Genomic DNA, 72,089 nt, shown 5'->3' with positions numbered 1-72,089 from the left:
TGCACTATGTACATGCTGTCCTACCTGTACACATGTGGGCCCCACGTAACCACCTGGCTATGGAAATTGGGCAATCCTTTATTCGATGCACCATGCAGGTGTATGTACATATGCGCAATCCCTTGCTCCAAAAAACTCCTGACATAATTTGCCCATCCCCTAGCCTGCTAGATCATGCATGATCAGCAGCAGCAAAAAGAGATATGAGACTCGCCGCATCAGAGGTCTCCTCATCCCTCACCAACACTCCTTGATCCACATACAGCTCATCCTGCTCGACCATCATCAACCTGGCATGATACAATTTAAGACGCAATCCATTTACCCTTGACTTATGTAGAAACCCATCCAGGTTAGCCAACTGATATGTACCATTCGGGAAACACTCCACTACCTTGAAAGGGCCTTCCCACTTAATTTGAAACTTCTTTTGGAAGGTGTTGTTGGGTTCAAGCCCTTATTAGTCAGCCCGTGAGAATAAGTCTCAAGGCATGCAGGTATAGACCATTAGTTAGTTGAGTTTGCATGTGGAAAAAGGTGAGGTAGACATCATCTTCCAAACGCTATGTAAAGGATTCCATTAATAAAAATTAATATAGCGTGTTCTTTTGCTTCAAGTTGTGTCGAGATCTCTCTCTCTCTCTCTCTCTCTCTCTCTCTCTCTCTCTCTCTCTCTCTCTCTCTCTCTCTCTCTCTCTCTCTCTCTCTCTCTCTCTCTCTCTCCTTCTGCTGTGCTCAGCACCTCGCCATGGAACTGCTTAGGCTGCATCCACCCTAGCCCTCGTTCCAACAATTGGTATCAGAGCCTTGCCCTTGACGCTCGACAAGTCACGCGCGGGTACTGCCGCTTAACAGCAAGAAGGCATCACCATCGACCTGCACAAAACGGGACAAGCCCGGCATCAATAGGATCGCCCTGCCATGTTGGGCATTTTTCGTCTCTTCAAGAACCCCAAGAGGTGCATATCCTGCTCGCCATGATCATCTTCATGTTTGCGCAGTACACAGCTCGCTGTTTTTCGTGAGTTCTTCATTAAAACTTGATATTGAGTCCATACTAAGGCTCAAATTTCAGTCTTTTGTCCTCCTCAAAAGTGGCCACCCTCTTCATAAGGGTTGATTTCCCATGTAAAAATCTATCAAGGTTGTGGTAGTGCTTTCAACACACAAAGGGATTTTTGTTCGGCTCCGCAATTCAATATCGAACAAACCCCTGACTCGGAGCACAATTCAAACGACGTCAAATCAAAAGCTATAAAGCGTCAAATATGGCTTCGAAGGTGGATAAATTCAACGGATCCGGTTTCCACACCTGGCAAATTAAAGTAAAGGGCTATCTGATGCGCAAAAATCTTTGGAATGTGGTCAAGCCTCTCGCAGCCGACGAATCCGGCACATCCGCTGCAGTTACAAGAGCACTATCTACTGAGCTACAGAGGAAAGACGAACAAGCTTTTGGTATTATGCCTACACATATTGGTATGTATGCAACCTTTCATTGTTCAAGAATTACGAGACATCGATGCTCACAACAACCAAGACAGATTTCCTTCGAGATGAATTTACATCGACTTGTTTGGTTTTTCGAAACCGATTATCATCATCATTATTTGTTTTGTCCTATTTTATGTCAGTTTTTCTACAGTCTATTGTCAAAAACAATCATATATTTCCTGTCAAAAGCCTTGTAGCCGGTTATTGTCATGCTATTTCACTGTATGCCAAATTTTGTACGGGTTATAGACACTGCCACAAAGATAAGTGGTAAGACCTCCCATTTTATCAGTTCTCAGCCCATTTTTGCACGCTCATGAGGTTACTGGGTACACCTTAAACCCAAGGTTTGGCAGTGAACCAAAAACTCCAATACTTTTGGTAGCTAATGTTTTGAGCTACACCCTATCTGTTCAAGGGGGGGTTACTGATCTAGCACCAGGTTATGGATAAACCAAAAATCCTTGGTTGTGAGAAAACCTAAAACTCACTGTTAACGAGTATACCAAAAACTCGATGTATCATGAGTTGCTTGTCCAGTTCGGGCTTGAGGGGGGGATTGTTGGGTTCAAGCCCTTATTAGTCAGCCCGTGACAACAAGTCTCAAGGCATGCAGGTATAGACCATTAGTTAGTTGAGTTTGCATGTGGAAAAAGGTGAGGTAGACATCATCTTCCAAAGGCTATGTAAAGGATTCCGTTAATAAAAATTAATATAGCGTGTTCTTTTGCTTCAAGCTGTGTCGAGATCTCTCTCTCTCTCTCTCTCTCTCTCTCTCTCTCTCTCTCTCTCTCTCTCTCTCTCTCTCTCTCTCTCTCTCTCTCTCGCCTTCTGCTGTGCTCAGCACCTCACCATGGAACTGCTTAGGCTGCATCCACCCTAGCCCTCGTTCCAACAGGTGTTGTCCAGCTTACTGTTGTAGCGCAAAACCAAGTCATGTTTCTTGATACCCTTACTTTTGACCTTTTCATTTATCTTTGCCAAAGCCTTATCCTGCATCTGCCCATAATGCTCCAATGCGCTCATCCTATCCAACTGGACCTCTTGTAACTGCAAGAGCCTCTCTTTGAATGCATCACTAGGCGGCCCAAGCAACTTCTCTAACATCTTGACCGCAGGCAACTCTACCTCCACAGGCAATAGTGCTTCCTTTCCATACACCAAATGAAATGGAGTAAACCCTGTACCTGTCTTCACCAAAGTACGGTAAGCCCATAATGCACTAGGCAATTCCAAATCCCAATTCTTTCCTTGGTGCTCTGTCACTTTAGAAAGAATTTGTTACAACTCACCATTGAATCTTTTATTTAAGCCATTACACTGCGGGTAATAAGGAGTGGTATGCTGGTGCCTAATCTTCATCTTTGTGCATAAGAAGTCTAGCAGTTTAGCTCTAAATCCTGGCCCCTTATCTGAAAGTAGCTCTAATGGAACCCCAAACTTGCAACATATTTCATCATACACAAATTTTGCCACATCCTTTGCAGTGATCTGTTTTACTGCTATAGCCTCTGCCCATCTAGAGAGATAGTCCACTGGCATCAAGATATAGCTTTTGCCCCTGCTTGTGATAGGTAACGGGCCTATTGCATCAATCCCCCACTTTTCAAACACATCAAACGACATAATGGTTTTTCGTAGCTCTGGCTTCAACACTCTCTTCCCAAATGCTTGACACCTATTGCAAGACCTACACCAATGGTGAACATCCTTGTGCAAACTAGGCCATACATACCCCTCTTGCAAAATCTTATGCAAGGTGATCTTTAGAGCAAAATGGCCACCACATGCGCCTTCATGATTCTCTTCCAACACTCTGTAAAGCTCCTCCCGCCAAGGTACACGTCTCAACACAAGATCAGCCCCTTTCATGTATAAGACATCACCAATCAATTTGTACTTGTATGCTCTACGCACAAAGCCATACTTCTTAGACTTCTGAATCTCCTTTGGAATGATTCCTGTTAGCAAAAACTCCTCTTCTTGAGCCAAACTTTCCCGACCATGGTAAAGAGGTAAGTTGGTCCTCAACACAAATAGCTCCCCAATCATGCCTTGAGCTGCTTCATGTGCCTCTCCATTTAGAGCACGTTCAATGTGTCTGATGATCCATGCTTCAAACTTTTTTAACAGGCCTTTAATTCTGAAGCACATTTCCTTCAATGAGGTGTTCTTGCTCTTCCACACACCCAGCACTTGCTTCACCACTAACAAGGCATCACCTTTTATGCTCAACCTTCGAACCCCATGCTTCAAAAAAATGTGTAATCCGGCTTCCAGAGTAGCATATTCAGCCTCATTGTTACTATGAGCATCCAATTTGAACCCTCTCTTGCATACTAGCTTCCCCTCTGGATCATAAAGTGCTATACCCCCTGAAGCTGCATCATGGCTCTTTCTGTATGAACCATCAAAGAACAACACATGTGCATTGCTGATCTGTGGCACTTCTTCAACTACCTTTCTCACCACCTCTTCCTTAACAATAAGGGGATTCTCCTTGTAGGTCAACAAATCAGCTAGGGTAGCCCTTGTACTATCTTCCACTAGAAAAGACAACTCAAACTCTTGCAGCTCAATTACCCATTCCTTCACCACATTTGACATGTTAGTACCATTAATTAACTGTGGCAAAAAGGCATAACTCGTCAAGAAAACAAAAGGCCATGGTAGCAAGTAATGACGAAATCGTCGACAAGCAAATATTACACTGGCCATCACTAGCTCTACTTCCGAGAACTATCTCTCCGCTACCAACTTCACTCGGCTTGCACAATACACTGGCCTCATATAATGGCTGCCCTTCCCCTTTTGCAATAGCATGGCTCCAATGGCATCATCCCCTACTGAGGGATTTACATAAAAAACTTTCTCCCAATCAGGAGCCTGCATGGCTGACAACCCCCCTAACACCTCTTTCACCTCTTGAAACACTTCTTCACACTTGTCATCCCATTGCAATGGATCATGCTTTGCCACTTGCTGTAATGGATAAAGAAGCTGTGAAGACAATGGAATAAACTGTGCCATGTACTTCACTTTGTGTATAAAGGTTGCCAATTGCTTCGTACTCGTAGGTGATGGAAGAAGAATAATAGACTTAACCTTATCTGGATCAGCCTCAATGCCATTTTCTGACACCATATGGCCCAATAACTTCACCCTTGGCTGTGCTAGATGAAATTTCTTTGGATTTAGTTGTCCTCCACATTCATCATATCGAGCGATTACCATCTGCAGCTTCTTATGGTGTTCAGCCCTACTGCTATAGACACAGAAGTCATCCATAAAATCTTTAACACAACTACCAATGAATGGTTCCAACACCCAATTTGCTCTCTCTTGATAGAAGGAAGGTCCATTTGACAACCCAAATGGCAATACTGTGTAGCAATAGCAGCCCCATGGCGTAATAAAAGTTGTCTTTGTGCGGTCTTTAAGAGAAATCTTCAATTGAAAATAGCCTGAAAAACCATCACACACACTGTACCTCTCATAACCTGCCACTGAATCCAAGATCTGATCGATGAATGGAAGAGGATATGGGTTCTTCTTAGTGGCTGCGTTTAAGGGTTTAAAATCCACACAAATTCTCCACTTCCCATCCTTGTTTGGACTGACTACAACTGGACTCACCCATTCTATGGTCTCCACTGGAACTATGAACCCTGCCTTCAATAACTTGTCCACCTCTACCCGCAAGGCTTCCATTTGCTCTTGACCCATCCTTCTTAGCCTTTGCCGCACTGGCTTAGCACCTTCTTTCAGCTCTATATGCATCTCTTTGCCCTTGAACCCTTTGATCTCTTCATATGAAGTAATGAACAAATCAGGAAAACTAGCCAGCATGTGCAAATATATATCCTTCTCCATAGCTGAGAGGTCTCCACTGATCAATTGTGTCATCCATTCCTGCTTCTTTGACAACTCAACCTTGGTTTGCATCAGCCCTTCAATCACTTCATAAGGCCCTTCACTTTCATCTTCAACCTCATTCGCAAACGCAACTATGACATAAAGCTCCTCTAATCGTTTCCTTGTGTCCATATTATAAAGCTTCTTGGTACCTGTCTTTCCATAGAGGCTAATCGTACCATGTCGCCAATCTTGAACAGCTCCCACTGCACATAACCATGGTCTGCCCAGTATAATAGGATATGCTCCCAACCCTGCTGGCATCACATGAAAATCAACCACTGCCTTTGCATCCTATGCCTCCACTTCTAAGCTCTTTACAACAGCCAAGCATTTTACTTTTTGATGGTTTGCCAATCTGATCCGAAAACCTGACACCCCAGCCACTGTGAGACCCATCTTCTCAACGCATGAGTGTGTTATGACGCATATTTGGGCTCCGCCATCCACATAACCTTGTCCCAAATTTTTCCTTTTATGCCACACATCTACTATTGGACAAATGTCTGGTAGCTCATCCATTGCCAACACCTTTACTGAACCTCTCTCTGGCTCTTTCTCCATTGGGTTAACCATCCTCTTCCACTGTCGCTTTAGCTTAGGCACCATCTCTATAAGCTGCCCAAAAGTAACATCTGCCTTCTTGCTCGTCAGATCCTCCTTCAAGTCATAGCTTAATTGCCCATCCCCTAGTGGAAAATCTGAAACATGAAACTTTCGACGAGCTCTCCTTTTCCTCTTGGCCTTGACATCCTCGCCTTCATGGCTCTTTCCTTTCTTCTTACTAGGACCTGGGGCACTTCTTCCTTCCTTATCCTCTATGGTCCTCTTCCCAATAGGCATCACTAATGTATCCTCTAGCTTTGATACCTTCTCCAAGGTGACTACACTTAGCACTTTTGTCTTTCCCTTTTCCTCCTGGGTCAGTCCACTGGTTCCTTTGTCTCCCTTAATTTCGATGCCATAATCATTTGACCTAGTTAGCACCTGTCTTGGCAATGGATACATGTCTCCCCCCATCCTTGGTGGCTTATCACATTGCGGGCTGATGTGACCCAACTCTCCACAATTATAACATGTGGGCGTCTGCCTCCAAAACCTACCATTGCTTTGTCCAACACCATTCCTAGGCTTTTCTTCACCTCCTAGCTGATTTGCAAACCTCCCTCGACCTCGATTATTTCCCACTTGACCTAGCATGTTTAGGTTGAGATTCTTCATCAAATCTACCATTTGCCTCATGTCTTGCCTTAGCCCATCATCTTGCACCGATATAGTGACCACTGCTGGCATAACCTAAGTAGTAACAGGAACCACTGGTTCATGATGAACCCTTGACATGCGACCTTGTAAAGACTCTATAGACTGAAATTCAGACCTCATGGGCAAAGACTTCACCCCTAACTGGCTCATTTTCCTCAACTTCCACTCTTTGTTCCTTGCTACCTCTAGTGCATCTTCATATGTCCTAGGCTTCTTTAGCTCCACTCTCCAACGTATATTCTCCCAAAGACCAACCAAGAACCTGTCCTTCTTCATCATGTCAGGCGGGGGTACCTGTGGTGCTAAGGCCTTGCACATTCGCTCCCATGCCAATGAAAACTTACGTATGTACGCATCTACTGGCTCACCTTCCTTTTGCACCAAAGCCTATACTTCTTGCCACACTTTGTCAGGATCTTCTATCTTCACAAACTCCAATTCCAACCCATGTCGTAGATTGTCCCAACTCAACCTTACAGGTGGATCAACCACACGCAACTCCTCTTCAAATGCTTTAGACCAAACTCGTGCATCACTCTTTAAACAAATTTGGAGAAGGCGTAACATCTGCGCATGGTCATGAATCTGGTTGCTAATGCAGGCAACTTCCATCTTTTCCAAAAATTCTTCCACATCTTCATCACTTCTTCCATGAAACTCCGGATAAGAGAAAGCCATTGCTACCCAAGTTATAATGCTTTGAGAACCTCTTCGAACACACGTGCAAGAACCCAAAACTTTTCACTACCCAATCCCCAGAAACTTCAATGGAGCTCAGCTTTAGATAAGGACAAACACATGCACATCAAATGAGTTTTCATAGTTAATCATCGGAATGACAACAGGCAAAGGACATTCCAGGATCTCTCTCAATCTTCTTGGCCCAAACATAAAGACTATGCGCTGCTGGAAAAAGATCTTCCTGGACACATGAACATTAATCTGAATTCTTTGAGTTAAATGAAAAGGAGTGAACTGAGGGCCATTTTGATCATCCATTAAAGCCAACCATGAAGCTCCCAAGAAGGCACACCTGACTTATCCTCTAATTTTTGCCCAAATTTCAGCAGCATAACAGCATAAATGGCTCAAAATACCAAAAAACCAACCATCATAACTTGGAAAAATTTTGGCAGAGTTTCCCCAGAAGTAGAGTAGTGTGAACCCAAAATATAGAATGTCTATGTATGCATAAATTGCCAATAATAGAAACCGAGCATCAATTAGGAATCACTAGTACATAGCCTATGGCGAGGTCACAAAAAGGGTGCTCCAGCTACCTGTATCACCGAAAAGATCTCTACATTTGAGAATCCCCTAGCTCAATAAAAACCTTACGCTATCGACCCTCACACGAAGGCTAATGCAAATCGCGTATAGTCAAGTCTCAGAAATGACTATCTTCCAGACCAAGTCTCAGAAATGGCTGGGACTGCCAAATAAAACCATATATGGCTCCACAAAGGCGTACCATGGCAGTTTCCACAAGTAACGTACAATCCAACAGCCAATGCGCTCAAACAGGCGCCAAGTGATGCATACCCACAACAACTGCAAGTGACACCAATGCTAGTATATCACTGTACTCCAGCTACCTGTACCTGTGTGAATCACCTGTACCTGTACCTGTACCTATCCCTGTAACCTGTAACCTGTAACCTGTAATCTGCAACCTGAATCTCGAAGCTTGAGGCTCGAAGCAGAAGGTACTGGAAGAAGATCCTCCGTGGGGACGCCAAAAGAATGTGAGTGGGATGAAAACACACACAGCGCCTCTATAACGACCCGACACACACTCTTGGGAAGATACACACACACACTATGGGGCACCACTCGGCTTACACAACACACCTGGCCGAGACAGGACACACACCTATGGAGTGAGAGGAGAGAGACTATCCACTTGCCCACTCCGCACAAAGACACACACACACACACACACACACGCACCCAAAAAACTCAGCTCAAAAGAGGAGAATTTCTGATGTTTAGATACAAATGAGCTTGGGCCAACACCAATGGGGCAAATAGCTCACACAATATGGGTAAAAGATACCAGATACAATCACAAACTGGAGCAGAAACTTCGCTCATAGGAGAAACTTACACAGCCAAAACAATAGAAAAAGAGGGAGGAATTTGGCAAAATGGACAGCGCCATCGTGTCCGGAACGGCCCAAAACCCCAGTCTACAATGTCAAAGTGCTCAAATCCGACCTCGGATGAGTAGTTTACGGCCAAAACAGGCTCCAAAATGAGCAAAAACACAACTGCGGCTGTTCCTCCTCTCTTCTCCACGTTTTTTCTGGTCTTCTCTCTGTTTTTTTAGTTCCCACACTTAGCTTTTTTTTTTGGGCACCCTTGCCCTTTTAGATGACCTCAAACGGACCCCGAACATGCCAAAAACTGACCTCGAAGTGCATAGTTGTCACCTTTTTTGCATCATCCGCACACCTGGCACTCATTTCTTTTCAATAATGCGTCTCGCAACCACGTGAAGTGGCCCCAAAAATTGGTCCTAATGATGACCTTTCTGCATAACTCTCACAAGAAAACACCCACGTTGTGTCCGTCCTCATCCGCGTGCAAATATTGACCCCGTTCGCCCTCTTGACGTCACTAGATGCCATCTGACGCACCTGCTTACTACATGTCGCCGGCCCGTGGATAGCTTTCTCGAGAAGTTTTACGCACTATAAACTCCTCATTATTGTAGAAAAAACATACTGGTACTGGTGATAGTGAAAATCGATGCACTATGTACATGCTGTCCTACCTGTACACATGTGGGCCCCACGTAACCACCTGGCTATGGAAATTGAGCAATCCTTTATTCGATGCACCATGCATGTGTATGTACATATGCGCAATCCCTTGCTCCAAAAAACTCCTGACAACGCAGGTATCATCTACCTTGTGAAAGAGTCGAAGTGGGTTTCCCAAGTGGTCATCACTCCTTTAAAAAATGGGAAATGGAGGGTGTGTGTCGACTACAAACCATTGAATGCGGCTACCAAGAGGAACCATTACCCTTTGTCATTCCAGGACGAGATTTTAAATCAAGTAGCAAGCCATGAAAGGTATTCGATCGTGGATGGATTTTTAGGATACTTCCAAATAGGAATTTCACTTGAAGACCAGATGAAGACAACGTTCATTTGTCCTTGGGGATGCTTTTCCTATCACAAAATGCCGTTTGGTTTCGTAAATGCCTATGCTACTTTCCAAGATTGGATGAACATTGTATTTGGTCTATATTTCGGTAGGCTCATGAGGGTGTTTATGGATGATATCAGTTGCTAAGCTCTAGGTTAGAGCACCTATCAAAGTTGCAATTGTGTTTCTAGAGGCTTGATGAGGCAGGTGGCCTGTTGAACCCTAAAAAGTGCAAGTTGGAACAACCTCAAGCTCATTTGTTGCGTCATGCATTGTCGCAAAATGGAATTGAAGCATATCAAGATAAGGTGAAGGTGTTGGTACTGATGGAGCCACCATCAAATGCTCAAGGTTTGGCTTTGTTTACGCATAAGTTAAAGTATTCGCCATGCTTTTTTTGTATGTTGTCATAGTATGTGTATCCTCTTCAAAAGAGATCTCAATAGATGCATGGTTTTGAGTGAGATGGAGAAGCACAGGAGGCCTTCGACAAGATCAAAGAGATTCTATGTCAGTTGCCAGCTGTGTGTCCTCCAAATTGAAAAGATGATTTCTATGTTCCTGTGACAATTGGTATTGTAGCTATTCGTGCGGTCTTGTTGCAGAAGAGATGTGCAAATACAAGAGATTAGGTCCCTTTTTTTGAAACCATTGCTACAAAATTTACGCATGTGTGCTCAACTCCTCATAAGCTGTAAATACATCAGAAGACGAGTAAACAATAAGAAAAACATTGCCAAGACATGTGTGCAAGGCATTTTTAAACGATCTATTGCTCTTTTGCTTTACAAATTTAGAGGCAAGTAGACCCAAATTATCCTGTTTTCGGAAAAAGCGGGTCAAATAGTTACCCATGAAGGGGGATGACAAAGTAAAATGAATATTTAAGTAGTTAGTTTGGGTAACAAACCACCTACCATTTTTAAGTTCCGTATGCAATTGAGTTGGTTCAAATTTCAAGATAGAAGAATATATGTCACTTAGATACTCTAAAAACATAGGATTATTAATATTGAGTAGATCATCCATGAAGCAAAAGGTGTGATTAAAGTTTGAGAGTAGTTTGACCTTATCCAAATCAGCCATCATTTTCAATACCCAAGCCCAGTCTCATAGATCAGTCTGCTCAGATCCTCATTGAGTAGGACGGCAATCCTACCAGGTGAGTCTCGGAGTTTATGGAACTCATTGCCATTGAGCCGATTAGTAGCCGCCGCAAAGGTCAATTGTTTACACATAATGGATGTCGTATTTGATGCTTTGTCCAACCCAATCACGAACCATTGATCTATAAGTCTAGAGAAAGAACACATAATCTCAGGTGTGAGCCAATTAGTTTCAAGGTTGAGCTAGCTTTTAGGTAAGTTACCAATTTCGCTGAAAAGATCACACCCAGTGTATGAGCTAAGCTCTTTTGAACTTTTTCTCCAGTTGGAGCTTCAAGGCCAACGTTGCCTGACAATCCATTAGGGCTGCAAAGGTTAGGTGTGGATTAAGAGGGTGAAGGGGAATATGATTCAGCCCCTTACTTAGGACGCTTCTAGCAGTAGAATTTGCAATAATTGTCAAATCAGTACTACACACATGTTCACCAAAACCTTCAAAAAACTTGCAGTAGTGAGAAAACAAATGACAATTACATTCAAAACCAAATCCCTACGAAGAAAGTCATTCAAAGATACAATTGATTTAATTGAATCATGATATTTCCAGCCAAAGGTGATATTCTAAAGCAGCATGTGAGTCCCAAAAATTGCATCAAATCATTCATATATAGTATTCCTAGGAGGAATAAATTCCAAAATTTTGCTAGTAAAGAGATAGTGAATAAACATCCTATCCGCTGCGCTGTCGAGAAATTTGCGGTCTTGCCAGGAAAGCACCGGGTTTATGGCTATGAGAGTTTGTGAGAGAACTCAACAAAAACTATATGAAGGAGTTAAACCATAGATGCCATGAAGACTAGGGTTTGGAAAGAAGTGCAATCAAAGAAGACTCACTCTTTCTCTCTTGCACTCACACACACAAAGAATGAACACAAAAGAGAATGTCAAAACAATATGAAAATGAAAACATCAAGGCTATGGTCATATCGTATCATGGGTAATATGAAAGGGTTAACAGATGAGTTAATGGCATTCAATCTTGGCTGGCCAAATAGGCTACGAATTGTTCTTTGGAAGTGTAGTTTTGTGCTTACCATAATATATATATTTTGTCTAGTGATTGGGATTAATTGTGTGTACAAATCCTCTTGGTTCATAGCAAGATAACTACGCTTACGTCAAAAGAAAAGTTATAGTCTATGAGAGGTAGTATGATGGGATCCGGTGATAGAAGTATTTCATTAAGCCTTTCTGGGCCAAAGAGAAACACTATACGTTGTTGAAAGTGTATTTTACGGTTAATCCATACGTTAATTCTAATAGATCGTATAGAGTGAAAGCGATAGAAATGATCATCATGTGGGTTATTCATCTAAGATAGTATGTGAGAAATGTAGATATGAGAGAAGTGAAGAGATGAGAAGTTTCCCTCCCAAGCCCTATTCTTGCCCGTAGGCAATAAGAATACTGCGGGGAGAGATGTACCTGTAGAAAAGAGAACCTAGAATTTGCAGAGAGGATGAATTACTAAGAATGAGAGAGATAGGTTTGCTTAAGGAGATGAGATTAGATACATAGATATATATATATATATATATATATATATATATATATATATATATATATATATATATATATATATATATATATATATATATGTTGGATTAGATATGAAAAAGAAAACAACAAGAAATCAAGAAAACATCAATGTAGAACACATCTTACTTGACAAACCCTTCGGCACCATTATTGATGGAGAGAGAAGAAGAGTGGATAATTCCACTTTGATTGATACACCAAGTGCAAGACCTTCTTTGATTAGAGTTGATCTTCCAAGGCTAGCTTGTTGCAAGAATGGCTAGTCTCCCTCTAGGAGAAAGTGTAGGCTTGGGCTTATGTTAATGGCTAAGTACAATTAGGCATTACTACTCACTCCCTCAAGAATTCCTCTCATCAATGGCTTGAATGCTTGAGTTCCTTTTCAAGGAAGAAGAGGTCCCCTTTTATAGGTGAAGGGCACCCCCAAGGGTTTACACAAGAAGAGAGGAGCCAGTGTGAATAGGAATTGGAAAAGTTGAAAATGAGCTGTCCCTGCATGATGTGGGCAGACTGGGGTCCAGTATTTTGATCATATCTCCTCAACCGTGGCTCCAAATAAAAAAGTAAAAATATGGACAGAAACTTCAGCTCATTAGCTACGATTTTCATTTTAAAATCATTTTCCAATTCGGATTGGAACCTTGTGTAAAAAATTCATCAAAATAGGGTCCATTTTTGGCAGCAAAAGTCTTCTCATGGTCCGCTTAGCCTAGACTTTCTTTTAATTCCAAAGGACACCTCATGCCATATGAAAGCATGACATTGCTCCTTGACAAAGTTTTGTAATCATGATTGTAATAATTTATTAAAATAAGTGTATCTTTGAAATCATGCCACCTAGTGTCCCACTAGGATTTGATTCCCTCCTAGTAGCTATTTAAAAAGAAATATAAGAAAAGTATAAAAAATACATAGAATATATATATATTGGAGTTTACCCTAGATATAGGATCTAGCTAGGGTGTGAGATGATAATGAGATAGTAGAAATAAAGAATCAATGCTTTTTGCCCCAAGTTAAAGAGGCGGAGCTATTGAGCTTTTCCCATAGTATTTTCTGATGGTAAAGTAAGGATAGGTTACCCTTGAAAAAAATAATAGGATGAGATAGAAGGCTTATTATTATACTTAAATATGCATATGTACATTATAAGAAAGATAATTATGTATCTAAAAAGTTACAAGATAGATCTTGTAGCATGCGTTCTCACTATGTACATATTACAACACGAGAGTTCCATCCTTCTCTGGGAGGCAGAGTCGTCCACCCTCCTTTCTCCACACCTACAGGTTTATATATCCAATAAGTGCTTGACAGGAAAACCTCTGCCTCTACCCCTTGTAAAGCTTTTAGACTTGCCTCTACCAAACACAAAATCAGTAGAAGATGAGGGAGTTAAAAAAGAAGTAAAAGAAGAGGATGGAGAAATAAGTGTATTGGGACATTTGAGGGCTTGTGACTCCTCATCTTCGACACTTGGTTTGATAAGACTCACAATGTTCTTAATCCCCTTGTAACCACCATAAGTAGTTAGGAGTGTGCCACACTCATTGGACCCTAGCTCCTAAAGAATGTCACACGTCAATGACCAAAACTGAATAAATGCAATCTATGCCAAAAAAAGCTCCTTAGCCTGTCCCCCAAACCGTGAACAAAGGAGGGAAAGATGAAACTTTGAAACCTTCTCCAAGTAAATATTCTCGAGACTATTGAGAACAAACCAAATGATACTCGACTCACACAGAGCCTTGGGATCCAGGAAGCGACATGCACATTTGAGGTACGGTTTGAAAACATTCCAAAGCGTCTCTGTATAATACTCAGCATTATTTTCATTGAAGGTCATAGTACACTTGGTTCTGACATAAAGACCAGCATTGGACCCACACTTCTTATCATCTAGGAAGCTCATATTGAAGGATTCCTTGATAAGTTCACCTCTGTCAAGGAACAGAATGCCTTTGAGAGTCTTCATTTCACATTCCTCCATTGCTGCAACTGGTAAGTTAGCAAGGAAAGCCCACGTTTCCATAGAAATAGGTGCCAAGAAACTATTATTTGGAAGCAACCATAGCTTATGTTCCACTCTGAGGGATTCCACCTTGATCTGTCATATTGGTAAGAAAGGATACACCCGAGAGACCTTGGGGACCATTTCCAGTAAGGAGGATTTGTTGAGAGAACATAGATCCTTTTGAAATTCTCTCACAGTCTCCAAGGCAGCAGCATCTCTGTAAAAAAGACTCTTTATAGGCATTACAACCGGTGTAGTAGGAGTCAAAATGAAGCTGGGGTTGAGACCACAAAACTTTCTAAGCTGAGTAGAAAGTTCAAAACCTGAAGATGAAAAATGAGCCAGAGCCTGATTGTGAGCTTTATCCATTCCCGAAAAATTAGCTATATTTTTGGATAGAATCTTAACGCCATCTAAGCCACCCTTAACTACTAAAGCAAGGATCTTGACCCATTAATCAAATGAAATCCACTAAACGAGAGATAGATTCGGATCCAAAGATGCATTCGTAATCAGCATTGATGCCTTCGCATCCTGAATACATTTTAGAACAAGAAGAGAGGCCTTGGATAGAGGTTCCATCGATAAGGGAAGGCCTTGGACCAAAGAGACAATCTGAAACAAAACCAAAATGCAATTAGCTTAATCCTAGTTGGAGTCGCAAACGATCGTAGGGGCTATACAAAAATAGAGGCAGGACACCCCAGAAGATAATGAAATTGGAACCAGTCGACAGATACCCAGCTTCCAAAAACATATGTAGTTAAACAAGAATCCTGTCACACTCTATCTACCAAAGAGTCTGGTCAGCCCAAAAAACAAGGTCAGAGATAAGCTAAAGTAAACGAGACACAATTTTAGTGCAGAAGCAGCAATTGTGTCAAAAAAAAGTATCTCCAAAGAGTAAAAGTGATAAATAAAGTATTTTGACGTTACTCATGTGAACAGGTAACAATGAACAAATGTCATAAATAGTAAGCAATAGAGAAGTGAGGTAAGAAAACTTACGAGAGGAAGCAAGAAATCAGGTGGTAGACTGATACCAGTCAAGTCTATCAAATACAATGACAGTGTATTAGAGCCCCTTCCATTATAAGCCAGAAACACAAATGATAACGGGCTCATAATAGATAGAGTGCCGGAGTATGGGTCTCTGGTAGGTTAAGAGACTTAATCTACCATTTGTACTAGAGGTGTGTGTGTTTACGTTACTTATAGTAACTATGTCACAAATGAACATTACATGTTCAAAGACCATCATGCATTATCATAGTACAAAGGTCGTGTACAAATACCATTCGATGTTTAAACAATATTCTACACCAAAATTTAAGTGAAGACGGGTTACAATGCCCCACCCAACATAATTAATGTAGATATGGCATCACACCACTCTTGTAGTATTTTGGAATAGCAACAATCCAATTTCTACAAGCATTAAGGAAGGTATCCCTCACATGCACCCATAGCCACAAGAAAATTCGCCAGCAAGTGATTGTACACAAGTGATGTTGGGCATCCCAGTTGTTATCCATGTCACCCAAATGCAGCAAAAGAAATGAATTGATATATATAATCTAAAAAAGCCACCCATAAATGTGACAAGATGTATCCTAATCATTATAACATCATGACCTAAGTGAATCAAACCAAAAGGTAGACATAAATTTTTAAACATATGAGTCCCCATCTAAACTTATCCGATTCAGCACTTTGCTCCTGAAACTAGTACCAACCCAAATTATAAACCAATTTGCAACCCTCTTTTTAATCATCTACAATATACTCACTCATGCAATGAATTCTCCACCCGATTAGTAGAGCATAAGTCACTGCCAAATTCTCTATTGTTAGCAAGGAAAGCCTTGATAACCATTATATTTTTGATAGGGTTTACAGCCATGAGGAGTCACCTACATTACCCCAAAGTACTACGAATAGTGAAGCTTCAGTCGGAAAAAAACTGAGCCAAGTCAAAAAATCCCATACTATACTCAGATAGGAACTCATATATTTGGAAAATCTCAAAGTCACCACTTGTACCTGTACAACTTAATTAAGAAGTTAAGCCCACACAGCCAGTTACAGGTTAGTTAATGCAATCTCAAGAGAACGACAAATCAAGTACGCGTGAATCACTTCAGGATCGTTATGAGTAACGAATACTGCAAGACTCTTGGTCCAGATGGATCGGTAATCAGCTCTTAAACTCTTATAAACCCATCTTCAGTATGGTGATTATCAAAGCCCAACATCACCATATCCAATATCTTTTTTACTCACAGTAAACAAATTTCCAAAACCAGTCAGAACAAAAACACCTCAGTTATCAAACGTCCGCCTTTCGATAGATAGTTGTTTTATCACAAATCACACTCAAACGTCTTGTGAACCAACTGCTGCAGAGTATTAGAGTTAGATGAGTTTTCAGCCCACGACTAGTAGACCGGCCAGATGCCAGTGCCTATTTCTGACGAAGATAAATCCCATATTGTTGACACCGTAAAGACATGATTCACCAGAAGACATGTAAGCTCTAGCTTAGAGACACCAAGTAGGCATCATCGCCATGTACAATGAGTAGATAAATAGCCAAACATACACAACCAGTTTGTTGGGTTTAGTCATGTAAATTTCAAGAGAACATAAAAGTGCACGGAAGTCAGACAAAGGTGAGTGTACCCTTCACACATAATCTCCTCATGTCTTGTGTGAGCGACAAGTCCATCACACCGCCATCCCACCTAAGCCAGCAGTCAGCCCTTACTCTGTTACATACGCCTCATTAGCTCGAAACATAACGAAGCCCAAAGAAACATTTTCAGCATTCGCTTTCAACCAACAGTAGGCAACCTTTCATCCCCAGTATAACAAAACCATCTCAGTTATCAAACCCACATACTAGGCATATTACTCACCATCACCCCACCTGGAGTGTTTTTTCATGCCTATATACCTGTTGAGAAGTTGCAGAAGCATGTTCTATCACAGCGAGCTTGTCCTTGCCTTTTACCATAGCCCCCCTTCAGAGAGAATCAACACGTATTATGCACGCATATTGAAAAGAATAGTAATCAAAAGCTAAGTGAGTCTCTCCAAGAGGACTCACCTAATAAAATAGGTTTCAGTGGCCTATATTCGGCATATCCATCAACTGCACTATATTCGGCAATCATATCTGCTGTTGGTGGTCCCATCTGATCGCAAGCCCTTGTGACTCCACCTAAGTCGTACTAGCTGGGAATCGGGAATTGGAACCACCATTCCGAGTTGAAATTTGCAGTATGAGCCATAACGCACTGCCAAGCGCTCATGGATCCTCATTCCTTCATACGATCTCATCGATGGTGTTAATGCAAAGCATGGGCATCTTCAGCATCAATCGCGCAGAATCGCTATAATAACCCTACGTTTTTTTTAACCTTGCATGTGTACCAGATTTAGTTTAAGTATAGGTAATATCAACCCACAGCACGTAAGTTTGCCCTTTATGTTCTTTAATATAATTTTTTCTTTTTTAGCCCTGGGTAGCTTTCTACTAACCCAGCTTAGGTTACAAGTTCAGAAGAAGAAGTAGAAGAGGAAGAGAATTTTAACGTTGTAAGAAACTATCCCATGAGACCTAACAGTTACACTCCGGTGAACCTGATATAATGTCTAAAAACAAAGTTACCTTAGAATCCAAAACAGCTAGGTAGCCGGTTGGAATCATGTCTAAAATGAGTATGGTTTTGACAATAGCTAATGAGCAGGGTTTTGACAACAGCCAATGAGTGCCCAATACATCGTGATGTGGAGGGCAACGGGTAAGAGCTGATATACAGAAGAAGGATCTGCTATTTCATATGCTAATGGAACCTTTTGAAACTCCACCATAGACCGGTTGTTTTGCTCAGTGATCTGTATGCAAGCAAGCATAGATGTACCATGAGGACAGACTCCATCACATGGTGATGCAATTCCTTCCCAGAAAAATCGTGGATGGCGCACAACTATTCCATCTGTGTATTATGCCCATGTAATTGTGATATGGCGAGAATATTAAACAAATAGCACATGGCATACCATACAAACAAATAGAAATACCCTGAGCCTGAGTACCCTGAGTCTTCCAAAAAATGGCCCTATTTTCTAGCCAAAATAAATAAATTCAGTAGTCGCCATTCATTCACAACAAAGCACCCCTTTTTCTTTAAAAAAAAAAACACGCCAATTCCTATAAATATAGATATCCATCAAGTCATAGACTTAGCGTGTGTGTGTGTGTGTGTGTGTGTGTGTGTGTGTGTGTGTGTGTGTGTGTGTGTGTGTGTGTGTGTGTGTGTGAGAGAGAGAGAGAGAGAGAGAGAGAGAGAGAGAGAGAGAGAGAGAGAATAACTAGAAGAGGAAATTGGAACAATCTTTCTATCACCCAAGCTCAGTAAAATGCTTTACTTAATTTGTGCCCCCTAGGGCCATGTGGCACTCTTCTCCTACATCTAGTAGCCCTTCAACCAGTGAACACTGGCAGACTAGTGACATAGGAAGGAGAGAGAGAGAAAGAGAGGGGGGGGGGGGGGGGGGGGGGTGGTCCAAAATAGTTTGAATAATAGGCCTTGAGTTATAAAGGCTCGTGTCAAGTTGGATTATTCTCTCTCTCTCTCTCTCTCTCTCTCTCTCTCTGTCTCTCTCTCTCTCTCTCTCTCTCTCTCTCTCTCTCTCTCTCTCTCTCTCTCTCTCTCTCTCTCTCTCTCTCTCTCATAACAGATCTTGAGTTCAACTCCTCGTCAGCTATATACAAGGTCTCTTGGGATAGTTTCCTACTATGTTAAAACTCTCTCTCTCTCTCTCTCTCTCTCTCTCTCTCTCTCTCTCTCTCTCTCTCTCTCTCTCTCTCTCTCTCTCTCTCTCTCTCTCTAACAGGTCTTGAGTTCAACTCCTCGTCAGCTATATACAAGGTCTCTTGGGAAACTACGATTAAAACTCTCTTCTTCTTCTTCTTCTTCTCTCTCTCTCTCTCTCTCTCTCTCTCTCTCTCTCTCTCTCTCTCTCTCTCTCTCTCTCTCTACCTTGATTATCTAATATCGGTTTTGAGACTCCTGCAAAGAGAAGTAGGCCACTTGGCAATACCTCATTGGAGGAGATGATGCTGGTGGTAAATAAAAAAAGGGCATGCGTGCGGCGCGCTGCTTTGCTAAAAATATGCAGAAAAGCAGGCGCAGCCACCACCTTAGAAAAGCAGCATGGCTTCTTCAGGCTTTCTACTGCATGATGTTTCCTGAACGCCACGGCTTTGACTGTGGAAATGACAGCCTCTTTGGTTGATTGATCCCCAGATAAAACTCTGGGAGCCAATGCGGAGCAACTCTTTATGTGGCAGGTATTTTCTGTCCAGCCGTGTCCATGCGCAATGTTGGTAGCCCACAGGAAACGCCCAGAGTAAGGGCTCAACAAGCTTTCACAGAAAGTGGAAGGAGCTTCGCAGATAATGCCCTGCAGATACAGAAGAGATGTAAGTCGATCCCTATTTAACGGTGTGTGTGTGTGTGTTGGGGGGGGGGGGGGTGTCGGGGGGGAGCTTCTTACCTCTGCCATTGCCTTAATCTTCAAGGCTATATCGTTTGTAAGCAATGCTACTTGCCCGCTGAAAATAGTGCTATTGAACAGCAGAGCACAATTGAGCACATCATCGCCATTAGTTGGAGAGCACATACTCTCATAGCTTCCACCATAAGTTGACGGAGCAGAAAGAGGGGAAACAGGTGGTGTCTCTGTCACAGGCAGATTTTCGGATGAACTTTGCACGTGGATCAGGATGGGGGCTTCACCATGCACAATTCAATCCAATTCAAAGCCTTGCGTTGAGACCTCCCCATGCCTCTCCTGAAATCCAGCTCACTAACAACTGCAACCAGCTCCCAGTCTTCAATTCCAGAAATGTAAGGAATGGGCGGCCTTTGGAGCTTACTTATCTTTGGTATGATAAACCGAACCTCTCTGATACCCTCTAGTTGACGCAACGATTTGAAAGAGTTGGATAGAGAGAGAGAGAGAGAGAGTGCTGAGTGAGGGTTCTGTTCAAAGGACGCTTGCTACCCCAATCTCTTTCGAGGGTTTTGACTTAGAGAAGGCCTGCTACTCCAATTTCTTCAAATGGTTTACAACCAGCGTTAGCCCATGTTTGGAAAAGGGTTGACATCAAGTGCTTGAGAAGCTTACTGTTCGGAGCGGTATCTCTTGGAATGCACTGAATGCAGGATATGCACAAGAGGACCAGGGCTATCTCCATATGCGATGGCCTACGTGTATATCTTAAAGCCATGTTGCTCTACGCAAGATGCTGATATGGAGATAGAAATTCACGATGATATTGTTACTCAAATGCACACCGTAGCCGGGAAGAGAGAGATAATCAAGACCGCAAAGCTCTGGACTGTTTTCTACTGCAGCTCCGGATGCAATCACCTACACGTGTAGCTTGCAGGCATCTTGCATGATGACCGCAAAGCTTTGGACTGTTTTCTGCTGTAGCTTGAAAGCATCCAGCTCCGGATGCAATCACCCACACGTGCAACTTGAACGCATCTCGCATCATGCAAGATGTTGGTATGGGCAAAAGAGTTTACAATGATCTTGCTAGTCAGAGCACACCGCAACCGGGGAGAGAGAGTATATCAGCAATGGTTAAACTAGCTTCCTCTCCAAAATCTTGTCTCTTCGAGTGCATTGATTGTGGAATATGCCCAACAAGGGTAGGGCCAGGAACCTCTGGACTGTTTTCAGCATATGCGAAGAGAGGGCCTCAAGCTCGGATGCAATCACCTACACGTGTGGGTTGAAGGCATCTCGCATCATGCTCCTGTCAATGCCCAACAAGTCTTTGAGGAGCTTACTATATTGCGGGATGTCGTCTTGTGGAATGCTGGATATGCCAAACGGGGTCCTAGCACTGGGCTGTTTTCAGCAGATGCAAAGAGAAGGCAGCTCTCCTATCTTCAAGGCATGTGGCATTATGCAGATGCTAATATGGGCAAAAGAATTCATGATGATATTGTTAGCCAGAGGTTGTCGGAAAATAATGAGGTACTTGGCACTGTCTTGTCATGTATACCAAATGTGGTGCACTTCAGAAAGCACAAAAAGTGCTTGAGGAGCTTACTGTTTGGAGTGGCATCTCTTGGAATGCATAAGAGGACCTGTGGACTGTTTTTAGCAGATGTAAAGCGAGAGCTATTTCCGGATGCAATCGCCTACGTGTATATCTTAAAGCCATGTAGCTCTACGCAAGATGCCGATATGGACACAGAAATTCATGATGATATTGTTACTCATATGCTATTGAAAAGAGATTCCATGTTGACACTCCCTTGGTCGATGTGTATGCCAAATGTGGTGCACTTGAGAAAGCACAATTAGTGCTCGAGGAGCTTTTCGTTTGGAACAACATCTCTTGGAATGCACTGATTGCGGGATACACACAACAGGAGTAGGACTAGAAAGCTCTACGATGTTTTGAGCAGATGCATAGTGAGAGCCTTTGTCCAGATGCAATCACCTACGTATTCATCTTGAAGGCATGTGGCTCTACGTAAGATGCTGATATGGGTACAAAAATTTACAATATTTGTTTGTCTGAGGCTTTTGAAAATAGAGGTCGTGGTTGGCACTTCCTTGGTCGATATGTATGTCAAATGTGGTACGCTTCAGAAAGCATAAAAAGTGCTTGAGGAGCTTCTTGTCCGGAATGTCGTCTCTTGGAACGCACTGATTATGGGATATGCGCAACAGGAGCAGGGACAAAAAGCTCTAGGCTGTTTTCAGCGGATGCAAAGCGAGTGTATCTCTCACCATTCAGTCAACTAATGCAGGGGAGCCCTGGAATGGCTTGCTTGGTCAACTTTCTTTTGATATACTTCGAGGCATTCTTCTCCAAGCTGTAGCAACATCTTGTCTCTCTCTCCATGGCTTTCTCCAACTTCATCCCATATGTACTGTCAACGAGGCTATCAAAAACCTTAATTATATTGACATGCTAGCAAGTAGTAAGCAGAAGGGAGGAGGGCCTTGCTAGAGTTGTAACGTCATACTTGTTGCATACGCATGCCTGTCAGATCACCCCGCTACACTAGCATTGGGCTAAAACAACATTCAACACGAGGAAGCAAAAGAGCAAACCTACAGCTCATGTAGTAGAGAGCCACACTTACACTTCAGAGAGCACCAGAACTTCTTGAAAAGCTTCCTAGCTCTGGTCTGTTTTCAGCAGATTCGAAGTGTTGGCCTCCCTCATGATTGCAAGATTTGCTCCAAAAGGGCAGCGCCAGAAAGCTCTAGGCTATTTTCAGCAGATGCGAATCAAGGAATCTTGGAGAAAGATGTCATGCTTGGCCGTATTTTGATCAATATGTATGTCAAATGGGGTGCCCCAAAGACTACGAATTTGTGTATGTGTGCATGGGACCCTACCGACAAACGATACGACGGACTCAACATCAATCGACATGTTCGCAGAAGTCGCAAAATGGATGACGATGGTAGAACGTATACTCGTGGGAAGGTGGAGGAACAATGCAAAGAAGGTCTAAAAGCGGCTCCATCCAAGATTGTGTGTTGATCCGTACGACCAAATAACAAAGGTACACTTATATTCCGTATGTTGGTTTCCTTTGTGTGATCTCAAAAGTACTTAGATTAAATCATATACACATTTAAGCAATAAATTTACATCATTTTTATTCAAAAAATTGTAGATGAAGGTGACAAAGGCTGAAGAATTTTTGATGTCCAACAAAGGAACATATAGACAATACGTCACGACAAGGCAACGTGGAATAATACATGTCTTCATAAAACATCGGTAGTGAGTTCTTCCTTGTAAAGGTGTAGTATTTTTACAATAAGAAAGTCCCTCCAACACTGGAGGAGAAGCATAAGTCCTCCTTCAACACTGAAGGGGATAAAAGTGGCGGGAGAAGGACACGTTCCTTACGGTATTATTATAAATGTGGAGAACGGTGCAAACTCCACACCATACATATGTATGGTTTTTTCTTTCTTTTATGGGCACGAGCATCGAAAATGCAAGAAATACATCTCGTTTTGTTTTTATTATCATGTGAAACTGTTTACATTCATACATCTTTTCATGCAAAATCTCATTTGTGATGCTAGGTCATAGAGCTTTTGGGGAAAGCTTCGAAGAGAGATACTATGGAGCCATCAGCATGAGCTATGTCACGAAGTAAAATCCACACCACTATTGCTATTTTGCTTCTCACCATCTCCACAGCGAGTCAATCAAGGCAAACTAGGTTTATGTGGGTTTTTGGCGCCCAAAAGTTGTGAAGGCACAAAATGACCGTTGAGAAACTCGAAGCTCACTGCAGATAGTAGGGCAACCGGACCTTCCTTCTACCGTCACTCACTCCCACGGACCTTGGCGTCTATTTGGAGGGCTTCCGCGTTGAAAGCAAGGTACTTCATGTCTCTGTTCTTTGTGTTCATAGCGTCTTCTTCTTGAAGATTTCAGCTTAGCTGCAGAAAGCCCCGCGATCATAAACTTCGATAATCCTCTGCGGCAATGATCTGTGCATTTTGGGTTGTACGCGTCTTCTGCATTTGACACTGCCCAACTGCACATTTCTAGCCTGCAAGCTGAAGGACTAAACCAGCCAAAAAATACATTGTACTGCTATACAAGGGAACTCAAAACGCATGCACTTGCATGCACAGGCTTTCCCACACTACCCACTCTTTGTTTGAACTTTGCCCAGCTCTTCATTCCATCGATGTTCTGTGTATTGTCATTAACCATTTAGCTTTGAGCTCGAATGCTAGCTCCTTCAAAGTCTGCTCAATGTCCACTGACAGGTTGTGGCAATCTTGCCATGGATTCACAAGAGGGTGGCCTGTCTTACGAGGATATCCGGAAGCAGCGGCTTGAGGAGAATAAGAAGCGTATGCAGGTATCTCTTTGCTCAAATAGCTGGACTCTCCTCTCATCATAGAAGAAAAATGTCTCTTTCAAGTAACCATCCTACCTTTCCTTTCTTGCAGGAGCTTGGGCTAACAGACCTATCAAAGAACTTGTCCGGTGATTTTGTTTCCTCAAAGCCAAATGTGGTATGAGCTTTTATGTGATCAATCAAATTGACAAACAGATTTAACGTTAAGCATTCAACTTGACAGCAACTATTGTCATAGAAGCTTGCAGTAGCCATAAGAGTGGTATATCTTTTCTTTGTTTGTTTTTAGTCTGGTGCGTATACAGGAGGCTCAATGAATAAAGATGTAACGTCTATGGGTCATGTGTCAACCACCTTAGTCCTTGAATCAGTTTCATATATCCATGCTACTTCTCCTATGAATTACAGCAACCTCGGCCGGCAAAGCCTCGCATTCCGAAGGAATTTGTGGAACTACGACGGTCTTCTCGGGTTGCATCCAATCCTGCTCCGGATTACCGTGAGGTCTGCTTTTACACTTTCAACCAAGGATGAGGAATTACTGCAAGCACTCAATGAATTGATTTCATGCTTTCTATTTCCTAGGTGGATGCAGACAGCTCGTTGGGCAGAAGAAGGTAGAGAGACAATTGACATGTCGATCTCTTTGATATTGCTAAATTCTTTACGTACTATCTTTAATGTTGCCAATTCAATGATAGTGGTCTGCATCTGGTTTGCAGTAGTTATTCCTCTAGGGCATCCTCTCTTCTGAATCGGAAGTATGCCTCTGATGAAGCGAGGCTTGATGCAGTATTGCAAGCCGAGACCATAATGAAAGAACTACCACGAAGTACTCCCTCTTTTGTCAAACCCATGCTACAGTCTCATACAACAGGTGGATTTTGGCTGGTAAGTCTTCTGCCAAATAGCTTTAAAAGGGTACCAAGCCCCACTTCTTTTGCAAAAAAAAAGAAGAAGAGGGTTCCACAGAGTAACAGTTTGTGTGTTAAAGGGATCCTTTTTGTGATGTTCTACTTGCTCATGAAAGAACAATGAATCTCATTGCATGCTGGCATATTACTGTGCACTTTGTAGTCATTTTGCTACAATATTTAAATTAGAAGAGGTTTCCAACCCAAGTTCTTTCTGTGGAAGGAAGGATTGTTTCCACTTTTTCAATGGGTGCATAGCTTTCTTGTTTATCAGGAGTACATGCTTGGCACCCCGCTTATAAGTGTCTCTTGCATCTCCAATTTTCAGGGCTTGCCATCAAATTTCTGCAAGACCTATCTGCCCAAGAAAGATGATAAAGTTGTTTTAGAGAACGAAAAGGGTGATGAATGGGAGACTGTTTATCTTGCAAACAAGACAGGCCTCAGTGGGGGATGGAGAGGATTCTCTTTGGACCACGGGCTGGTAGACGGGGATGCACTCCTATTTGAATTGATTGAACCTTGCAGGTTTAAGGTGAGAAAAAATAGTGTATTTTGTGCTCTTGTCTTCCTTTGCATTGCACCTATCAGCCCAACTTACCAGTGTGGTTCCGCAATACCTATTGATTTGGGTAGATACACATAGTCAGAGCTTCCGAGGAGGTGCAGGACGACGATGACTATAAAGGAGATTTAGGCAGAGAGCTTGATGCAAAGGTGGAAACAGAAGATCATGCAAATGAAAATGGCGAAACAAAAACACCGAATAAAAGTAAAGGAAAGAAGAAGCAGGCTTTGAAGGAAATTGCCTCTCAAAAGGTCAAATCAGCAAAGAAGCATCGACCAAAAGGCTCAAAGGGTGCAGAATCACAGTCCGAGGAGAGTGGGCAGGAGTCGGAGAAGCGAGGAAGTAGGAAGAAAGATCGCAGTGCAAGTAAAAGAAGTTTGGACGAAGATGATGACATTGAAGATCTCTTTGAGATTGAGGAAGAGGATCTCACTAGAGAGCACAGTGGCCGTGGAAGCCAGATTAATTCTTACATGCGAACTGGAAAGCCTCGTTATGGGCGAGTCGTTAAGAAAGCCATGACTAGTGGTGATGTAATCAGTGTTTTTTGACAATCTGGCCTCTACTTAATACTGGTAATGGAGGAAGGTGATCTAAGCTTTGCAGATTGCTGGAAAATATGCCATCAGACCTCAGTCATCATTGTTAATTCTCTCAAAAGAGGGCACAAACTGTATATAAATCATCGTTTTGCGGCAGGTTAAATCATTTTCTCCTGTAATTGAAGCATGCCTTTTCTTAAGGATGTTGCAGTTGCCATGTGTCTTTGTATTACCCTTGTCACTACCTTGCTTAACTTTCTAGCATGAAGCAGACTCTCCTTCAACTTAGCTTTAGTCATAGAAGACCCTTCAGGCTTCACAAGCGTTTCTGTCAAATGTGCCACCAGCACATCATAGCCTTTTTCATTTATGTGTTGTCTAGCATAGAAAGCATTCATGGGAATTTGAAAATGTTTTCCATGTCAAAGGCATGGCATGTTTTCCTTTTTTCATTGCTACTTTGCATTGTGTGTTTGCTAGGTAGCATGGTAAAACTAATTTTTCTTTCTTCATCACAGACAGATTGTTTCCTCTGTGGAGAAGGAAAGGCAAAGGGGCTGACACATAAAGCAAAGGGGCTGACACATAAATGCATGCATGCATGCACACACACATCATCTTCACAACTTCTAATTGAGAGTAAAGGCACATTGAAACTTGTGCATACGTAGTCTATCTTTTGTCTGCCTTTCTTTTCTTGGTCTCAGATGAATTAGACAAAGGGAGGGCTTGCCCAATATTGTAAGAGCCTTTGTTATATTCATGTCTTTCAGTTCAATGCATCAAGTACTCAAAACTTCCACCCTATCTATTGGGAAATGAATGAATTTATGTGGCATGTGTAGTCAGTAGTTCGGTATAAAAGAAAGAGTAAGAAGGTAAGAAAGTAAATGTTACCAGTCAATGCCAACATGCCTAGAGTTTGAACTTGGTGATGTCAAGAGGTGAAGCATCCATTTGTCACGGTCGGGCTCATGGAGCAGTGCATCTCTATCGTTTGTACTATGCCGTTGATGAAAAGTAGTTGAAATATCATGTTTGCCACACCATACATGGCCCATCTATCCTTTCAAGCTCCACACAAGATTTGTTTTAGTGACATGTTTGCTCTAGTGAGAGAGATGTATGGCTCAACCAAAAAACATGCAATACTTGCAATGTATGATTAATGATGCTAAGAGAGACCTTATAACATTGGTAGTTGCAATGCATACCTTCCTTATAGGAATACATCAATTTGCATCCTTGCTCCAATTTGCTTCTCTTCATGTCAAACAAGAGTTGTTACAAAGTTGATTTTCCTCTATGAGGGACATCAAGCTATGTGTGTGTATCTACCAATAATTTCTATCCTGTGCTTTTTCTAGATTACTTGCTCAACTTTTGTTTTCCATTACATTTGTTGGGATGATATCATACTTCTATCCTTCAACGAGATGACTTTGTTTTAGTAGGGCTTTTAAAGTTCACATGAAGTTTGCATTAGAGTATCCTATGCTCATACAAATCACAAAAGACGACACGTTCAAGATATCAATCAGCTTAGTGGCTATCCAAGCACCAAACCAAAAGAGATCTCTTTTAATGACAAAAGAATAACTAGGTAGAGGCAACTCAATGTGGTATTCACAGTAAACCTATATGACTAAATACCAAGTTGTAAAGTGAACGTAAGGTTGGATGGGTAATTTTCTCTATCTAGGCTACAAAGAGAAAATATCCATCATACTTCACCATGTGTCATTACAATATGGTGTTTGGTCATACGAGTTGACTTTAATCATTTTGAGTTGTCCTTGCCAAGGTGTGGTCAGATTATTCAATGAAAGAGCATTTTCTCACAACAAATTTTAAAGACATACAGGACTGGGAACTCTTGACATCATGGAGCACTCATATCATGGACCTTGTAGGTTGAAGTCTTACTTATGACGACTAAAGTTTAACTTCTTTTGCCCGCCATTACTAGGTGGCAAAATGGGCTTGGGTCCATGCATTTTGTTATACTAGGCATGAAAAAAATATTCTCTCTCTCTGTCATAACAAGTCTTGAGTTCAACTCTCCTTGTCGAACAGATATTTAAGGTCTCTTGGGATAGTTTCCTACGACGTTAAAACAATCTTCTTCTTCTTCTCGAGATAGTTTCCTATGACGTTAAAACTCTCTTCTTCGTCTTCTTCTCTCTCAAAAGTGTGGTACATTGCTTATCCAAGTACCTTCTTGAAAGGTTTTGAGTTGAAGACTTGTTGGATAGACCTATCAGGTCTCTTTGGATTATTTATACCACGTGAAAGTTTTTCTTCTCTTCTTTTCTCATTGCACAAACGGATATAATTTTTGGCTTGCAGAAGGCCTAATGGGAGAGAAGGCTTACGGGGAGTGTTGTAGCTCTTGGACAATTGCCTTAATATCAACAACTGATTTTTAATCATTTCTAAGCAAAATTGTAGAGAGAGCATGTCCTAAGAGATGTTTGCATGACTCTATTAAAAATCTTATAACTTGAAGAGAGATTATGTTCACTCAAACTAGATTAGAGAAAATTTCAACTCAAAACCCATGGCAATCAAGCATTGCAACACTAAGACATGACGAAGAAGCTTTCTAGGTAATAGAACACTAAAAAACACATGTTATCCATCCTTAATTATTCTCAATAAACAATGCATTTGCCTCAGTAATGTTTATTAACATCCCAAAAGACGTAAAAATGCATTCTACACAACTTTTCCATATACATTGTTAATTCTACCTATTTTTGCAAACCTACCTCTAAAATATGGACTTTAAATCCATTTTATTTTATTTTTTAAGTCCATTTTATCCATTTTTTGAAAGTGCATTGGAGGGGATTGTAAGACAATCAGCTTTAGGTTTTGGGCCATAAATGATAAAATGATATGCAAGCAAATGGCATGTGAAAAGATGTCTCATATAATATTAGTGTTCAAATACTTATAAAAGTTATGATCGTATAGACAAGTGGTTGGCATGTGAAGATTTGCATCGATACTTAATTGAAAAAGATATCTTCTTGGCAACTCTTACACTTGTTGAAAGCGTCCAAAACACCTCAAAATCATCTCCTAAGAATATGGAGAGTTCCCTCTTTGAAGGAGACATATTTGGTTCCATCTCCACTGCATTCTGCCTCTTCTTCACCTCATTGTCCTCTAACATGATAGTCTACCAACTATGCTCCAAGTGGACTAGCAAGGATACATACCAAGAAGCATAACAATAGGCTGAAGCCCACAAATCCAAATTGAACGCTTTGCATATATTGTGGAAACTTGCTGGCCATGCATAATCCATTAGGCGTTTGCTTATAACCATAAGGAGCACATGGATGAGCCCCAAGATAGCTAGACCAAGAACTAATATTTATTTTGACACCTACAGCTGAACATTAAATTATGATCCTAATTATCAAGCTTGCAATCAATAGTACTATGAACCTGTTGAATGCTAGGAATGTATCCTTTTACATCCAGCCAGCTGCTTTTTCAATGCATTGTTAACCAATAATACATTCAATACCTGCAAGCGTGCTCGCGCATTGAGAGGGTCTTCTAGAGCCAAAAAGATACAACCTCAATTTTTGTTTGCTTATTGGAGACGCTCTTCAAATGTTGGATGCAGACTCTGTAGATACGAGCCCCTCTGGCCCTCAAGGTAATATATGTTCAAATTGTTGTGCCTCCCCAACACAAGAAGTTTTGAACAAATTCTCAGAATAATTCCCACATTGTGACTTACCTCAACATCATGAGCTTTTGTGAGGGAGGCACCGCATGCCTAGCTAGGTACGATTGGGGGCAGGGGACTGCCGGCCCGGTGGTCCCCTATCCCCAATCGTACCTAGCTAGGTATGTGGTGCCTCTCGAGCAGAAGCTCATGATGTTATTCATTCTATGAAAAACACTGGAAAAAACTCTGTTTTCCTACATGAGAAAATTTCTAAATCTTCTTGTGCAAGCAGCTTTGCTTTATCGTTACCATTTTGTGCTGGTTTGATTAATGCTACATGCTAATATCACATAGCCTAATAATTGAAAATTAGCTCCATGGAAAAGGGGCTCCCCATATGTAATGCCACATGCCTTCCAACCTTACTAACTTTTTTCAACCTTGGAACTTGAGGCTGCACACCAAGAGTCTTCTCCTTTCAAAGCTACACACAATAGTCTTCTCCTTTCTCATGAATTCTCCGTGTAACATCTCATTAAAATGCTGTACCCTTGATGTGTAATATACAATATGTAATATACAAAAATGACGCTGGGACGTTTTTGTCAGCCCACCATGCCTTGTGTACATGCAAATAACATACAAACTTTTCTTGTGAGGAAGTCGACTTCCAAGGACAACACGCTGGCAAAGCCTGTCTTAGCCTTCCACTCCAAACTCTTTGGTGAATTTCTCATAGATTTTAAGATCATCCTTGCTCACTGTGGGTTTTTGTCTTGCCAATACTTTGTTAAAATCAGACTTCGTAATGTGAGGAGGCAAAATCTACATAAAACGAGATATAATAAAATAAATACAATCATCATCATGAATTCAAGGCTGTAACACAACAAAAATCCTACACACAAATCACACACACACACACACACACACAAAGTATATAGACACTAAATTATCATTCAAGACTTTCAGTGCATATTGGTCATCCAATGCTAACATATTGATTGTTTTTACTTCAAAAATTTTGACTCTAAATTTTGCAAGAAAATTTTAGCTTCTTGACTTTTGTTTTTGTATCCTCTGAAAGTGTGTGTTTGATATTACTACATGCACACACAAGTCATCCATATATCAGTTCCATAACGTTTTTTATGGTCTAGGATTAAGGTTGAGTTACCGTACAAAGTTTTTTGTCGTACTTTATGTATCCTATTTAGCGTCTCTATCCACCTTAAGATATGTATGTGTGTGTACATATAGGCAAAGAAAGGGGAAGGAGGGGGGGGGTTGTTGTTTAATCCTGACCTTAGCTGCAAGACCTTTCTTTGCAAGTCCTCGCATAGTTATCTGCACAGCACCTTCTTCAGTGGGGCTGCAAGGCATCCAAAATTCCTGTCCTTGTTTAACTAGGTGTTGGAAATGTGTAGCATCTTGCGTCTTGCGAATTGGTTCGAAGAGCACATCTTTGACCTGTGGATGACTCAGAATCGTTATCAAAATTGCGAAAGCTCGTGCGGAGGTGCAGAACACATAAAGTCAAAGCTATGCATATACTTACACAAATTGCAATATCAGACCCTGAAAACCCTTCAGTTCTCTTGGCCAACTCTTCAAAATCCACCTCACTCAGATCATTTGGCGTGTCACCTAAATGGAGCTGCAACAAGATTTGTCTTCATAAGGGTGGTAGGAAATTGTATCTGACATTACTTAGTGGCAATTGGTACCTTGAACATGTGCTGCCTTGCTATAATATCGGGAAGGGGAATGTAAATTCTTTTGTCAAACCTGCGTCGTATAGCCTAGAATCAAGCTGTAGGGTTAAGCACATATCTTGATTTGAATAAACAAGAGAATAGTGTTCTGCTTCATACTTGATCAAGTGCGAAGGGAGTGTTTGTGGCTGCCAAAACGAGAACATTTTCGTCGCTATTGCTCACACCCTAATCCATGAAGAAAAAATGTGAGTACTGTAAGCCATATATACAGAACAAGTCTACGAGGGTGTAATATGCCTAGTTATCCTGATTGCTTAAATCTGACCTACAGACCTGTATTTGCACAAGAAACTCGGTCTTGATTCGCCGGGATGCCTCGCTTTCATTACCCTCCCCCCTTTGTCCAACAAGCGAATCAATTTCATCAATAAATATAATGGATGGAGCATTTTCTCGTGCCATTTGGAAAAGGTTTGAGACCAGCTTTTCACTCTCCCCCATCCACTTGGAAACCACATCAGAAGCTGAGATGCTACACAAATATTAACAGAAACGATTTTAAGGAAAATATTGCAACTTGGGTTGGCTCTCCTTAGTAACTTAAAAAGCCATCACACCCATGCTCGTATATTACAAATTTTAAACAATCCCAAATATGACAAACACATTGATGATTGTGAGTGCATGCATGGAAGGTGGGCACATTTCTGTCTTTCCATCTTAGTAATTTGATGGAAGCAGTGCACGTAGATGCACCTAGGCCTTGTCTATGGCAGGATCTTGATGACTTGTAGTCCTCCCCAAACTTTTAGGTGTTGCAGATTTGCCCTTATGTTCTTTAGATATCACAAAGGGATGACATGGCAAGTATGCTGTGCGCCAGCCACATACAACAGTAGACCGTACAAATAGGCTAGAATGAAATCTGCTGGAAATCACAGACGAGAGTGCAGTGGAAAAGCAGGGTAACAGTGCCGACGTAGAGATTCTTGACATGGCATCTGGCCTAAACTATGCTCTTGGAACAAGAAATCAATAACTTGTTTTTTACAGAGGAGTTTATTTTAGCAGCAGCTTTTGACAGTTGCTTTTCACTTAAAGCTTAAAATTAAAAGCCTCAGTGCCAGCTGTAACTCAGCTTTGGAGAGTGGGCTCTCCAAACGACTTGTACGCTTTGCTTGAAATCTATACATACCTCCAGGGGTGCAAGACCCTGTACAAGAACTGCCTGATGGAGATTTCCAGCAACAGAACTAAAAAATCTTTAACCCAGCCGATAGAGAACACAAAGAGAGCAAACGCTTATGTTTGCATAAATATCTCCAATCCAGAAGGACAAGATGATGGAAGACTCACACACACCAAGCACGAGCAAACTGCCAACTTCCTAGCAGAACATGCAAAGCACGCGAGGGAACACCGCATACAAACCAACAAACAACGAGCAGCAAACAAAATCAAAACACAGATGGTGAAAGATGAAAACCGCAAAAATGAAACAAAAATGGGTCAATGCTATACTAGAAGAGAGGACGAGGAAAGACCCCATGCTCAATGTGAGGGAGAACGATGTGATGGGAACCAATAGGAAACCCCAACGACCCCCTCCCTCCCTCTCTCCCCCTTTTCAAAAAGAGGGACAACACAACAGGATCATTCCATACTTTTCTTTGCACCAAGGAGGGAGGGCATGTAGAACAACTTGAGATTTCAAAATAAGCTCAATCCAATCTTGCGGAGGTCAGATTAGGTAATGAAAAACCTTTCCTAACCTCAACAAATAAAAATAGAGGCTTGAAGTACTTGTAGTTGAGTACTAGAAAACGTCTCAATTCTACGTCTCCATGAGAGTATTGCTCACAGCTGTCAAGGAGCTTAAAACTGGCCACCATACCTACATCATTTTTTGAGCAGATTCACGTTTGCTAAACTCGTGAAAAAATAAACCACATAATTGATATTGATATAACCTTGGCAACGAGTTTATCAGGATAACTTCCTGATAATAACTTTAAGAAGATATAATCCCTAGAAAATACCATATTCTAGAGGTACACTAAGATCTTTATGAGTCATGTGCTATCTACAGACCAAGCAACATATCTTTAAAGTTGACCTTGAAACGACAATGAATCCAGACACCAAAATTTAATGCTTGTATTCTTGACCTAAAAGTTCGTGTATATTCATTCCTTTGCATGAATGTGTTGCTAAACAAGCCAACTGTATCAAATTGCCTTATTTTCTCTTCAGAACAAAAGATCTATTCCTATCTTGAAGTTGCATTTTCTGATTAAACGTAAAATGCAGAAGCTAACTTACCTGAAAAAGGTGGAATCAGACTCCGTAGCCACAGCTTTTGCTAGATAAGACTTTCCAGTTCCTGGAGGACCGTATAATAGAAAAGCTTTCCAAGGTTTTAGCTTTCCTGCAAGGGAAACAAAGAGCTAAACATTCTTCATTGAAATCCTAAACATCAAAAGAACATATGGGCATGGGCATTAACTTACTGTTCACTGAGGTTACATATAGTTACAAACTGAAAATGAGACAGAGGAAGACGGGAATAACATTGGCGTTTCCTACCAACATTTCCAGATCTCAGCCATCAGCCCACCAGTACCCCTAGAGTCAGTAGTTTTCAGCATTGCAGACAGATCCACACCAGCGTTGTTGTACCAGATCAGCCAGCATTTCCAGATTCTAACCCTTCATCTCATCCTCATCAGCACCCTCCACATCAACATTAGCAAATCAGCCCATTCCCTCGTCAATTTGCAGATCCAAGTCAGACACCCTAGTGTTTTCTATTTTCAGCCCTAAGGCCCTTAGCCTCTCAGATAGCAGATTGCTACATCTCGCCTTCCTGGAGTTCTACACAGCTTAGCCACCTGGCCACTTTGGGTTACAGGTTCATGCATTGACAGGCTTCTGGTCATACACATGACAGTTCCTGGGCTTCCCCATTTTCTCCAGATAGTTTGACTACAGACATCACAGATCCTATTGGGCAGGACTCTTGCAGGTCTATTGGCACTTCTTTCACGACAAGGAGTTGTTTTCACACTCAGTTCGGGACCTTCACGCAGTATCTTCACGCTTTATCAAGGGAATACAGCAGTTTGCTACACTGCTCGTGATGGCACTTTACCATGGAGATCTCTCAGAGATTGTGACACCCCAAACTACTGCTACACTCATGGAGTATTAAGTTGGTAGGACTTCTTTTGTTACTTGTTCTTCTTAGGGTTTAGGCCCCTCGGCCACATCTGTAAGTTGGCTCCATTCTTTAGGCTTTGACACATCAGCAGTTTGTTACATCTCCCCTTCTTGAAAGAGAGTAATCGTCCGCGATTACTGCATATCTACAAAACAACTCAAGTTAGCTCAAAAATTTCCGAGGGTCATTCCAAGGGACATTCTGAGGGACAATCAATTTGCTCTTTTTATTAAGGAGTTAGCTTCTCCTTTCTGCTCTTTTGATCAAGGAGTTAGCTTCTCCTTTCGGCTGTTTTGATCAAGGAGTTAGCTTCTCCTTTCTGCCCTGTTGATCAAGGAGTTAGCTTCTCCTTTCGTCCAGATCGGAACTCTTGATATTCCGGCGTAGTAAAATTAGCCATCACACCCAGACCGTACTGATCTTCCACGGGTGTCTTGATGCACTAAAATTACATACCCAGGCAATCTCATCCAATTACGAATATTCAATAATTGGCACATCACAATGCAACACAAATGCTTACATATGCATGTTACAAGACACAACAAACGACGCCGCTGAGCACTCCCACGAGACAAACGGTCTGCGGTATGAATCTACTCAACGACTACCTCGTCACTCCCCCTGCAAATAACCTAAAAAGGTCTAGGCCATGAGCTCAGAAGACTGTACAACCAAACGCTTCCCAGACCGCAGTCTGCATCGCTGCATCGCTTGGAGGTTCAAGCATACAACCAAACGCTCCCCAGGCATCGGCTTGCGTCGTTTGGAGGTTTTCTAGCATACAACGGAACGCTCCCCAAGCATCGGCCTGCGTCGTTTCGAGGTTTTCAAACATACAACGAAACGCCCCCCAAGCATCGGTCTGCGTCGTTCCGAGGTTCAAACAATACCAAAACAGTATTTCTCACTTCCCCGGGAGTAAAATCACCAATCATTGAAACCAGTATCAAACCAAAGTCAAACAATTCAAATTGGCACCAAAACATGTTCAAAAATAGATACCATCCATTTCAAACAAATTCCAAACAGGATCACCAAACAAGATCAAACAGAACTCAAACTTAAAAAGCAATCTCCACATCAGTCGAGCTCAAAAAGTCGACTGACTTTCCATCTTGAAACCTGCACCAAAAATTAGGGTTAGGTTCCTTCCATGAGGTCGTAACCGAGCACAGCATGGTCCATCAGCTCTTGGACAGACAGTGTTTCTTTGGCGGCGATGGTAGTTCCAAGAGATAGCAATCACACCAAACCTCCAAGGTCATCTGCTCGTGAAGAGACATCTACTGACAGATATCGAGAAATTTCAAGTTATAATTTGCTAGGGTTTCCATGGCAAGCATTTAAGGATACCCCACTCTGCCAGAAGTTGCACTCCGAAGGAAGATGTCAGAAACCATGTAACTTCAGACAAATTTTTTTCTTGAAAGCTTGCCAAGTACTTGGAGTGTGCGGCTTAGTAGCTATAGACATCAACATTTGCATGGCACTGCTTCTCAAGAAAACAGTGACTTGTGGATCCTTCTCTTGCAAGTGATCTTATTTGGCTTATGCCCTGTAAGACATGAGCGGTGAAGACGAGAGCGCGCCCGATGCGCGATGAAGTAAGGGTGGGAGTGGCTAATAAGTCCGGGTTGAAGAGCGAAGATACCTCAAACAAAATTCCGATAGCTCTGTCTGCTCTTTTGTAGGACCGGTATGCTTTCAGAAAAGCTCACGCTTGATGCTCTGATACCACTGTCACAAGACGGGCACCACGTGCCAATAGAAAAGAACAGACTTGAAAAGACTTTTAGCACTTCAATAACAATTGAACTCGGAGAGAGAGAGAGACGACACGCAACATGGAGTGGCGGAATTCCACCCCAGAGAGTATTGGCCCCAAACCTTGGCGCCCCTTTCGGTATTTATTTATATTGCACCAACACAGTACAAGCAGGTACTCCAGACTCTGTACCTTCTCCAAGAAGCATGCCAGAGAATGAGCCCTAACCTCAAATTTAAAGGCCCTTGGCCTAAAAAGCAATTACAATGAAAAGCCTTCAAACTTAAAAGCATCTGGTCCAAAAGCAAAGCCAAAAAACAGCCAGCGCAAATTATGGAAATCCGTACAGCCTGCCACATCATCATGCCAACGCAATTTTCGAGAATCTGCCACGTCATCAATTTTTGCGTGTGTCCGGGTCCTGCTTTATTTTAATCCTTTATGTCACTTGGGGCCCCATCGAACGGGGTCCCATAAGATGGTAGGACTTCTTCTGTTGCTTGTTCTTCTTAGGGTTTAGGCCCCTCGACCACATCTGTAAGTTGGCTCCATTCTTTAGGCTTTGACACGTCAGAATTTTGTTCCATCCTGTGCCATTATCCATGGCCTATGCATGTCCTAATGCGTAAAATAACACAAAAATATAGACGTCTAAGCTAATATCGTAACTAATGAGAGACAAAATAAAAGGATTGACCGAAGCATTTATCTCCGCCAACCTAAAGGACCTAAAATCCTACGAATTACACGTTTAAATTGCAACTTAGTACTAACAATTATGTGTATCTTTTACCTTGCAATAGGGATAAAAGGATCATACAAACTCTCCCGATTCATGCAAACTACTTGACTATTCTAAAGATTGAATCTACACAAAAACATGCACAAGCCGTCCTCAGTGGGGGCACCAAAATTGAGGCGGTCCGGGGCGGGCAACAAAAGAGGCGACCTCTAAACACCTCTCAAGGCTCCCGTGCTGCTCAATTGGGGCTAGGGAGCCAACAACATGTGAAGAGGCACCACCTAGTTAGAGAGCGAACTAGAACGCCGAAGAGGAGAATCCTTGAGCAATACAAGCGAGAAGGAAGGATACACTAACACTAATATCAATGCTACACATACACACACCAAACACCCTAAAGAGAGAGACAGATTTGTGAAAGAATTAAGCTTCAATTTAAATGATTGACATGAATGTATAAACAGCTTGGAGGAGAGAAAAGAGACCACAATTAAATTTGATGATGTTGCGATTTACACATTATCTTAGGGTTATGAGAACCCTCTCACCATACAACCCTCTTATAATGTTTTCCCAAGCAACAAAATAAACACAAGAGCTCTTGAGTCACATACAAGCAAATACTACACAAGAATCTCAAAATGAAAACGCGTCATCTTAAACCAAACAAAATGAGGTTACAAAGCGTGAATTGGAGAGACTGAAGAGAGTTTTCAACGACGATTGCACCCAACTTATTGATTCAATTGATGTGATGTCATGTCACATCCAACCCGATGTGTCCGTGGACAAGCTACAACACGACAAGGGTTCAGTCAGTTCAGTCAGTCTAGATTTAGAAGTGATCTGGCACTTTTGTGAGTTTGTTCGCAGACCGTGCATGTCCAGACACTTAGTGTAGATGCATATCCTCTGGTTGCACGTAGCATGATCATAAGCATTCCCATCAAAATCCATCAGAATCCTTCAGGGGAATTTTCCAGTGCATTTAGCCTATTTTTGACATTTTTCACATTTTTCACTTATTATTTTTAAGTGACTTTTGTTGGAAAGTAGGTAGGGCAAACTGATTAAGTTTGTATATTAGCAAACCTAGACTAGCACTAAATGGTAGAAGAGACAGCAAATGGTAGAAGAGACAGCAGGAGCACCTTGCTCAACAAGCAACTTCTCAGCAGAACCCATCAAAAGGCCTAGCGTTTTGCAAATTGAAGGACCTAGCATTTTTCCCATCAAGATCAGCCAACGATTTGCTTTGCAGATTCCGGCAACAGCAAGACCACAAGTCTAGCGTTTTGATCCCAGATCTTCACCGCCAGAAGCTTCAGCACCTAGCGTTTTTGGAGACCAAGCACCTAGCGTTTTTGACAGTTTTCAGCATGGCGTTTTCAGCATTAAAGCACCTGCATATTCAGCCCTAAGGAGTAGCAGATTCAGCCCGGAAAGACCATCAATTTCAGCTCGTAAGAAACCTCAGTTTTCAGCCCTAAAACCTGCAGATTTTCGGTGACAAGGACCTACAGAAACAGCCCCCAAAATCAGCGTTTTTGGACTAGTCGCAGATTTCAGCCCATGGCATTTTTGGACAGCAGATAAAGGATTGCAGATTTCAGCCCTTAGGTCGGTCTCGTCATCGTCGACATAGCCTAAACTTGCATCAATCAAATGCATTCAGTTTGTACCAGTTTGTGCAATCAATAGTAGACCTGTCACGGGGACGTCGCAGCTGTTAACTATGTAACGAGGACGTGGCAACTGCTAGCTTTAGTTGTTGGTTTCTTTCCAATGGGTTTTGTTTTATTTTTGAGACCCTCTTCTTCAAGTAGCGAATGGTCGGACATTGTATGGCCAATGTGAACGGTAGTTTCACCCGCAGACGGGAAGTGGTCGGCACTGGAATTCGTATAGTAAGAGGATGTCTAGGCTCATAGCAAGATCATATAGGTCCCCCCGTCGCACTTAGCAAGTTGGTGGATACTAGGGAGTGAACTCAATAAAGGCCTAAAGTCAAGGTACTACAAACGGAAAGTATCCGACAGTTGGGCCACATTGCACTTTTAGATGCGGTCCCAATGAGGATAGATGGTCACTTGACTAGTGGGAGCCCAATGGAATCATTTCCTAAAATTTAGGAAACTGCTATTTTGGGCCGCGAAATGTGTTCATGTCATTACCTCCGGTATGACTAGGGGAACACTTTACAACTCTGCCGCGAAGTCAACTGGGCGACCAGTCGGGAGATTTTAGGCGGCAAACCCGAAACGGGCAAATGCTTGTAAATGCGCCAAGTGGCAGTTTTTCATGAACTTGCCTCATGCAGAAAAATGGGCGCTGAATTTTATACTGGGAGAGGCCTCCTTTTGCATTTTGTCACAGGTTAAGAGCTATGGAGTGCTTCCTTTTCCCTTTATGTACAGTGCGGTGCCAGAAGTGATGCCTTGCACGCTACGCACTGCTCTCTCTCTCCCCTATGAGCAGTATGTTATGCCCCTCTAGTGGGCTTTTCATTTGACCAATGAACAGTTATGTGGGTTCATGCGCGATTCCCGAGGCAAGAGCCTCTTGCACAGGTACTGGATTAGCTAGCGGCTAATCCCCCGCAGGTACACGTGAATTCGGAGAGGTTGCACGTGAGAAATCTCGTCCGATCCAAAGGGCAAGTAGCCCTATAGGTGCGGGAGCTCGAGGTCTTGCTACAGATGCGACCGGCACGCGAAACGGAGCCCAAAACAGGGAATTACAGCCTGCTGTGTATTTTTGCAGGTTTACGGTTTCGGCCCTAAACGGACCCTAATACCCCCAGGAGGTTCGGGGACGCAAGGGGACGGCTGTACAGGTGATCTGACGCATTTTCGGGGCAGAAAACAGAGAATTCAGCGTGCTGCAGATTCTTGCCAGGTTTTGCAAAGTGTCCGTATGCGTCGGGAAAGTCATCAATTGCGTGGGGATACTGACTGTGAAGCGTCCTAGTACAGTTATGTTGCCGAAATCGGGCCAGAACAGGTGTTTCTTAGCCTAGATTGTGCGGGGCAGCTCGTAGGAGATCACAGGTTTTATTCCCTCTGTTAAAATATAAAGAAATACCGAAAGGGGCGCCAATTTTGGGGCCTACAGGTTGTCGGCATCTGCTCGGAGCATTCTAGCTTCCGAGCCGTGTGTGTATTTAAGTGTTAATCCCCGTCGCAGGTTCTCTTTACTAAGTTCTCTGTGTGTGTGTGTCTAAAGTAAAGAATTTCGGGTGAAAGCCAACGCCTACCACCCCACGGGCTGGTTTCAAGGTTCCGTTGCCGGGACATCAATCACTTTTTCCTCAAAGAGTGAGCCTCGGTTATGTTGGGTAAAGACACAGTGCAGGAACGCGGGATTACACTATAGCCAACAGGGGGAAGGGCATTATGGAAGAGGGTTTCTCTTCAAAGGACATGCAGGAGATCCCTATGGTTTTCGATATTAGCGAGAGCTCACGGCCACGTCAATCTGTACCTCCTGTCAACGTGAATGTCCCTCCAGTAGTACAGGGCTTTATGACTAGGCAACTTGAGGATGACGCGTTCAAGACTCGGTTAGTTACCACGGTGAATGTCTTTTCGCAACTGGTGCAGAATCCAAGGTTTATGGAGTTCTTGCAAGCGCCACCAGTGCAATAGCAAAATAGGCAACCTACGCCGCGTAGGGAGCTTGTTGAGGCCCAGATACTTCATGCGGCTCAGGAGGATAGGGGATACTCGCATGTTGCGGTAATGCAAGACGGACGGGTAGTAGCTTATGAAAGCCGAATTTTGCAAGGGCCAGAGAGAACTATGCAAGTCTATGAAAAAGAGCTCTTGGCCGTGATTCATGCGCTTTCTAGCTGGAAGCACTACCTCTTAGGTGCTGATTTTGTTGTCCAAACAGATCATCAGACCTTGCGATACTTCTTGACACAGTCAAAGTTACCGAAAAGCATATGCGATGGGCAAACATTCTTTCCATGTTCCACTTCCAGATTATGCATGTGGAAGGCAAGAAGAACGTTGTGGCTTATGCGTTATCAAGAAAGCCACAAATTTCAGCTGTGTCAATTCCTTATCATCATGAGCTAGATAACATGAAGGAACAATATACTCTTGATGAAGATTTTGCAAGGATCTTTGAATAGTTACAAGAGGGGTAACATCACGAGCACTACCTCCTCAGAGATGGTTTTATGATGATGCATGGCAGACTTTGTGTCACTAGGCCACTGCGACATAAGGTCATGGAAGAGAGTCATGTCCCACCGTATGCAGGGCATCGTGGCATTGATGCAACAGTTAAAGCGGTAGAGACATTCTTCTATTGGCCTACCCTGAGGAGAGATGTGGATGCCTTTGTGCGAGCATGCATAGTCTGCCAAAAGGTAAAGTTTGACAGGCAAAAGGCACCAGGGTTGTTACAACCACTGCCGATTCCGAGAGAACCTTTTTGCCGCCTTCAACAATCTCAAAAGGTGCCTTGCCAGTAGACGAATGCACCGTATTGTTGTACGCATACTCAAGCATAGGCAAATACTGTTCCCACTTGCCCTTATTATCTGACACATAACATTTCAGCAGATCTAAGACAATAGAATTAGCCTCTTCTGACTGTCCATCAGTTTGTGGATGAAATGAAGACGAGAACTTGAGCATAGTGCCCATGTTCTCAACAATCCTCTCCAGAACAAACTGGTCATGCGAGGATCACGGATCACTGATAATCGATTGTGGCATACCATGGTACTTAAACACATTGTACATGAACAAGCGTGCCATCTGAACAGATTTTATCTTCTTCCTGACAAGGATAAAATGGGCCTGCTTGTTGAACCTGCAGATAATGGTCCATATACCATCATTCCCTGTTGGTGTTCTTGGAAGATGAAAGATAAAGTCCATAGCAATGCTTTCCCATGGCTTATCCCATTTTGCATACACAAGACAAGATCTTTGAGGCAGATCGATATGTTGAGAACATGGATGAGATGTATAAGAAAATTAAAATAGAAGACTCGGGCAAAGCAGAAAAAGGCTGTTGATCGTCACCGTCGTGAATTGCTACTATCACTTGGTGATTGGGTTCTGTTAAGGTTCGAAAAGGCAAGGTTAAAGAAGATGAAGGGCAAGGAACGGCTATTTCCTAAGCTCAGCATGCGTTACTATGGGCCTTTTCAAGTACTTGACAAAATCAGCGATGTGGCTTACAGGTTGAAATTGCCTGATGCATGGAAGATTCATAATGCGTTTCACGTGAGTCTTCTAAGACCCTTTGTGGGTGATGTGCCAGAAGATATGCTAGATGAGTATCAGCCAGAAGTTGAGGAACTTGATGAGATCCTGGTACTTGAGCAAGTTTTGGCACATAAGGACAGAAAAGTTAAAAGACAATTAGTTGCAAGACGCTATTTGGTGAAGTTCAAGAACTATCCGCCTATGGATGCAAAGTGGCTGAAAGAGCATGAATTGTCAGAGTCATCAAATGTATTGCAGCTTTACCTTGAAGCCTTTGGGTTACAGCCTACTTATGCCCCAACCCAACGTGTGCAAAGGAGAGGTAATGATAGAGCTAGTACATCAAATGTACATATGAATTCAGTGTAATAGATGGAAATGACAAAAGTATGAAGGTCTCATTAAGTCATTTGTATCTATGTGTTATAACCTTTCTTGCGGATACATGCGATGATAAAAGAGTGTTGATAGCACAAGATCATCAGTGGCGTGTATTTATTGTATGCAATCGAGGACGTTTGTGATTTCAAGAGAGGGGTATGTCACAGGGATGTGGCAGCTGTTAACTATGTCACGAGGATGTCGCAACTGCTAACTTTAGTTGTTGGTTTCTTTCCAATGGGTTTTGTTTTATTTTTGAGACCCTCTTCTTCAAGTAGCAAACGGTCGGACATTGTATGGCCAATGTGAATGGTAGTTTCACCCGCAGACGGGAAGTGGTCGGCACTAGAATTCGTATAGCAAGAGAATGTCTAGGCTCAGAGCAAGATCATAGAGGTCTCCCCGTCGCACTTGGCAAGTTGGTGGATGCTAGGGAGTGAACTCAATAAAGGCCAAAAGTCAAGGTGTGACTACCAACGGAAAGTATCCGACAGTTGGGCACATTGCACTTTTGGATGCGGTCCCAATGAGGATAGATGGTCAGATGACCAGTAGGAGCCCAACGGAATCGTTTCCTAAAATTTAGGAAACTGCTATTTTGGGCCGTGAAATGTGTTCGTGTCATTACCTCCAGTATGACTAGGGGAACACTTTACAACTCTGCCCCGCGAAGTCAATTGGGCGACCAATCGGGAGCTTTTTAGGCGACGACGGGCAAATGCTAGTAAATGCGCCAAGTGGCAGTTTTTCATGAACTTGTCTCATTCAGAAAAATGGGCGCTAAATTTTATGCTAGGAGAGGCCTCCTTTCGCATTTTGTCACAGGTTAAGAGCTATGGAGTGCTTCCTTCTCCCCTTATGTATAGTGCGGTGCCAGGAGTGATGCCCTGCACGCTACGCATTGCTCTCTCCCCCCTATGAGCAGTATGTTATGCCCCTCTAGTGGGCTTTTCATTTGACCAATGTACAGTTATGTGGGTTCATGCGCTATTGCCGAGGCAAGAGCCTCTTGCACATGTACTGGATTAGCTAGCGGCGAATTCGGAGAGGTTTCACGTGAAAAATCTCGTCCGATTCAAAGGGCAAGTAGCCCTACAAGTGCGGAAGCTCGAGGTCTTGCTATACAGATGCGACCGGCACGCGAAACGGAGCCCAAAACAGGGAATTACAGCTTGCTGTGTATTTTTGCAGGTTTAGGGTTTCGGCCCTGAACGGACCCTAATACCCCCAGGAGGTTCGGGGACGCGAGGGGACCGTTGTATAGGTGATCTGGCGCATTTTCGGGGCAAAAAACAGAGAATTCAGCGTGCTGCAGATTCTCACCAAGTTTTGCAAAGTATCCGTATGCGTCGGAAAAGTCATCTATTGCGTGGGGATACTGACTGTGAAGCGTCCTAGTACAGTTATGCTGCCGAAATCGGGCTAAAACAGGTGTTTCTTAGCCTAGATTGTGCGTGGCAGCTCGTAGGAGATCACAGGTGTTATTCCCTCTGTTAAAGAATAAAGAAATACCGAAAGGGGTGTCAATTTTGGGGCCTACAGGTTGTCGGCGTCTGCTCGGAGCATTCTAGCTTCCGAGCTGTGTGTGTATTTAAGTGTTAATCCCTGTCGCAGGTTCTCTTTGTTAAGTTCTCTGTGTGTGTGTCTAAAGTAAAGAATTTCGGGTGAAAGCCAACGCCTACCGCCCCATGGGCCGGTTTCAAGACCACTCTCGCCGACGAGAGTGGGACCTTCGGAGGAGGGTTTTACGTCTCTGGTGTCGTATTTCTCTTCTCTCTCTCTCTCTCAGTCTCATACACTTGCACGCACAGTGTCCATTCACTTTGTTTGTGATCATAGCATTCTCTCATTAAGAACGGAAGCCTCTACCTTCCATAAGAACGAAAAGGAACGTTGAGCACAATTTGCAGCACTCATCTTGAGCAAAGCGCAAACATTCATCCCACTGCACCTTACATGTGAAAGAGTACGTACAACTTTGATTGGAAGTTATGAATCACTCACTCCCTTGCAATGCTACAACTAGCTCAAAGAAGCTTTCCTATACACCACAAGTAATGGTGTATAGAGAGCTAACTGTGTCTCCTACAACTAAGATGGAGAATGGTACACTCAAAGTAGTGAGTAATAGTGTAAAGTAGTGAGTAATAGTGTAGAGAACATGCTATTTACAAAGGAAAAAGGGCTCTATTTATAGGTGAGGTGAGCTCTTATTAGGATTATCTTCTGATCAACATTTACATAGAAAACCATGTTTATGAAATTCTTTATATGTTCTTATGAAAGTGGGACTCTCTTGTCTCTTGAGTTACATGGATGTCAGCTCAAGAGGAAAGAATTATTGAGGTGAAATAGAGAAGATTCTAGAGAGGTGAGTGATTGTTTTTGTGAGGTTTCCTATTCCAAGGTAAACTAGAGTGAGTGCAACTTACAAGGAAGGGTTAGCAGTTAGTGTTAGTAGTTTGCAGTTAGTAAGATGGGGTAAAATTACATGGCATATACACTCAAGATGCATTATATGATTTATACAATGATAAAAAGTAAAACAGAAATTACAATATACACAACTTGATGGAAACCACAAGATGGAAAGGGAGTTTTCCACCTATCTTCTCCAACGAATGAAGCGGTTGTAAAACGTCGGTATAGTTATTTTGACCATAGAAAAGTTGAATTTTTCATGATCAAACTCCTCTTTTTGTAGAGTTTGAGCTTGATTTTTTCTCTTTTTGTGAAAGGATGAAGAGTAACATGGTAATATAAGTTTGATTCTAGAGAGAGAAATTGAGTTATATGTGTGTAAAGATGATAATTTTTTAGCTATGGAGTAAAAGAGAGATGGGAATGGTGAAGAAGATCAAAGTTGCAAATTTGAGTGAGGGATGGAGAAGAATGAGTGTGTATGCATGAAAGCAAGAAAGGAGATGAGAGAAGACTATGGGTTACTTTGTGAGAAAAGTGGATAGATAGAGTTCCACACAAAAAATCATATCTCACCGGTGGTAGCTCCAAAAATTATCAAAAATTTTGAGGTGAATATTCAGCTCTTGGTCCACATTTTGTCTTTTAATCACCGCTTCAAATTCAGAGTGGAGATAAATATAAAAAATCTAACCAAAATGCCTAGCTTTTTTCACAAAAAAATCTTCAGTGGCTCCCCTTTTGTCGAATTTACATAATGCCCCAACAGTAAGCCCCTCCTTGAATAAGAGCAAGACCTAATAGATTTTTGGGGGTTTGAAAATATGCATGATTGTGAATTATGCATAAATATAATATATAGATATGATGAAAAAAAATAAGCTAGTATATATAAACAATTTATGGAATTTAAAATAGTGCGACTTATATATATAAAAAATAAATATATAAAAATATAAGAAATCAAATGAGCAGGGCCATCATTTTTTGTATTGATGTATATTTATTTAGAAGAGGTAATGAAAAATACTTGTAAAAAATAGAATTTTAATGAAAGGCAATGACTGATAGTAAAAGATATTTTTTGAGGTTTTTCCTTACAGTAGATTCACAAAAAAAATAAAAGAAGCTTGTATGAAAATATTTCTATATAGAATAAAGAGTATGCAAAACGGTAAAAAAGATTATAGTAATGATGAGTCAATGTATATAGCATACATAGGCAAATAACGCACACTTAGGTAGAAATATTTAAATAAATACCAAAATAAGTATGAAAATTCTTTATATTTAGGCTCTATATACAATGAAATATTTACACACAAATGGATCATAATATATTTTATTTTGTTCTCTTAACTCACACACGTCTATGTACAATGAAAGGTAAAGATAGCCACAATGTTTGAGTGATTTTAACAGGGTGAGAAAGCTCACTATGGTAATTTTAGATAACCAAAAAACGGCTATCATTAACCCTCTCACAAGAGGATGGTACATTCATGTACCATAAAAAAACATCTTTTTTAATGAGAGTAGTTCCAAGCTATTTGCGATGGTACTAGATGTGCGTTATTTACCTATGTATGCTATGTACATTGACTCTCCATTACCACAATTTTTCTTACCATTTTGTATACTCTTTACTCTATATAGAAATATTTTCATGCAAACTTCTCTTATTTTTTGTGTGAATCTACTCTAAAGGAAAAATCTCAAAAAAATACCTTCCACTAAATTTTTATTTTCTACAGATATTTTTCTTTACTTTTTGTAAATAAATATACATCAATAAAAACAAATGAGGACCCTCCTAATTTGATTCCCTATATTTTCATACATTTATTTTTTATATATGTAACTCATACTATTTTAGATTCCATAAATTGTTTATATATTAACCTGTTTTTTTTCATCATATCCATATATTATATTTATGCATAATCCATAACGATGCATATTTTCAAGCCCCTAAGAATCTATTAGGTCATGCTCTCATGCAAAGAGAGACCCACCTTTGGGGTCTTATGCAAATTGAACAAAAGGAGAGCCATTGAAAACTTTTTTGTGAAGAAAACTAAGCATTTTAGTGAGATTTTTTATATCCATCTCCACTACGAATTTGAAGCGGTGATTAGAAGACAAAATGTGAACCAAGAGCTAAATAATCACCTCGAAATTTTTGATAATTTTTTGAGGTACCACCGATGAGATAGGATTTTTGTGTGGACCCCAATCTGTCCACTTTTCTCACAAAGTAACCCATAGTCTTCTCTCACCTCCTTTCCTACTTCCACACACTTATTCATTCCTCTCCATCCCTCACTCAAACCTGTAACTTTCATGGTTTCTTTGAACTTCTTCACCATTCTTATCTCTCCCTTACTCCATAGCTTAAAAATTATCATCTCTACATATATATAGCTCAATTTCTCTCTCTAGAATCAAACTCATATTACCATAACCTCTTCATCCGTTCACAAAAAGAGAAAAAATCAGCAAATAACCAAGCTCAAACTCTACAAAAGGAAGAGTTTGATCATGAAAAATTCAACTTTTCCACGGTCACAAGAAAAATTCAACTTCATTCGCTGGAGGAGATAAGTGAAAAATTCTCTTTCTATCTTGTGGTTTCCAACAAATTGTGTATATTTAATCCTTCTCTTACTTTTTATCATTGTATAAATTATATAATACACCTTGAGTGCATATGCCATGTAATTTTATCCAATCCTAATAACTACAAACTACTGCTAACCCTTTCTTGTAAATTGCACCCACTCTACTCTACCTTGGAATACGCATCCTCACACAAAAAATCACTCACCTCTCTAGAATCTTCTCTATTTCACCTCAATAATTCTTTCCTCTCGAGCCCACATCCATGCGACTCAAGACCCAACTCTCATAAGAACATATAAAAATTTTCATAAACATGGTTGTCTATGTAAATGTTGATCAGGAGATAATCATAATCTCACCTATAAATAAAGTCCTTTTTTCTTTGTAAACAGCATGTTATCTACACTATTGCTCACTACTTTGAGTGTACTATTCCCCATCTTAGTTGTAGGGAGAGAGAGTGAGCTTTCTATACACCATTACTTGTGGTGTATAGGAAAGCTTCTTTGAGCTAGTTGTAGCATTGCAAGGGAGTGAGTGATTCATAACTTCCAATCAAAGTTGTACCTACTCTTTCACATCAATTGAATCAATAAGTTGGGTGCAATCGCGGTTGAAAACTCTCCTGAGTCTGTCTAATTCACGCTTGGCAACCTCATCTCGTTTGGTATAAGGTGACGCGTTTTCATTTTGAGATTCTTGTGTAGTATTTGCTTGTATGTGACTCAAGAGCTCTTGAATTTGTTTTGTTGCTTGAGAAAACATTATAAGAGAGTTGTATGGTGAAAGGGTTCTCATAACCCTAAGATAATGTGTAGATCGCAACATCATCAAACTTAATTGTGTCTCTTGACTCTCCTCCAAGTTGTTTATACATCCACGTCAACATGTAAATTGAAGCTTAATTCTTGCACAAATCTCTCTCTCTAGGTGTTTGGTGTGTGTATCTGTAGCATTGATATTAGTGTTAGTATACCTTTCCTTCTCGCTTGTATTGCTCAAGGATTCTCCTCTTCGGCGTCCTAGTTCGCTCTCTAACTAGGTGGTACTCCTTCACTTCTTGTTGGCGGAGGGCTTGTTGTGGTTTCTCTTGTTTCCGGTTGCCCCAACCCCAATTAAACAACACGGGATCCTTGAGGGGTGTTTAGAGGTCGCCTCTTTTGTTGCCCGCCCCGGACCGCCTCAATAGCTATAGACATCCACCACTATATGGCACTGCCTCTGAGAAAAACGGCGGCAAGTGATCTTTATGGCTTATGCCCTGTAAGACGGAGCGATGAGATGGGAGCGCGTCCGATGCACGATGAAGTAAAAGTGGGAGTGGTTAATAAGTCCGAGGTCGGGACACAAATTCGTTAAATAGTGAACTTTTGAAGCGCCATCTTGCTCTGTCTACTCTTTGGTAGGATCGGTATGCTTTCAGAAAAGCACACACATGACGCTCTAATACCATTATCACGGGGACAGGGCACCACGTACCAACGGAAAAGAACAAACTGAACAATTTTAGCACTTTAAATAACACTGAACTGAGAGAGAGAGAGAGAGAGAGAGAGAGAGAGAGAGAGAGAGAGAGAGAGAGACATGAGACAAGGAGTGGTGGAATTCCACCCCGAGAGAGCACTGGCCCCAAACCTTGGCGTCCCTTTTGGTGTTTCTTCACATTGCTTGAACTCAGTACAATGCCGGTACTCACGCTCTGCACTTTCACCCAAAAGAGTGCCCTCTATACATATTTAAAGGCCCTTGGCCTATGAAAAGCATCAAACTCAAAAGCATCTCGTCTTCAAAAGCTCTAGTACCAAAAAGTTGCCAAAGCAAAACAGAGAATTACGTACAACTGCCACGTCAGCAATCCAATGTAAAATGTGGAAGTCCGTACAACCTGTCACGTCACCAGCATAAATGGCAGGCGTCCATATAGCTGCCACGTCATCATCTTTTTCGTAAGAGTTTGAGTGTGTGTGGTCGTGCTTTATTTTAAGGGGTTTAGGTCCCTTGGGCCTCATTAGACCGGGTCCCATAAGTTACTGGGAACTCTTCTTTAAAAATAGGCCACTCGACAAGACTCTTTAAGTTGTAAAACTTCTTCTGCTGCTTCTACTTCTTTACTTAGGGTTTACGCTCCTTTGTCAGGATCTGCAAGTTGGCTTCGTTCTTCAGTGGCTTGATACGTCAGCAGTTAGTCACATTTGCAACATTCTGAAATGTTGCCTCAACAAGCAATCCTCCTCTCAGCAACGTTTTGAAACGCAATTCCTGCTATGAAAAACGCAGAGTCTAGGGGGCTATCGCTCAGAACGCCACAAAAAATGTTGATTGTCCAAATGCGCCGCCCTTCAAGGAAAAAAAACGTTAGATGAGCCTTCCTTGTCGTCTTTGGATGCCGCTACCACTCCTTTCCCATGTGTAACAAACAACTGATGTGTCAACCTACTGAAGAATGGAGCTGTCGGCCGAGGGGCGTAAACCCTAGAAGAAGCAGAAGCAACAAAAGAAGCAACTGTAATAGCTTTTGGCTTTGCTTTTTGGACCAGAAGCTTTTGAGTTTGAAAGGCTTTTCACTGTAAGTGCTTTTCAGGCCAAGGGCCTTTAAATATGAGGTTAGGGCTCATTCTCTAGCATGCTTCCTAGAGAAGGTGCAAAGTCTGGAGTACCGGCTTGTACTGTGTTGATGCAATATAAAGAAATACCGAAAGGGGCGCCAAGGTTTGGGGACAATACTCTCTGGGGTGGAATTCCGTCACTCCGTGTCGTGTGTCGTCTCTCTCTTTCAGTTCAGTTGTTATTGAAGTGTTAAAAGTTTGTTCAATCTGTTCTTTTCTATTGGCAAGTGGTGCCCGCCTTGTGACACCATGCGTGCCCTTCTCCTCCACGATCAAAGATCCATGGGCTCTCATACCATATCAAAGTCGACGATACGGAAGCGTAGAGCAATGGGGAGAATACGAGAGAGAGAGAGAGAGAGAGAGAGAGAGAGAGAGAGAGAGAGAGAGAGAGAGAGAGAGAGAGAGACCCAACCTTGACAATGAATTGATACAAATACAATGGGAGCAATGGGTTGTATATATACCCACTTAAGTAAATTGCCATACCCAAACTTTGACAAATAAGTGAAATAAATACCTAAAAGCCAAAATAAATATTGGAGTCATACTCGCAGTTCACTTGAGATGCCATAACTTTAACACTCTTGTAGTCTCTCCGCTAGGCTGACCAACCCAAATCAACCCCCACTACCTAGAAAAATAGGGCCACAATAGGGAAATATGGTTAAAGGGCATATCGAGGAGACACGAAAGAAAAAAATGCCAAGGCTGGGAAAAATACCCAGCATCTGCAAAAGACTAAACACGGAGACAGCCAAAACCCGGACTAAATCTTGCTAAGTATGCCCTGATATGAGAAAAATCTACCTCATGCCGGCCGGACACAACCACAAAACAGCCTTCACTCTTTATCACCTAATCCTAGCTGGGCAGTGCCCAACCAATCCAGAGAGCTGTCAAACTCTGGTAGAGATATGAGTGCCGGCCCAAAAACCAAGACGCCCTCAAAGTCGGTCCTTAGTTGTAACAAAAACTTAGACAACTAGACACACTGTGGACATTGTTCAAGACCCAAGCAATAGAGACTAATCTTACAATGCCAGGACAACCACGAGAAAGCCTCCCGCTCTTTATTTGGAAGAAAAGAAGCATCACAATAGACTTTTACAGGAGTACAAATACAAGATGAAGTAGCTGGAGATTGTTATCAGCAGCTACTTGTTTGAAGTATCGTTTTTTAATGCACTTTGAGGAAATTTCCCTGTAAAGCTATGTACTTGATCGCTCACCGGCTAAAAGGTGTGTCTCATAATTTCAGATTGTGGTTTTTTATTCTCCTACTGTCTAATGTAATCCTCGATCCTACCAAAGTCTAGGATGTGCTTCTTCCCCTGTAAAGTCACTTAATCTTTAAACTTCTTCTTGTGCTTTCTTTCTACCTGCTTGCCTTACAATTCTACAAACATAAGCAAAGAACAAGCTCTTACCAACGAACTAAGGCAACAATTTTTCCCAAATGCACTTCCGACCTCTTATCTCTCTTGATTTTGCCTTCATCTTATCTGATATTAAGTCTTTGCAAACCTGTTTAATGCATCTTGATCGCCACCCAGCAGATACCAATTTGTGAATGATAACAAGGTGGCTGTGCCTTTGGTAGAGAATGACCTACCTGTAAAAAATTGGGGGAATTCAACAGGTAGAATAACCGCCTCCTGCAAAGCCTTCTTTGCGGAATCGAGCCCAGCAACATCATCCCAGAGAACATTAGGCTTTTCTCTGATAATGGCAGAGTCTAGAGCAGATCGAAGCTTCGATGATTCACGATCCTCCCCATCACTGTCCTTACTGGTCCGAGTATTCGCCTTTGGGGGTGGCCTTGCCGCAACAACAGCAGCATCTCCATTTACTGGAAGCCCAGACCTCTCCCTCTCGTCAAGAATGGATCTGATCTCCTCTGCCCTCCTCAAATATTCTGTGAATCTCTGAGCAATTGGCTCCTTCAATTGTGGGTATTTCTCGTACTTGAGGTAAGCCTTGAAGTATTCCATTGCGTGCATGTACAGAGGAAAGGCCTTGGCATAGTTGCCCGCATCATCTTCCTCGACAGCCTTCTTGGCAAACTCAATAGCGCGCTCCTTGAAGTTGCTGTGCATAGCTCGTGTGTGTGTGTGTGTGTGCGCGCGCGCGTGTGTGTGTGTGTGTGTGTGAGAGAGAGAGAGAGGGAAAAGCAGAGATTTTAATTCCAAGTCAACGTGTGCCGTGATTATTTTACAACAAATGGTTCAGTTCATTTGGAGGACATTAATTTTCAATGGTAGGGTAGGCCTCGTCTCTAATTGACACCGTCAGTTTTTAGAGGGGATCTAGGGTTGAAAATCAGGTAGCTTGTCGACGAAGATCACGATCGTTGATCCAAAATGTAAACTTGATGTAAACTAAATGTAAACTCGAACAAATGTGAACTAGTTGTGAACTTGAATGTAAACTAGATGTGAGTTCTGCAAACTATGTGTACTATAGTATTGTGGTGTAAACTCGATGTGAATTGGGACCACGTCGACGGGCCAGATCTACACAATATAATGCTATCGTTCTACATGCATATCAAAACGCGTGCGATAGCGTAGTTGTAACGCATTGGTCTTGAGATGCCTATTTTTTCCTCCAAATGAATCGACAGCCCACGATCCACAATGATATGGGATTGTAGATCCCCTCTAAAAGTTGAGGGTGCCAAAAAGAGACGTGGGTAGGGTAGTAGTATCCCTGAATTTTGTGTCCCAAGTTGACTAGAGGTGCGAGCAGGCAAGGAGTAATGGAAATCTATAGCTATGATCTTTAAAAGATAATGAGAAATGCATTGAAAGCTCTTTGTTTTCATCAATGAAACAATTCAAATTTGACTCAATTTTTTTCGATCAAGCATCAGAAGTCTATCCCATATTGCACTACATGCAATGGACAAGGTGAAAGTAGCAATAAGACTATCAAAATGATTCTGGTTCAGATAGTTCAGAAAGAGTCTCACACTTGGGATGACAAGCTTCGGACAACACTATGGGTATATAGAATAGCTTACAAAATTACAATTGACATGACAACATTCAGAATGGTATATGGAACTGAATCAGTGGTACCTATAGAACTTGTTGTCCCCAATCTCAAATTGGCTATAGAGCATGACATGGACTACAATTCAACATTGAAGAAGAGTTACCGAAGTTGGATGAGATCAGACAGAGAGTAATGCTCTAATAGGAAGTGGTTCAGCAACGTAGGAAACACTGACATGATAGTAAGTTGAAAGTAAGGGAGTTCAAAAAGGGTGACTCAATTTTGCTATATCAATCATAGTTAGGCTCGAAGAAGCCCAATCTAAAGATTCCATGGTGAGGACCATATGAGGTAGATCGGGTGTTCTCTAGAGAGATGTGCTTCATGGCAAATCATTCCTCCACACATGATCAGAAAATGACTTGCCTAAAAACTTCCCACTTGCTTTCTAGCATTGGATTGTTTGGGAGATTTGTCTTTCGTAACATTTTCTCCACCATATCAATATACACATGTGCATGTTTGATAATTGTTCCAAACTATGGTTTGAGTTTATATGCTTGGGTCTCTTCATACATTTGAGCTCACTACATAAAGTCTTGTGATCTAGATTTGAAATCCTTTGCCAAGTATAGCTTTGTATAGAATGCAAGATGGCTTCCAAAAATAACATATAGTTAATCACACTATCTTTATTGTGTTTTTTGTCTATAAATCCATCAGTGCCATTACATAAAGATACACCACTTGCAATGAGCTTTTTGGTGCTATTTTGACTTACAATATTGATCGGTTCTTTTTTATCATTATAGGTACAACTATACATGTGTACACCATTTAGTTTCCCTGCAACATTCGGCATATCAAATTGTTGATATGTCACATGTTTCAAAGTTCTGGTACATGCATTTGTTTCACCAAAGATAATAACCTTGCCCTTTCGTTGAAGTCAACAATATCTTCCTCTAGGCCGACAAAAGGTTGATCTTTATCCAAGCAACTGCAATAGTTGGAATCACCGATGAGGAATGTAACAACCCACCAGAAAGCGGGTGTGCCATTTAGTGTCAATATTTCTAGCCACACATGTAGCATTTATGCTTGTTATCTTTGTTAATCATAAATACCACACCTCCTTTTCCTCTTTGTTGCCACGTTCTCCTTGCTTGAGCAACTTGCATGATAAATGAGTCCAAAACCACATTACACTTACATACATGAGTGCAGCACTTGGAGGGGGGGGGGGGGGGGGGGGGGGGGGGGGGGGAGAGAGAGAGAGAGAGAGAGAGAGAGAGAGAGAGAGAGAGAAAGAGAGATTAGGAGGCTCTGTATCAAGATAATAATCCAATACCAACTTAAACCAAAACATGTTGCATACCATCAAGTCTCATAGTATTATTGTACAATCATATCACTAAGCCATACATATGATCTTGTTACAAAGCCATATATGTCAATTTGATATTACATCTCAAATATTTTTCATTTCTTACAATAGCATGATCTTACTATGGGGACATAAGCATACATCCAACATATTTTTCAAACACTTCTCTCTTTGCAACATGAGTCAAACACAAAACAACCTATTAGCTCAAAAATTTAAATCAAGCTTTAAACTAGGAAATTGCATTGGAGAAGATATACTGGTTACAATTTTCAATATGCAATGTTAAGTTTGACTATTACATAACATTTGGGTGGGCAGTAAATTTCGAAATTGGATCAAAGAAGGTACATTGGTTATTACAAATTTGCAATACTCGTTGTTATTGACATACTCAACATTTGGATTGGCATTAAATCATGTTGGGCATGGCATAAATGCTAATCTTAGTGTGTCAAAATGATATGCATATTGCTTTTGATAGAAGCTCAAATTTGGATTGAGCCTCTCACATGAGAGAGAGAGAGAGAGAGAGAGAGAGAGAGAGAGACCATTGTCAGTAGGAACTATCCCTATGCTAGCTCCGTACATATGACCTAATCCAAGAGGTCCCTCCATCATACTATGACCTAATCAATGAGGTCACTTCCATAAGAATGTAGGCTATATAAACCCTTCATTTTACATTCTCAAATAGTCAATGAAGACCATTGTCAGTAGGAACTATCCCTATGCTAGCTCCGTACTTATGACCTAATCCAAGAGGTCCCTCCATCATACTATGACCTAATCAATGAGGTCACTTGCATAAGCATGTAGGCTATATAAACCCTTCATTTTACATTCTTAAAGAGTTAATGAAGTTAGTATTCTCTCTCTCTCTCTCTCTCTCTCTCTCTCTCTCTCTCTCTAGCATGTATCAGAGCCAATGTGTGTTTAGAGAGTGCGTACAATGCTTCTAATATATTTTTGGTCAATTATCATGTTTTGATCTCTATTTTATTGAGCCACAAATCAATCTCACTTAGGCATGAAGTAATGGGTTCTCTATCCTCCCACAAAACGCCCTCGATATCTCCTATTACAGTATTATTGAAATGAAGACTCATCTCGACTTTCAGACTTGGCAACCATCAAAGCTTGTTGTTATCACCATCTCACCTAAATGGTTAATGTGGGTCATTTAAAAGTATTTTTATTAGATGCTTTCATTTAAAAGTATTTTTATCAGATACTTTCAATTAAAAGTATTTTTATCATATACTTTCATTTGAAAGCATTTTTATCAGATACTTTTGTTTAAAAACATTTTTATCAGATACTTTCATTAGAAGTTATCTTTATCACAGATACTTTCATTTAAAAGAGTCTTAAGAAGCTCCAAGCTGGCTATCTTGAAATAGCACATCAACTTTTGTTTTTGGATTATGCTTAAGTAAGTACTATCACTTACTATCATCGACGATGTGGCGACCACTATTTTTGCCAATAGAAGTGTTGACATAGTAGCTCATGATCTGATTCTCATGGCCACCCCCACAAGCAACCATATGCTCAATTCGCTTACCATTTCTCTCATACTTTGAAATAGTGTCGCTTCAACCCTCCATTAATGGAAGAGGATGCTCCACTTGCCCTTCTCGAGCATCTCAACAACCCACGTGCTTCTTCACACTATCACCTTATCATCTTAAGCACCTTCTCGAACTCACTAATGGTATTGGCTTTTGCTCCCAGCCAATTAATGACGAAACGTGGTCATTCATGTATGCAACCCTTTCTTAGTTCATTGGTGGTAGCTCTAAGATTCACCAACCCTCAATAGTACACAGAGAACTACATACCGTTAGGGAGATCATTATTTCTCCCAAAACTTTTAAGCTTTCTTTTTATAAAAAGAAACTCTCTAAGAGGTTGTTTATGTGTCCACATGGATTCTAAGAATCTCTTGAAGCATGGAGTCTTGTGACTCTATCTCTATTACAAACTCATTAATTTCTATAGCTTGATTGGAAGTGCAAGATCAAGGTATCAAAGACATCAAGCACAGAAGCTTAAACCAAGGAGAGATCATGTTGTTGGATTGGAGGGGAGAATCACCATTAGCCTAAATCATGGAATCTCTCACACAGAATCGGTCTCCAAATTGAATGTAGACATACTAAACATAAAACACACACACACACACACAAAATGAAGCTGTAACAAAACATTGAATTAAGTATATCAGATTGGTGTAGACAAGATCAATAGCATAAACACATAGAGTAGAGAGGAGAAGAAAGAATCTGCATAATATTAACCTTACTCTAGCCCCTTAAAGTCCATGCCACAAGACTCTTTGCACTTGGGTATTTTTAAGTATTTAATTAAAAGTAACTTCTACCAATCTTAGGGCCTTCTTTACAAACAAGTCATTCTCATCCCGATTTTTACAAGAAGAGTTTCCCATGATCATTATTCTAAAGTAAATTATTCCACATTTTTACAAGAAGTGTTCCCCATGATCATTATTCTAAACTAAATTATTCCAAGCTAAGCTATGTACAAACTTAATTTATTGAGTGGTTACCATAATTACAAATGTAGCAAAATATAAGATTCACAAACCTAGTGTAGCTCCAATCTACAAATTGTTCATTCACATCTCAGTTACACCACTAACCATGAGAATAACCAAACATAAGGTGTGGTTTTTATTCAAAATCAATGTGCAATAATGTGCCTTGTATGAATTTGATAAAATTTATATAATAGCTATATAAGCCAAGAAAAGATCTCAACTCATGTAGATTTCTAAGAATTAGCCATGATTTGATAGCCTCAATTTTATAAGGGTTTAGATTAATATCATAGAGACTATATATCCTAAATACTCAATGTTAGATTGAAAGAAAGAGTTATTTTCAAGATTAAAAAACAATTTATTCTTTCACAACAAATCAAAAACGTGTGTAAGGTGCTCTTTGTATTCATTCACAAATTCACCATTAACAAGTATGTCATCAAAGAATACAATTACAAAATCTCGGTGATCAATGAAAGTATGATTCATCATACGTGTGAAATTAGCAGGTACCCAGACAACATAACAAGAAATTCATAGTGTGATGTTTGAGTTCTAAATGTTTTGTAAATGTATTCCTACACCATTTTGATTTAATGATATCCCGATTTACGATTAGTTTTACTAAATAAAGTAGCTCCTTTAGTTTTTTTAACAAATCATCTACTTGAGAGATAAGGAACATGCTTCTGATTATGATCTTATTCAAACCTCTATAGTCTATACACATACGAAAAGTGACATTCTTACCCTTGAAAAGAATAACAGGTGCTCCATATGGTAAACTACTAGTCCTAATAAGTCCTTCATCTAACAATTCTTGGATTTGCGTTTGTATCACTTTGTGTGAAAGTGGGTTTACAAGATAAAATACATGACATAGTCTTCACTTTTGGGAAAAATATCAAGTCCATGGTTTAGATTAGAGGGTTTTAAACCGAGTATTCATGCATTCATTAAAAGTCTTGAAATTGTGTGAGAAATAGCTTGTGTGGTTCAGCACAAGTAGATGTTTCATAGGCATTCACTTCATTGATAAAAACTAAGTACATCTTTTCTTGTTTACGGATTACTCTCTTGGCTTGAGTGTAAGATAAAAGTACAAGTTTTTGTGATTCAATGATTTCTTTTAAATGACTTTATTCATGGTTGTGTGTGGATAATCAATTTTAAAAGTAAACTCGTGAAAATTTTGCATACAACGAATCATGTCAATACCATGCACAAGTGCAACAAGAAATATTATTTGTTGATTGAAATTTTGTATGTCAATCATTGAATTCTCCACTTGGTGATCACAATTGTACTTTTGGATATTGAACATAGTTTTCATTTTATACTTAGATTTAATTTGAAAAAGAGAGAGTTGATCTATGAGACATGAAGAAATAAAATCATGATTACTCCCGTCATCAAGTAAAATAGTGATGCATGTGCCTGGCACTTTGCCTTTAACCTTTAACAATGCACGAATTAAAATAGGAATACTTGGACTTCTTGAGTTTGATTATCAGCCTAGCCTAAGTTGTATGCTTCTCCAAAGTTAGCTTGTGAATCCAAGGTGTCCAAGGTGTCCTCATCTAGAGGTCCTTGCTCAATCATGTTGGATGTAGTAGATTGAAAGTTATTACCGTGATGGTTGTTGTTGTGAGGTTTATAATTGTTATGGTCATTGTTTGAATTTGAACACTTATCTGCAAAATGACAAAATTGGTTACATTTATAATATTTGACATTCTTAAAAGCATCTCCATTGGGTTTGGGTCTATGGTTAATATAGAGATTGATTTGTTGAGCATGTATATGCTCTCTTTTTTAGATATGGCTTCTTGAAATCTCTATACATGTCAAAATTAGAAAAAAATTGGCGCTTGCTTTCTTCCGTGGTTTGTAGCTTGAAAACCATTGGGTGGTCAACATCCACCATTCTTCTTCTCATTGTTAAGTGTCAATGAAATTGCTTCTATAAGAGTAGGAAGATTAAATATATCCACTTCTATCCCTATATGTGGAGCTAAGCCATATAAAAGAAAGGACTTTGAGCTTCCTCCTTCTAACATGGGGCTAACATGTTCAATTTTCTGCAATTGAATTCAACAATTCCAAAAACAATCTACATATACCTGTACATTCTCATTTCAAGCATGTCTAATAAGATCACATTGTCTGCGTGCTTTAAATTTATATGATGTAGGTAGAAAGTGGCTTGTGAATAGTTTCTTGAATGCATGTCATATGCAAGGATGTGTGTGAGATTGTTTCATGGCATTCCATCATAAAGCAGCACTACTGGTAAGATGATTAGAAACACACTTAACCATATTCACAATTGTTGAAGAACTTGTCGATTGTAAATCCAATTATTGTTTATCAAAACTCAATTTTACAAACTCGATCTTCACGCTTGAGATTTATCTTCAAGAATCTGTGAACAATTGTTGATGAAGTTGATTGTGTGAGTTTCATGTGTGTAAGGGTGGTTGCAACACAAAGCTTCCCAAGGCTTTATGGGAAAGAGTCTTCCACAATGAAAAGGAAGGCCAATTTGATATAATTACCCAAACCAAGAATCGGTTGGTTAATGATTTCTTTTTCAAATTCTCTTAATCTCAAAATCTTCTCAATTCTTTGGTCCCTGTCACACTGGGGCAGGTGTCCAACTCTTCCTCGCCAGTGGCTAGCCGCAGTCAGTGTCACGCTTAGTTTAACATAAGCAACCTTTCCCTAATCAATAGCAATAGGAATGGGTAAGCCGGTAGAGCATCCGTGTTTCTCACTGATCGAAAATGACCAAGCCTTGTGAAAGTGACTCCCATGGATTTTTTTGCAATTGGCCCACTACAACACTAAATGAAGATATCGACGCGTATATATCGACGGCCATGCTTTTCCACGCGTATATCGACGACATTAGCGGGCGTCGCTATACATGTCGCAGTGTGCGTCGATATACGCGTGGAAAGGCTTTTATTTGCCACGCGTATAGCGACGCGTTTATCGACGCGTATAACGACGCAAAAAAAATTGGGGGAAAAAAGCTAAACCCGCGCGCAGGGGCCATTTTCGCCTGCTCGGGTCTTGGCCGAAACCTGCTGCGCAGGTATTATGTCCATCTCCACCCTCCCCAACCCCTCTCTCTCTCTCTCTCTACCTCTACATCGTGTGTGTGTGTGTGTGTGTAGGAAAGAGAGAGAGAGAGAGAGAGAGAGAGAGAGAGAGAGAGAGAGAATGGTGTGTGTGTGTGTAGGAAAGAGAGAGAGAGCGGTGTGTGTGTGTGTGTAGAGGAAAGAGAGAGAGAGAGAGAGGTGTGTGTATGTGTGTGTGTGTAGGAAATAGAGAGAGAGAGAGAGAGCGGTGTGTGTGTGTGTAGGAAAGAGAGAGAGAGAGAGGTGTGTGTGTAGGAGAGAGAGAGAGAGAAATGTGTGTGTGTGTGTGTAGGTAATCAGAGAGAGAGAGAGAGAGAGAGAGAGAGAGAGAGAGAATTAATGTATGCTTAGGAAATTAAAATTAATAAAGAAAAAAAAATTAAAGAGAGAAATGAAATGAAATGTTATATTAACGTCTTCGAAAGGCCAAAGTGACCTATGAGACATGAGACAAGAAAGTTACAATGTGATGGATCTGATACAAAGTCAGAGTAAGAAGATGACAAAATAAAATATTATGGAATCCTAAACTGCTGGGTGTGGACTAAACGGCTAAACGAGCTAGTTGGGATAGGTAGATCTCCTCCATGGTCAGTACTCTAACCGGGCATTGTGCATGTCGAGCCAAAGTGACCTAGCTAGATCCTCTGATGCAGCCTCTGTCGATGTTGTGTAGTCCTCCGCAGTCATGGGCGTCTAGATCTCCCTAGATCGGTCACTCGTTCGATCATTAGAGAGATAGAGAAGTAGAGAGCGAGAGAGAGAGAGAGAGAGAGGTAAGTAGAGAGAGAGAGAGAGAGAGAGAGAGAGAGAGAGAGATAGAGAAAGAGAGTTATTTATATATATATATATATATAGAGAGAGAGAGAGAGAGAGAGAGAGAGAGAGTTATGGCAGAGAAATAGGAAAATAGAGAAATAGAGAGAGATAGGAAAATAGGGAAATAGAGAGAGAAAGAGAGATAGCGAGAGCGAGATCGAGAGAGAGAGAGAGAGAGAGAGAGAGAGAGAGAGAGAGAGAGAGAGAGAGAGAGAGAGAGAGAGAGAGAGAGAGAGAGAGAGCGAAGGCTATCTTGGTCGTGTCGAATGTCGTCCTATGCATGTACAAGAGTGGTGTCGCCGATGGGAGCAACATGAGGGGCAACCTGTTCCAGGAATGAAACGTTTGTCCATTCTCCATACGTTGCCGTACTGGGGTGATCTACTAATTAACCATTTGCTGGATCCAATGCATATATTCAAGAATGTGGGAGAGCTCCTCTGGAAGACAATCATGGGAATGAAAGACAATTGAGCTTCACGAGATGATTTGCAGTCGGTTGGAAAGATGCTAGAGCTGTGGCCTTTCACCAATGCAGCTGGTCAAACAAAACTTCCAAGAGCGCCATGGGTATTGCTAAAAAACGAAGAGTGACAAGTGAAAAGGGTGATTTCAGAGTTCAGGACGCCAACAGGATATATGCAATATCTCAAGACAACATTCACCCGTGACGATCAACTGTCAGGGTTGAAATCGCACGACTGGCATAAGTTCTTGCAATTCATTCTTCCAATTGAGATCAAGGGGTGTTTAACGGAGGAAGTGCGGACCTGCATATACAAGATTTCAGAGCTAGTGCGGTGGATCTCTTCCAAGGAGATACGGGAGGAATCTATTGCAGTCGCAAGGGCTAACTCCATTGAGGCAGTTTGCATGATTGAGAAGTATCTACCCACGAGCTGCCTAACTATCCAAATGCACTTGCTTGTCCATGTAGTAGATGAGGTTGCAGTGGCAGATACAGTCCACAGCCGTTGGATGTTCTTTCTAGAGCGGTTCATGAAAACACTTAAGGGTTTTGTTCGCCAAAAAGCGCGTCCAGAGGGGAGCATGGTAGAAGGATGGCTGGTGCAAGAGTCTCTTGTATTGACGACCGAATTTCTATCCGTTTCTGACCCAGAAATGCCTTGACTGTGGAGCGATGAGGAGGATCCAAGACTGGTGGGAGAGGAGCCGCAAGGGAAAGGGGTGCCGAAGAAAATGAACCTGGCCATGCGAGAAAAGATCATGAAGTTCTGTATACTAAATTCAGCGCCGATGCAAAAATGGCTTGAAAGGTACGAAGAAGAGAAAGAGAGACGCAATCTAGAGCGACAGGATTTCAGGCGAAGTCGAACGACTAGAGGCTTACCCTTGCCAGACTATCTCGCTTCTCTACCTGAATTCCCTACAATGGCATGGTTGGACAAGACAGTGAGAGCAGCTTGACAGATCGAAGAACCCATATCTCTAGAAGAGGAAGAGCTGGCTATTGGATGTGACTGGAAGTATCATACATACATGGCACTGTGGTCGCATGGAAAGCATTTCAGAACACAACAAATTGATAGCAGAAGAAACACGTTTGACAGTGGGGTAATGGTTAGTTTCATGCAAAAGAGCAGGGCCAGTGCTAGAGACACGAATGAGAGCACTAGCAACCTGGATTACTGTGGTATGGTGTCAGATATCCTGAAAGTAAGCTTCAGGCGGTTTGAGATGTTTTTGTTGGATGTGAAGTGGTTCAAGGTGATTACTTATGGTCGCAATGCAACGGTACGCAGAGATGGAAACAAACTTGTGCAAATAGATTCTACAAAGATTTGGACAGATGCAAGCGACACATTTGCTCTCCCCGAACATTGCGAGCAAGTGGTCTTTGTACCGGACCCTCGAGAGCGACAATGGTGGTTTGTGGTTTAGGTTGCTCCAAGAAATAAACAAGTATTTGAAGGGCAAGATCTCCTGGAGGAAAGTTAGACAGACGACATCCATACTATTGTGACATTAGATGAGATGGACGAAGGTATGGCAGAGGAAGTTGACAGATATACGAGGGATGACGCAGACGAGCCAAAATTGACACTTGTAGATGAAGATGCAATGGATGAAGACAATCTGCCAGAACGAGTTGGGACAGAGTTATGTTTGCAATTAGAGATAGACGATGATACGGTGTAAGATCTTATCGATGATGCTTCACTCGTCGAGGCCTATGCCTGTAAGTGTTTTTGTGAAGACTTTGATTTAAAATTAAGCTTAAAGTTAATTTAAACAACTGTGTTCTGACGCTTTATTTTACTTTCTTTGTGCAGGACTTTAGTATGGCAGACGAGATTCCAGATCCCGCTTCCATGAGTGCAGATGCATTCATGGGCTTCGTTACACGGATGACACCTGCTCAGATGGCAGAGGCTTCTCAGTACTGGGTAGCCAGAGGCACGGGTACCACGCCTCCGGGCTTCACACCCGAGGGTCCGACGCCTAGGGGGGGGACGCCTACGGGGTTCAGGACGCCTATGGGTACGACGCCTTCTTCTCCCATCATGGCCACTTCGACACCTAGGGGTGGGGCAGAGGCGGGTACGTCCTCATCTCCGCAGCACAGGTGCACTCGCCGATCTCAGCGATCGTCAGGTGGAGGTGGTGGTTGCTGTGGAGGAGGGTCCACAGATGCTTCGACCCCTCCTCGCTCACGACCCCCGTCCTACCCAGGCACACCTCTCGACACACCTCTTGGCACACCTCGGACACCTTGGGGGGCACACGATCCTATGCCTCCAAGCTCTATAATGTACGGGGAGATGGTTCTGTTGACATGGATAGAGTCGGGACTGAGATGCGACAGCGGATTCGCCAGCTCGTGGAGCTGCAGTTTTCGACCAGCATTCTGACGTCTTGGGATCAGTAAGAAAAGGAAAAAGTCACTTACACAGTGGAGACTATCCTGAGAGAGTACCAGCCTGCTCCGGGTTCTTCCGTTGTTCCAGTGCGGTGGATCAAGGGTGTTGCACGGGACACCTTGAAACATCGACGAGATGCAGCTCGGAAGGCTTTTAGGACCGGCTCACCGAAGCCTACGGGCATCCCACACGAGACATGGCTGCAGATCAGGGAGGATGAGCGGACAGCGGCCACGCGGTTCAGACAGCAGCGTGAGGCCGCACAGGTACGACATATGACTAGGGGGACATCTCATCTTGGCAGCGGAGGCTTCGACACCTTTCGCTATGAGTTTGTGAGTTTCTAATCCAATCTTAACTATGGCGTTTTTTAAAACGCGATGAATCATGTATTCTTATTACTTTGATTTTTGTATAAACGCAGAATCTTGCGATGCATCGAGCTCCGACACGCGAGGAGGAGTCAAATGGATATCGAAGAGGTATCTATGAAGTACTGAATGATCTTGAAGCTTCAGGAGAGCCTGTAGACTGGGAGGCCTTACAGTCTCGCTGATCGCTTGAGGTGAGACGTTAATATGTGTAAGTTGATTTAATTAAGTCAGTATATGTGAAGTAATATCAATACTAATTTTGTGAGTTGTCCTATGTGCAGGTTGTGACGCCTAGTCATTAGTGGACCAGATTTCATATATATGCTTTGTGAGACACAGCCACGCTTCTGTGTCTCTTTTTTGTACAAACAGTTAGTGTTCAGACAGTTATTGTTTTCCTTATGGTTATGATTATTGTCATTGTCATTGTATAGACAATTATTGTTTCTCTTTTTGGTTATGCTTATGGTTATTGTTAATTTTGTTTATGGTTATGGTTATTTGCATTATGGTTTTGATCAAAGTGGTTATAGCCGGTTATGGTTATGCTTTTAAGTTATGGTTATGGTTCGTTATGGTTATGCTTTTCAGTTGGTACGGTTGTCTTTCATTGGCATTAAATCTCATGTGAGATCCTACATGGATAGCATGTAGGAGGCGTATACATGATATGGTTTTTTTTGAAAAGTTTATGTAAAAACAAAGGGAACTCTACTGAAATTTCTGTGCGTGGGAGCATGGTTGATATTTTGGTGTTGCTCGCTTTCTTGGGCAGAGGGCAGGAAGTCTGGCTGTGGCTGTGTCCATCTTTTAACTGGACACATGCCAGGCTACCTGCCCTTTGCCCAAGATTTTTTTTTCTGTTATGGTCGTCGCTATGTGCGTGGCAATCTGCGTCGCTATATGTGTGGCAATCTGCATCTCTATACGCGTCTATACCTGCGTCGCAAATAGCGACTGGTTTCACAGCGACGCGGATAGCGACGCGCCGCGTCGATATCTGTGTCGATGACACCTTATTTTGTTGTAGTGGCCACGCTGTTAAAAATTTGATAACGCCGCCCACTCAACACGGCTTGAAGCCCAAAAATCAAATTTTTTTCGTTGAATAGTGGCATGCCAACTCAGCATGGTCGCTCCATGCCTGCCCTAGTGTGACACATGCCTTATGTTGGTCGCAATTGGTTATTTCCCGAATTGACTCAAGATAGCTTCCGAATGAGATACATGAAAAAACACCATCTTCTTTTCAATCTCCAACTCTTCTACAAGTTTACACTCTAACGAGTTTCAATTTTGAAATATTTTGATATCGATTTCGATTGTCGATAATCACAATTGTGAAGAATTTTTTGATTGTAAGTTTGATTAACGTTAAAAGAAAATGAATTTTATGAATTCGATCTTCATGATTAAAATATAAGAATTTATGAATTTTCATTGCCAATTTGCTTTGACCAAACCTTTGATACCACTGTTGTTGTTGGATTGTGGGGAAGAATTACCACTGTTGGAATTAGGGTTGCAGAGAAACACACACAGCTTGGAGAAGACGAAGGAAGCTCAAGGCACACAATAGAGAGTGTGTTACTTAGTGTGCTATGGAAAGATAGATAGCCCTAGAGTGATGGGCGTATATACAATGCACGGGGGAAAAAACCTCCTAAAGAGGGAAAAAATGCCCCGGCGGTCCTAGTGTGTTCACACACATCACTACCACATGTATATGGTAACAAATCCCCCCTGGAGTGATGCGGTGAACGAGAGCTGGCACATGAGTAAAGGGAAGTGCCATGCCCTGAGGACAGGATCAGTCCACAAAGGGGAGTAAGCCCAAAGCTTTGCGGAAAGCTTCAAGCTTCTCACGAGACAATGCCTTTGTGAAAAGATATGCAAGGTTGTCCTGTGTTGGCACATAAGCCAAGCTGATCTCTCCTGCTGAGAGCCTCTCCCTGACATAGTGGTAATGCACCTCAATGTGCTTTGTGCGAGCATGAAAAACTGGGTTCCTCGCAACTGCCAATGCGCTCTGACTGTCAGTGTAGATAGTGTTGGCAGTGTCCTGTCCAACACCCAAGTCAGCCATAAGGCGTCTGAGCCATACACACTCAACCGTAGCTGTGAAGACTGCCCTGTACTCAGCCTCACAACTCGAAGTGGCCACAGTAGGTTGCTTCTTGCTTAACCATGATATACATGAACTGCCAAGCATGAAACAAAAACCACTTGTGGACACTCGCGTGTCAAAACAACCAGCCCAATCTGAGTCCGAAAAAGCATGTAAGTCTGGCGGCAATGATCCCCCCTTGGGATAAAACAAGCCAAGATGTAAAGTGCCACTAAGGTAGCGGAAAATCCTCTTGACAGCCTGCCAATGCTTAGACCCTGGGCTATGCATAAATCTGCTGACCTGCGAGACTGCAAACTGAATATCTGGCCTCGTGTTGCATACATAAATGAGGCAGCCAACAGCAGTTTGGTAAAGAGTGACATCAGCAGGATCGCCAGCATCATGTAGACTCAACTTCAAACCTGTTTCCATGGGAGTGGCAATAGGTTTGCAATCCTCAAGTCCAAACTTACATAGCAATGTCTCTATGTAACTTTTCTGACACAAGGCAATACCACCATCACACTGCTTAAACTGTATACCCAAGTAATGATGCAACAGCCCCAAATCTTTCATCTTGAAAGTAGCATTCAAATCAGCCTTAAATTCAGCAATATGTCTCTCATTTGGTCCAGTGATCAGCAAATCATCAACATAAAGAACCACAATGAGAAATACATCATCCTCACGCTCTACATACAATGTGCTTTCTGTTGGACTGTTACGAAAGCCTCGTTTAACCAAATGAGTGTCAGCTTTCTCATACCAAGCACGAGGAGATTGCTTCAACCCATACAAAGCCTTCTTACATTTGCACACTTTGTCCTCTTGTCCTTTTATGACAAAACCGCGAGGCTGCGCTACATAAACTTCCTCAAATATGTCACCATTCAAGAAAGCAGTAACAATGTCTGATTGATGTACATCCCAACCAAAATGAGTTGCCAATGCACATAGAAAACGCACAGTAGTCATACGACAAGTGGGAGCAAAAGTCTCTTCATAATCTATGCCTTTTTGTTGTGCATAACCCTTTGCAACAAGTCGAGCCTTATGGCGATCGATCTCACCATCCGGCTTGCGTTTCAACTTGTAAACCCACTTCGTACCAATGGCCTTTTTGCCAGGAGGCAAATCACATAAAGTCCATGTGTCATTCTCTATAAGTGCATCATATTCTGATTTCATGGCAGCAATCTAATTTTCTGAATTCTGTGCTTCATCAAAGGACAGAGGCTCCTCAACATCATGTAAACTAGACACAGCCAAAGCATAACAATCTGATGCATAAGATGCATGGCGAGAGCCTGAACGAGTACGACTAGATAAAGGTGCATCCAATTTACTGTCACGCAAAGTGTGCACCAGTCATTTTGGCATACCTCTAGCCTGCTCATTTTCAGCCCTTTCCTCATCAAGTACATCATGTACATCTGCATCAGTAATAGGCTGTTCTAAAACATTTTCAGAAACCCCCATAGGCTGTACATTTGCCTCATTGGAACTTACATTCGTATTTCCACCACTGAAAAGAGGCAACAAAGTGTCATAAATGTCCTGTGAGCTTACATTACTGTCTCTAGTACATGACAGCAAGGGTTGAACAGAATCTTCCACAAACACTACATCCCGTGAAACCAGAATACGTTTTGTTTGCGGATGATACAACCTGTAACCTTTGCTTTCAGCACTATAACCAACAAAAATACATTTGACAGCCTTATCATCCAATTTTCTGCGCTGCACTTGTGGCACCAAAGCATATGCCAAACAGCCAAAAACACGCATGTGCTCAATAGAAGGTTTTCTATCATGCCATGCTTCATATGGAGTAATAGACTGCAAAGCTTTCGTAGGACACCTGTTAAGTACATAAGTGGCACACATGATGGCCTCAAGCCAAAAAGAATGCGGCAAAGCTTGACTTTTGACCATACATCGTGCCATTTCCGTTAGTGACCTGTTTTTCCTCTCAGCAACACCATTTTGCTGAGGTGTATAAGGCACTGTACATTGGTGTTTTATCCCACGACTAGCCAGAAATGCATTAAATTCATGAGACATATACTCCCCCCCTCGATCGGAACGGAGGGTGCCCATAGTACATTTTGAGACATTTTCAGTCATAGCCAAAAATTGTTTGAAGCACATAAAAACTTCGGACTTCGCTTTAAGCGGAAATACCCACGCATGCCTGGAGTAATCATCAATGAAAGTCACGAAGTACAGGTAATTGCCCAAGGACGGAGTTTGCATGGGCCCACAAACGTCACTATGCACAAGCTGCAACCTGCATGTGGCCCTAACTGAACCATCCTTTGGAAACTTAGAACGCTGCATTTTACCCAGAATACAGCCTTCACAAACATGTTTGATAGGTGCTTCAAGAGGCGGCAAAGAAGCAACCATATCAGATTTCTGCAAACGCAGCAAACTGGCAAAATTCAGATGACCAAAACGTGCATGCCAAAGTTTTGCATCTGAAATAGCCCTTGAATCTGCAACAGCATTTGCAAAATTTTGTCCACACTTGTCATACAAAGTGAGCTTATACAGCCCACGGCACAAAAGCCCAGATGCAACAATTTCATCACCAAAACTGAGATCATGAACTGTACATTTGTCATCCACAAATTTGACTACAAGTCCAAGTCTAGCAAGTGCGGATACAGACAAGAGATTCTTCTTGATCCCAGGTACATAAAGTGCATCAACAAGTGTGAAGGAACTGCCATTAGCAGCAGTGAGCACAATCTTTCCAACTCCCTGAACTGGATAAGAGGCGTTGTTGGCACAAGTGACTGAATTCCCATGAGGGACAGACTCGAGAGAGGTAAACAATTCACGATGTGAGGTAATGTGCTTTGTAGCACCACTGTCGAAATACCACACATGTGAATCTGCAGCAACTGACAAGCATGCATCATGGACAGCAGGATTGTAAGTGCACTCTGCGCTAAAAGCCCATTCTGCATCAACATCAGCATCACAATCTCCTTTCACAGAAGACTCAACAATGGCTGCATTTGTAGTGGAACCAGCATTTGCAGTGGAACCACCCTCTTTCTTCTTAGCCTCTTTGGCCTTCAACTTAGGACACGACTTGATCAAGTGATCATTGGCTTTACAATAATGGCAACGCATCTTCTTTTTGCCCTTATCACCAGAATTGCCAGACGAAGTGCTGCCAGCAGAAGCATTAGGAACAGAAATTTTGCCACTCGCAGCAGAACCATAAGAAGTGGCTGCATTACTGTTACCACCCTTTCTTTGAGAAGCAATAAAAGCCTGTTCAACTGCACGCTGCCTAGTCCTGTTTTTTCTAGAAAGTGACTCTTGCAACAGCAATGTGCATAATGCATCAAACTTGACAACTTCAGGATTTCCTTGGGTCATCAGTCTCCAAGTACTAGCAAAAGTCTGGTAGGAATCTGGTAAGGCATCAAGAACAGTCTGCACAAGGGAACTGTCAGAAATGACTTCACCTGCAGAAATGAGTTGCTCATTGATATCCTTGACACTAGCAAGGAAAGTGTCCATATCATCTTCCTCATGCATAATCTTCGACTCTAGCTCTTTACGCAGCAAAGCAATTTTAGCCTCATTGCGGCTTGCATAAAGACCTGCTAGAATATCCCAAGCCTGTTTTGCAGATTTTGCTGAACGGATGTGAGGAATAATGGTGCGCTTCACAGACAACGCAATCAATGCATGAGCCTGCGCATCCTTAACATCCCAACGAGCTTGTTCTGCTGTAGGCAAAACAACTCTAACAGCTGCAATCCTTGCAGCAAGACCTGCAACATCCTCAATATCGCCTACATCTTCAGAACCAGGACGTACATCAATGCCCTGCACAATGTTCCAGACACCTTTTGACACAAGAACGTGTTGCATCATATAAGCCCACATAGGGTAGTTGTCCCCATCCAACCTGTCCTCAGCAGCAAACATCTTGAACACATCTGTGTTGTTGTTGTCAGCCATGGTAAATGCTGCACCTGATGTGAAAACTGCCCGAAAATAGGAGAAATGGAGCGGGAACAACTTGTGCTATATAGCACAAACCGTAGAAGACTATAAGGCACCTGTTATGCAGAAAACGGCACTGACAGAAAATCTGCACAAAATGACGAAATAACCTGTGCAGTACTGCCCGTAGTGGAAACGGAGGCCGAAATGAGCCCAAATCAAAATTCTGAGCAGACCGAGCTCTTCGAGTTCTCCCAAAATATTTGTCAACCTGCGAACGCTTGCCAAAGCTCACTGAAATCGGAGAAAGTGAGCAGGCGTGTGCTGGAGCAGCTGGCGACTAAGCCCGGGAGGACGTGACCTGCTCTGATACCAATTGTTGGAATTAGGGTTGCAGAGAAACACACACAGCTTGGAGAAGACGAAGGAAGCTCAAGGCACACAATAGAGAGTGTGTTACTTAGTGTGCTATGGAAAGATAGATAGCCCTAGAGTGATGGGCGTATATACAATGCACGGGGGAAAAAACCTCCTAAAGAGGGAAAAAATGCCCCGGCGGTCCTAGTGTGTTCACACACATCACTACCACATGTATATGGTAACAACCACTAAATCAAATCACTAAAACTCTACACATAATCAGGCTTCCCTTTCATAAATCAAATGTAAACATTCTAGACACAAACTTATACACATATATAACCAATCAAGCTATGAAAAAAATTTGGATGAAGAATATTAGATTGACGTAAATAAGATCAATAGCCTTAACACATAGAGCAGAGAGGAGAAGGAATCTACATAATATTGGCCTTAGCATGGCACAAGACTCTTTGCACTTGTGTATTTGAGAGCATTTTATTGAAAGTAACTTTTGCCAATTTTAGGCCCCGCTTTAGAAGCATGTCATTTTCATTCACA

At 41.7% G+C, this 72,089-nt stretch overlaps 2 protein-coding genes across 2 annotated transcripts; one reads left to right on the top strand and one right to left on the bottom strand.

The window, feature by feature from the left end:
- The first annotated feature begins 23,792 nt into the window (after nucleotides 1–23,792).
- Nucleotides 23,793–26,732, top strand: LOC147434285 (B3 domain-containing protein Os06g0194400-like). The gene is made up of 8 exons (XM_086490836.1): nucleotides 23,793–24,000; nucleotides 24,397–24,491; nucleotides 24,583–24,648; nucleotides 24,900–24,995; nucleotides 25,077–25,108; nucleotides 25,214–25,382; nucleotides 25,734–25,940; nucleotides 26,042–26,732. The coding sequence occupies exons 2-8, from the start codon at nucleotides 24,414–24,416 to the stop codon at nucleotides 26,522–26,524; spliced, it is 1,131 nt and encodes a 376-aa protein (XP_086346962.1). The 5' UTR covers nucleotides 23,793–24,000; nucleotides 24,397–24,413; the 3' UTR covers nucleotides 26,525–26,732.
- Nucleotides 26,733–30,676: 3,944 nt separating this feature from the next.
- On the bottom strand, nucleotides 30,677–53,093 carry LOC147434284 (protein SUPPRESSOR OF K(+) TRANSPORT GROWTH DEFECT 1-like). Its single transcript, XM_086490835.1, has 8 exons — nucleotides 52,528–53,093; nucleotides 34,247–34,352; nucleotides 32,258–32,456; nucleotides 32,081–32,149; nucleotides 31,934–32,008; nucleotides 31,765–31,863; nucleotides 31,512–31,676; nucleotides 30,677–31,031 (listed from the first exon to the last, which is right to left on the bottom strand). Exons 1-8 carry the CDS (start codon nucleotides 53,009–53,011, stop codon nucleotides 30,906–30,908), a joined length of 1,323 nt encoding a protein of 440 aa, XP_086346961.1. The 5' UTR covers nucleotides 53,012–53,093; the 3' UTR covers nucleotides 30,677–30,905.
- Between the last annotated feature and the right edge of the window lie 18,996 nt (nucleotides 53,094–72,089).

The sequence above is a fragment of the Adiantum capillus-veneris genome, chromosome 19 (genome assembly GCF_014529385.1).
Source record: "Adiantum capillus-veneris isolate H3 chromosome 19, ASM1452938v2, whole genome shotgun sequence".
Taxonomy (NCBI): domain Eukaryota; kingdom Viridiplantae; phylum Streptophyta; class Polypodiopsida; order Polypodiales; family Pteridaceae; genus Adiantum; species Adiantum capillus-veneris.
The sequence above is the reverse complement of the archived record's forward strand: the minus strand, read 5'-3'. Positions and strand labels throughout refer to the sequence as shown.

Coding starts and splice junctions, on each gene's coding strand:
- LOC147434285 (XM_086490836.1), top strand. CDS start 24,414: ATGGATTCACAAGAGGGTGGCCTGTCTTACGAGGATATCCGGAAGCAG. Junction 24,649..24,899: donor TTTCCTCAAAGCCAAATGTG/GTATGAGCTTTT, acceptor TATGAATTACAG/CAACCTCGGCCGGCAAAGCC. Junction 25,383..25,733: donor CAACAGGTGGATTTTGGCTG/GTAAGTCTTCTG, acceptor TCCAATTTTCAG/GGCTTGCCATCAAATTTCTG.
- LOC147434284 (XM_086490835.1), bottom strand. CDS start 53,011: ATGCACAGCAACTTCAAGGAGCGCGCTATTGAGTTTGCCAAGAAGGCT. Junction 32,457..34,246: donor TCTGATTCCACCTTTTTCAG/GTAAGTTAGCTT, acceptor ATATTTGTGTAG/CATCTCAGCTTCTGATGTGG. Junction 31,032..31,511: donor AGAAAGGTCTTGCAGCTAAG/GTCAGGATTAAA, acceptor CGTTTTATGTAG/ATTTTGCCTCCTCACATTAC.